The 72,089-nt window shown below is 45.7% G+C and overlaps 1 protein-coding gene and 1 long non-coding RNA gene across 2 annotated transcripts; both read left to right on the top strand.

Moving 5' to 3' along the window:
• The first annotated feature begins 49,124 nt into the window (after positions 1–49,124).
• PNRC2 (proline rich nuclear receptor coactivator 2) lies at positions 49,125–52,640 on the top strand. Its single transcript, XM_040424505.1, has 3 exons — positions 49,125–49,313; positions 50,230–50,415; positions 51,236–52,640. The coding sequence occupies exon 3, from the start codon at positions 51,254–51,256 to the stop codon at positions 51,650–51,652; it is 399 nt and encodes a 132-aa protein (XP_040280439.1). The 5' UTR covers positions 49,125–49,313; positions 50,230–50,415; positions 51,236–51,253; the 3' UTR covers positions 51,653–52,640.
• Positions 52,641–56,707: 4,067 nt separating this feature from the next.
• LOC120995357 lies at positions 56,708–71,668 on the top strand. The gene is made up of 3 exons (XR_005777577.1): positions 56,708–56,802; positions 62,115–62,120; positions 71,654–71,668. It is a non-coding gene; the product is annotated as an uncharacterized LOC120995357 (long non-coding RNA).
• Positions 71,669–72,089: the final 421 nt, after the last annotated feature.

Raw genomic sequence — 72,089 nt, 5'->3', positions numbered from 1 at the left:
GAAAATTCCTCAACTTGCTGCAGGACCATTTTATGGGCCAGTTTGTAGAAGCTCCCACTAGGTGCGATGTTCTGTTGGATCTGGTAATTTCTAATGATGCAGAGCTTGTTGGTAATGTTACTGTTCAAGAAACACTAGGTAATAGTGACCACAATATAATTATATTCCCCCTAAACTATAAGAAGCAAACTCTGTCAGGCAGAGCAAAGACACTGAATTTAAAAAAGGGCTAATTTCCCTGAGTTGAGGGCAGCCTTTCAGGGCATAGACTGGGAGCAGCTACTGTCACATAATAATACAGAGGATAAATGGGAGAGCTTCAAATCCACATTGAGTAATTGCACTAAAAAATGTATCCCTTTAGGTAATAAGTATAAACGGCTAAAATTAAACCCCCCATGGCTTACAGCTACTGTAATAAGCAATAAAAGACAAAAAGAGGGCATTTAAAAAATACAAATCTGAGGGGTCAGCTGTAGTGTTTGAAGATTACAAAGGGCTTAATAAAATATGCAAAAAGGAGATAAAATTAGTAAAGATACAAAACGAATAGCAGGTAGCAAAAGAAAGCAAAACAAATACCAAAATGTTTTTTTAAATATATAAATGCTAAAAAACCTAGGTCTGAGCAGGTAGGTTTTCTAAATAATGGTAAAGGGGGGTAGTCACTGAAGATAAGGAATAGGCAGAGTTCCTAAATAGGTTTTTTAGCTCTGTATATACAAAAGAAGAGAAAGGAGCTGATATCTTTGGCGCCAGGGCTGTTAGTAAATCCAGTGATATACTCAATTAGCTAACTGTAGATATGGTCCAAGAGAAGTTAAATAGGGTAAATGTGAACAAAACTCCGGGTCCAGATGGATTACACCCAAGAGTGCTTAAAGAGCTCTGTTCAGTCATTGCTGTGCCCCTGTTTATAGTTTTTAAGCATTCTCTAGGGACTGGTACAGTGCCAAGTGATTGGCGCAAGGCAAACGTGGTGCCCATATTCAAAAAAGGATCAAGGTCCTCCACAGGTAATTATAGACCAGTTAGTTTAACTTCTGTTGTGGGAAAAATGTTTGAAGGAATCTTAAGGGACTATATACAGGAGTATGTGACTATAAATAATAAGTGATAACCAGCATGGGTTTACCAAGGACAGAAGTTGTCAGACTAACCTGATTTGTTTTTATGAGGAGGAGGTGAGTAGTAGCCTGGACAGAGGGGTGGCTGTGGATGTAGTGTTTCTGGATTTTCCAAAGGCTTTTGATACTGTCCCTCATAGACGCTTAATAAGTAAAGTAAGGTCTATTGGCTTGGAAAGTATAGTTTGTAATTGGATTGAAAACTGGCTGAAGGACCGTGTCCAGAGAGTTGTGGGCAATGATTCCTATTCAGAATGGTCCTAGGTTATAATTTGTGTACCCCAAGGTTCAATGCTGGGCCCTTTATTATTTAATTTATTTATTAATGATATTGAGGACGGGATTAATAGCACCATATCTATTTTTGCAGATGACACTAAGCCGTGTAGAACTGTGCAGTATATGGAAGATGTCCACAAACTACAAGCTGACTTGAACACTCTGAGTGATTGGGCATCAACTTGGCAAATGAGGTTCAATGTGGACAAATGTAAAGTTATGCATCTTGGTAGTAATAATCAGTGATGGTGAACCTTTTAGAGACCGAGTGCCCAAACTGCAACCCAAAACCCATTATTTATCACAAAGTGCAAACATGGCCATTAAACCTGAATACTACAGTCCAATATAGTATATCTTCCATGTACTTTATCATTTAGCTATAATAGCCTGCCTACATTCAGAGTCCTGCCTGTGCTGTTCATAGAGTGCCCTGCGCTGATGAATGGAAGGAAAAGTCTAAGGCATATTGGTACACCATAGACTTTTTCCAGGGTGCGAGTGCCCATAGATAGGGCTCTGAGTGCCGCCTCTGGCACCCGTGCCATAGGTTCGCCACCACTGTCCTAGGTGATGTAGCACTGGAGAGTCACTTATAGAGAAGGATTTGGGTGTCCTTGTGGCTGGTAGATTAAATTATAGTATACAATGTCAATCAGCTGCTTCTAAGGCCACCAGGATATTGTCATGCATTAAACGAGGCATAGACTCGCAGGGCAGGGATGTAATATTACCACTTTACAAAGCATTGGTGTGGCCTCATCTGGAATATGCAGTCCAGTTCTGGGCACCAGTACAAAGAAAGGATGCACTGCAGCTGGAAAAAGTACAGAGGAGAGCGACTAAACTGATAAGGGGAATGGAGGGTCTTAGTTATGAAGAAAGAGTAAAAGAATTGAATTTATTTAGTCTTGAGAAGAGACGTTTAAGGGGGGACATGATTAACCTGTACAAGTATATAAATGGGCAATACAAAAAATACTGTGAAAAACTGTTCCATGTAAAATGTGCTCAAAAGAAAAGGGGGCACTGCCTCCGACTGGAGAAGAAAAAAGTTCAGTCTCCAGAAGCGTCAAAGCTTCTTTACTGTAAGAAATGTGAATCTGTGGAATAGACTTCCTCAGGACGTGGTCACAGCAGGAACAGTGGACAGTTTCAAAAAGGGTTTAGATGAATTCTTAAAGGGATTCTGTCATGAGATTTGAGCCCTATAAGCTAAACATATGGCCAGGTCCGTACTAATAACATGAATCCTAAACTGCCCTTATTAAACCTGCTTGTGGCTCTATTAGCCCAAAAAAATGGTTTTTATAAAGCTGTCACTCACCTACCTAAGGTGCCCAAGGGGTTTTACGTTAACCCAGGGTGCCCGCCCGCACCCCTCGCCGTCTGGTGCCCAGCGCCGCCTTCCTCACCTCAGCCCCGCCTCCGCAATCCTCACGTCCCTCTGCTAGATCCGGCGCCTGCGCACTAGGCTCAGCCTGATGCGCCGCGGACTCCTGGCAGCGGCTTCGTTGAGCGAAGTGCGCATGCGCCGGCCTGATGCGCATGCGCACTTCGCTCAAGGTGAGGTGACAGCTTATAAAAACCATTTTTTTGGGCTAATAGAGCCACAAGCAGGTTTAATAAGGGCAGTTTAGGATTCATGTTATTAGTACGGACTTGGCCATATGTTTAGCTTATAGGGCTCAAATCTCATGACAGAATCCCTTTAAAAGTAAAAAACATTAATGCTTATGAAAACGTGTAGAAATCTGAGTCTCACTTCCTTCTGGGATTCGCGTCCCCACCTATCCCTTGGTTGAACTTGATGGACGTTTGTCTTTTTTCAACCGTATTAACTATGTAAGTATGTAACATGATCTCTCATATTTTACATGTTATTCCTATGACAGTAATTTCACAGTGCTGCTGTGTCAGACACTACTCATCGGTATGAAACAGGAAGGGAATGTTGCAATACCAGTAATTACCAACGTAACAGTTAAGACGTGTCTGAAAATTCCCAGCTTGAAAGTGCTATGAATATTGCACAACTGAGAGGCTGATCCCGGCAGATAAAAAACTGTGAAAGGCTACTTTCACACTAGCGTTTTTACTGGATCCGGCAGGGTTCAGCAAAAACGCTTCCGTTACTGATAAAACAACCATCTGCATCGGTTAGGAACGGATCCGGTTGTATTATCTTTAACATTGCCATTATTTTTTTTTTACATCAGTTCACAGAAACCAATCCTTTTAACCACTTTCTGCTGTAAACAATGTTTTTTGCAGGACAAGTTCTGTTTTTTAATGACACCATCCTCTATTGAAAACATGGAAAAAAATTGTGGGGTGCAAATAAAAAGAAAAATGTGATTCCACCATTGTTTTTTGTTTCTACAGTGTTCACTATGTGCTAAAATGACATATTGCCTTTATATGTTTTATCATTCTTTACTACTTTAAAAAAATTGATAACGTTGAAAAAAATAATAATACTTTACGTCCCCAGATTCTGACACCAATACCTTATTTATATTTCCATCTACAGTGAAGGCTTGTATTTGTGGGGCAAGCTGTCGTTTTCATTTTGGGTAACATACATCTTTTTCATCACTAGTTCTGGGGAGAGGTGACCAAAATATTTAGAAATTTTTTCCCCATTTCATGGTTCACTCTACAGCAGTGGTTCTCAACCTTTCTAAAGCCGTGACCCCTTAATACAGTTCCTCATGTTGTGGTGACCCCCAACCATTACATTTTTTTCCTTGCTACGTCATAACTAATTTTGCTACTGTTATGATGACCCACCAAAAACACGCACAGACACCAATACACCAAATGTTAATTCAAATACACAAGTATTCATTCATAACCACAGAACTTTAGCATAAATACAAAATATTTGTAAACCAAATAAATAACTTTAAAATAAATAATAAACAACAAATACCCCCTAAAAAATAACTCAGTGGTGCTCACAGTACCCCCACCCCCAAAAAATAAATAAATCAGTGGTGCTCAGGGTACCCCTCAAATAAATAAATCAGTGGTGCTTCAAGTCCCCCCCAAATAAATAAATCAGAAGTGCTCAGGGTCCCCCAAATAAATAAATCAGCGGGGCTTCAGGTCTCCCCCAAATAAATAAATCAGCGGTGCTCAGGGTACCCCCAAATAAATAAATCAGTGGTGCATCAGGTTTCCCCCAAATAAATAAATCAATGGTGCTCAGGGTCCCCCAAATAAATAAATCAGCGGTGCTTCATGTCCCCCCAAATAAATTAAGCCTTGCTCAGCCAAATAATTAAAATAAAATTAGCCAGGCTCAGCCAGGCTCAATTAAATCATTGGTGGCAGTGGTGCTCAGCGGCGGTGTCATTAACGAAAAAACTCGGACCTCAGCAGACAGGCGGCCCGACTTACCCGTCCAGACGTCAGGCTCCTTCAAGCACAGGCAGTGATAGGACATCACTTCCTGTGCGCGAGGATAAGGGGCCGCTGCCGTTGTGCGGGCGACCCACAATAGGAAGCCTCAGGCGACCCCCCGGAAAGGGCCGATCGACCCCCAAAGGGGTCGAGACCCCTAGGTTGAGAACCGCTGCTCTACAGGATACATTCTTATATTTTAATAGATTAAAGGGGTTGTCTCACTTCAGGAAGTTGCATTTATCATGTAGAGAAAGTTAATACAAGGCACTTACTAATGTATTCTGATTTTCCATATTGCTTCCTTTGTTGGCTGGATTCATTTTAACATCACATTATACACTGCTCATTTCCATGGTTACAGACCACCCTGCAATCCATCAGTGGTAGTCGTGCTTGCACACTATAGGAAAAAGCATCAGCCTCTCTGGTGGCCGGGACAGTGGGAGCTCACATAGGCTAGTGCTTTTTCCTATATTATGCAAGCACGGCCACCACTGATGGATTGTAACCATGGAAACGAGCAGTGTATAATGTGATAGAAAAATAAATCCAGCCAGCAAAGGAAGCAATATCGATAATAACAATTCATTAGTAAGTGCCTTGTATTAACTTTCTCTACATGATAAATGCCACTTACTGAAGTGAGACAAGCCCTTTAAGTGGGTTATTTACAAAACAGAAATACGCCTTAAAAAGCTCCTTTGTGCTGCAATCTCCTCGCTCATGCCAAGTCTAAAAAAGCGGGCGTGATGTGGGCAGGGAAGGAAAAAGGCCGGCAGGCCCCTTTCATTTATCATTTTCTACATCTGTTGTAGGTATAGAAAATAGCCTAAATGTAAGACAGCTGTGAAGCTGCCTTACATTTAGAAGTGGCGGAAGCTCTGCCGAAGTTATGTACAAGCCAGCGCCTCTACATAACTGCAGTGGATCCACTGCCAGTGCATGGATTTATTAAGACTGGAGTCTAAAACTTAATAAATGACCCCCTAGATGTTTATTTTATATGTAAAATTGGGAAGGGGGTAATTAGAATTTTTAATAGTTTTATTTTTTTTGTATCTTTAAAAAATGTTTTTGTCGTTTTATTTTTAGTCCCCTTTGGGCACTTGAACATGCGATTGCTTACTATAGACAGCAATACTTTACTAAAGCAGCCTATGGAGTTTGTGACACCTTTCTATAAGGCCTCTTGCACATGACCATATGGCTTTTTCAGTATTTTGCAGTCTGCATAAAATGCGGATGACATCCGTTCCCCAAAAAACGGAATGCACACGGAACAGCTGGCCCCTGATAGAACAATACTATCCTTGTACGTATGCGGACAATAATAGGACATGTTCCATCTTTGAACGGAACAACGGAAATACGGAAATGAAAGGCATACAGAGTACCTTCCGTTTTTTTGCAGATCCATTGAAATGAATGGTTCCGTATATGGAACGCAAAAAACGGAGCGTAAACGGAAAAAAACACATTTGTGTGCAAGAGGCCTAAAGCCCTGCTGGAGACAGGGCTTAAAGGGCTTCTGTCACCACACTAAAGTGATTTTTTTTTTTTGGGCTAGTTAAATTAGTTATATTGCGATATATGAAAATATAATGGTGTTACTTACTGTGATCCAGCAGTTTCTTCCAAAAACGAAGTTTTATAATAGGTAAATTAGGTCTCTACCAGCAAGTAGGGCGGCTACTTGCTGGTAGCTGCTGCAGAAAACCGCCCCCTCGTCGTGTTGATTGACAGGGCCAGCCGGGATCTCCTCCTCCGGCCAGCCCTGTCGGCATTTCAAAAATCGCGCGCCTGTGTTCATTCGGCGCAGGCGCTCTGAGATGAGGAGGCTCATCTCCTCAGCACTCCCTCAGTGCGCCTGCGCCGATGACGTCTTCTATTTCGGTGATGTCATCGGCGCAGGCGCACTGAGGGAGTTCTGAGGAGGCGAGCCTCCTCATCTCAGAGCGCCTGCGACGAATGAACACAGGCACGCGATTTTTGAAATGCCGACAGGGCTGGCCGGAGGAGGAGATCCCGGCTGGCCCTGTCAATCAACACGACGAGGGGGCGGTTTTCTGCAGCAGCTACCAGCAAGTAGCCGCCCTACTTGCTGGTAGAGATGTAATTTACATATTATAAAACTTCGTTTTTGGAAGAACTTGCTGGATCAAAGTAACACCTTTATATTTTCATATATCGCAATATAACTAATTTAACTAGCCCCAAAAAAAAAATAATCACTTTAGTGGGGTGACAGAAGCCCTTTAAAAGGAATATCACCATGACAATCCGTCACAACTGCCTCCCTGTGATTTTTTATAGGACAGAACAAGCTCCCTCCTTCTGTCTAACCTCTCAGATACCGACCACAGTCTGAGAAATGAAATAAACAGGTTTATAGTTATCTCTGATCCTAGTCACCGCAGGCAGGTGACAGCTGTATTGCATGTGACATTCATTCATTATGTATCGCCACCTAAACATTACTCATTTGCTTGGTCTTTGAATGTGATGCAGCTGTACAAAGGCTTTGTATGTATTTAATGGGTCACTAATAGAGTTGAGCAAACACCTGGATGTTCGGGTTCGAGAAGTTCGGCCGAACTTCCCGGAAATGTTCGGGTTCGGGATCCGAACCCGACCCGAACTTCGTCCCGAACTTTTGGGCACTAAAAAGGCTGTAAAACAGCCCAGGAAAGAGCTAGAGGGCTGCAAAAGGCAGCAACATGTAGGTAAATCCCCTGCAAACAAATGTGGATAGGGAAATAAATAAAAATAAAAATAAAAAAAATAAAAATGAACCAATATAAATTGGACAGAGGTCCCATAGCAGAGAATCTGGCTTCACGTCAGAAGAGAATCAGTCTCTTCATGCCATAGCAAAGAATCTGGCTTCATGTCAGCAGAGAATCAGTCTCTTCATGCCATAGCAGAGAATCTGGCTTCATGTCAGCGCAGAATCAGTCTTCATGTCATAGCAGAGAATCAGGCTTCACGTCACCCACCACTGGAACAGGCCACTGTCACATATTTAGACCCAGGCAGAGGAGAGAGGTCCCGTAACAGAGAATCTGGCCTTATGTCAGCACAGAATCAGTCTTCATGTCATAGCAGAGAATCAGGCTTTACGTCACCCACCACTGGAACAGGCCACTGTCACATATTTAGGCCCCGGCACCCAGACAGAGGAGAGAGGTCCCGTAACAGAGAATCTGGCCTTATGTCAGCGCAGAATCAGTCTTCATGTCATAGCAGAGAATCAGGCTTCACGTCACCCACCACTGGAACAGGCCACTGTCACATATTTAGGCCCAGGCACCCAGGCAGAGGAGAGAGGTCCCGTAACAGAGAATCTGGCCTTATGTCAGCACAGAATCAGTCTTCATGTCATAGCAGAGAATCAGGCTTTACGTCACCCACCACTGGAACAGGCCACTGTCACATATTTAGGCCCCGGCACCCAGACAGAGGAGAGAGGTCCCCTAACAGAGAATCTGGCCTTATGTCAGCGCAGAATCAGTCTTCATGTCATAGCAGAGAATCAGGCTTCACGTCACCCACCACTGGAACAGGCCACTGTCACATATTTAGGCCCAGGCACCCAGGCAGAGGAGAGAGGTCCCGTAACAGAGAATCTGGCCTTATGTCAGCACAGAATCTGTCTTCATGTCATAGCAGAGAATCAGGCTTCACGTCACCCACCACTGGAACAGGCCACTGTCACATATTTAGGCCCAGGCACCCAGGCAGGGGAGAGAGGTCCCGTAACAGAGAATCTGGCCTTATGTCAGCGCAGAATCAGTCTTCATGTCATAGCAGAGAATCAGGGTTCACGTCACCCACCACTGGAACAGGCCACTGTCACATATTTAGGCCCAGGCACCCAGGCAGAGGAGAGAGGTCCCGTAACAGAGAATCTGGCCTTATGTCAGCACAGAATCTGTCTTCATGTCATAGTAGGGAATCAGGCTTCACGTCACCCACCACTGGAACAGGCCACTGTCACATATTTAGGCCCAGGCACCCAGGCAGGGGAGAGAGGTCCCGTAACAGAGAATCTGGCCTTATGTCAGCGCAGAATCAGTCTTCATGTCATAGCAGAGAATCAGGCTTCACGTCACCCACCACTGGAACAGGCCACTGTCACATATTTAGGCCCAGGCACCCAGGCAGGGGAGAGAGGTCCCGTAACAGAGAATCTGGCCTTATGTCAGCGCAGAATCAGTCTTCATGTCATAGCAGAGAATCAGGCTTCACGTCACCCACCACTGGAACAGGCCACTGTCACATATTTAGGCCCAGGCACCCAGGCAGAGGAGAGAGGTCCCGTAACAGAGAATCTGGCCTTATGTCAGCACAGAATCAGTCTTCATGTCATAGCAGAGAATCAGGCTTTACGTCACCCACCACTGGAACAGGCCACTGTCACATATTTAGGCCCAGGCACCCAGGCAGAGGAGAGAGGTCCCGTAACAGAGAATCTGGCCTTATGTCAGCGCAGAATCAGTCTTCATGTCATAGCAGAGAATCAGGCTTCACGTCACCCACCACTGGAACAGGCCACTGTCACATATTTAGGCCCAGGCACCCAGGCAGAGGAGAGAGGTCCCGTAACAGAGAATCTGGCCTTATGTCAGCACAGAATCTGTCTTCATGTCATAGCAGAGAATCAGGCTTTACGTCACCCACCACTGGAACAGGCCACTGTCACATATTTAGGCCCAGGCAGAGGAGAGAGGTCCAGTAACAGAGAATCTGGCCTTATGTCAGCACAGAATCTGTCTTCATGTCATAGCAGAGAATCAGGCTTCACGTCACCCACCACTGGAACAGGCCACTGTCACATATTTAGGCCCAGGCACCCAGGCAGACGAGAGAGGTCCCGTAACAGAGAATCTGGCCTTATGTCAGCACAGAATCAGTCTTCATGTCATAGCAGAGAATCAGGCTTTACGTCACCCACCACTGGAACAGGCCACTGTCACATATTTAGGCCCCGGCACCCAGACAGAGGAGAGAGGTCCCGTAACAGAGAATCTGGCCTTATGTCAGCACAGAATCTGTCTTCATGTCATAGCAGAGAATCAGGCTTCATGTCACCCACCACTGGAACAGGCCACTGTCACATATTTAGGCCCAGGCGCCCAGGCACCCAGGCAGAGGAGAGAGGTCCCGTAACAGAGAATCTGGCCTTATGTCAGCACAGAATCTGTCTTCATGTCATAGCAGAGAATCAGGCTTTACGTCACCCACCACTGGAACAGGCCACTGTCACATATTTAGGCCCAGGCAGAGGAGAGAGGTCCCGTAACAGAGAATCTGGCCTTATGTCAGCGCAGAATCAGTCTTCATGTCATAGCAGAGAATCAGGCTTCACGTCACCCACCACTGGAACAGGCCACTGTCACATATTTAGGCCCAGGCACCCAGACAGAGGAGAGGTTCATTTAACTTTGGGTTGCCCCGCAATATAATGGTAAAATGAAAATAAAAATAGTATTGAATGAGGAAGTGCCCTGGAGTAGAATAATATATTGTTAAGGGGAGGTAGTTAATATCTAATCTGCACAAGGGATGGACAGGTCCTGTGGAATCCATGCCTGGTTCATTTTTATGAACGTCAGCTTGTCCACATTGGCTGTAGACAGGCGGCTGCGTTTGTCTGTAATGACGCCCCCTGCCGTGCTGAATACACGTTCAGACAAAACGCTGGCAGCCGGGCAGGCCAGCACCTCCAAGGCATAAAAGGCTAGCTCTGGCCACGTGGACAATTTGGAGACCCAGAAGTTGAATGGGGCCGAACCATCAGTCAGTACGTGGAGGGGTGTGCACAGGTACTGTTCCACCATGTTAGTGAAATGTTGCCCCTTCTGCTAACACGTTCCGTATCAGGAGGTGGTGCAGTTAGCTGTGGCGTGGTGACAAAACTTTTCCACATCTCTGCCATGCTAACCCTGCCCTCAGAGGAGCTGGCCGTGACACAGCTGCGTTGGCGACCTCTTGCTCCTCCTCTGCCTTCGCCTTGGGCTTCCACTGGTTCCCCTGTGACATTTGGGAATGCTCTCAGTAGAGCGTCTACCAACGTGCGCTTGTACTCGCGCATCTTCCTATCACACTCCAGTGTAGGAAGTAAGGTGGGCACATTGTCTTTGTACCGGGGATCCAGCAGGGTGGCAACCCAGTAGTCCGCACACGTTAAAATGTGGGCAACTCTGCTGTCGTTGCGCAGGCACTGCAGCATGTAGTCGCTCATGTGTGCCAGGCTGCCCAGAGGTAAGGACAAGCTGTCCTCTGTGGGAGGCATATCGTCATCGTCCTGTGTTTCCCCCCAGCCACGCACCAGTGATGGGCCCGAGCTGCTTTGGGTGCCACCCCGCTGTGAACATGCTTCATCCTCATCCTCCTCCACCTCCTCCTCATCCTCGTCCTCCAGTAGTGGGCCCTGTCTGGCCACATTTGTACCTGGCCTCTGCTGTTGCAAAAAACCTCCCTCTGAGTCACTTCGAAGAGACTGGCCTGAAAGTGCTAAAAATGACCCCTCTTCCTCCTGGGCCACCTCCTCTTCCATCATCGCCCTAAGTGTTTTTTCAATGAGACATAGAAGTGGTATTGTAACGCTGATAACGGCGTAATCGCCACTGGCCATGTTGGTGGAGTACTCGAAACAACGCAACAGGGCACACAGGTCTCGCATGGAGGCCCAGTCATTGGTGGTGAAGTGTGTCTGATCCGCAGTGCGACTGACCCGTGCATGCTGCAGCTGAAACTCCACTATGGCCTGCTGCTGCTCGCACAGTCTGTCCAGCATATGCAAGGTGGAGTTCCACCTGGTGGGTATGTCGCATATGAGGCGGTGAGCGGGAAGGCCGAAGTTACGCTGTAGCGCAGACAGGCGAGCAGCGGCAGGGTGTGAACGCCGGAAGCGCGAACAGACGGCCCGCACTTTATGCAGCAGCTCTGACATGTCGAATGAACTTCTGCACCACCAAATTCAGCACATGCGCCAGGCAAGGGATGTGCGTCAAACCGGCTGGTCCCAGAGCTGCAGCGAGATTTCGCCCATTATCGCACACCACCAGGCCGGGCTTAAGGCTCACCGGCAGCAACCACTCATCGGTCTGTTGTTCTATACCCCCCCACAACTCCTGTGCGGTGTGGGGCCTGTCCCCCAAACATATGAGTTTCAGAACGGCCTGCTGACGTTTACCCCAGGCTGTGCTGAAGTTGGTGGTGAAGGTGTGTGGCTGACTGGATGAGCAGGTGGAAGAAGAGGAGGAGGAAGCTGAGTAGGAGGAGGAGGAGACAGGAGGCAAAGAATGTTGCCCTGCGATCCTTGGCGGCGGAAGGACGTGCGCCAAACAGCTCTCCGCCTGGGGCCCAGCCGCCACTACATTTACCCAGTGTGCAGTTAGGGAGATATAGCGTCCCTGGCCGTGCTTACTGGTCCACGTATCTGTGGTTAGGTGGACCTTGCCACAGATGGCGTTGCGCAGTGCACACTTGATTTTATCGGACACTTGTTTGTGCAGGGAAGGCACGGCTCTCTTGGAGAAGTAGTGGCGGCTGGGAACAACATACTGTGGGACAGCAAGCGACATGAGCTGTTTGAAGCTGTGTGTGTCCACTAGCCTAAATGACAGCATTTCATAGGCCAGTAGTTTAGAAATGCTTGCATTCAGGGCCAGGGATCGAGGGTGGCTAGGTGGGAATTTACACTTTCTCTCAAATGTTTGTGAGATGGAGAGCTGAACGCTGCCGTGTGACATGGTAGGAGATGCTTGGTGACGCAGGTGGTGGTGTTGGTGGTACATCCCATGTTTGCTGGGCGGCAGGTGCCAACGTTCCTCCAGAGGCGGAGGAAGAGGCCGAGGCAGCGGCAGCAGCAGCAGAAGAGGCCGAGGCGGCAGCAGCAGAAGAGGTAGCAGGGGGAGCCTGAGTGACTTCCTTGTTTTTAAGGTGTTTACTCCACTGCAGTTCATGCTTTGCATGCAGGTGCCTGGTCATGCAGGTTGTGCTAAGGTTCAGAACGTTAATGCCTCGCTTCAGGCTCTGATGGCACAGCGTGCAAACCACTCGGGTCTTGTCGTCAGCACATTGTTTGAAGAAGTGCCATGCCAGGGAACTCCTTAAAGCTGCCTTTGGGGTGCTCGGTCCAAGATGGCGGCGGTCAGTAGCAGGCGGAGTCTCTTGGCGGCGGGTGTTCTGATTTTGCCCACTGCTCCCTCTTTTGCTACGCTGTTGGCTCGGTCTCACCACTGCCTCTTCCTCCGAACTGTGAAAGTCAGTGGCACGACCTTCATTCCATGTGGGGTCTAGGACCTCATCGTCCCCTGCATCGTCTTCCACCCAGTCTTGATCCCTGACCTCCTGTTCAGTCTGCACACTGCAGAAAGACGCAGCAGTTGGCACCTGTGTTTCGTCATCATCCGAGACGTGCTGAGGTGGTATTCCCATGTCCTCATCATCAGGAAACATAAGTGGTTGTGCGTTAGTGCATTCTATCTCTTCCACCCCTGGGGAAGGGCTAGGTGGATGCCCTTGGGAAACCCTGGCAGCAGAGTCTTCAAACAGCATAAGAGACTGCTGCATAACTTGTGGCTCAGACAGTTTCCCTGATATCCATAGGGGTGATGTGATAGACCGATGGGCTTGGTTTTCATGCGCCATCTGTGCGCTTTCTGCAGAAGACTGGGTGGGAGATAATGTGAACGTGCTGGATCCACTGTCGGCCACCCAATTGACTAATGCCTGTACCTGCTCAGGCCTTACCATCCTTAGAACGGCATTGGGCCCCACCAAATATCGCTGTAAATTCTGCTGGCTACTGGGACCTGAGGTAGTTGGTTCACTAGGACGTGTGGCTGTGGCAGAACGGCCACGTCCTCTCCCAGCACCAGAGGGTCCACTAACACCACCACGACCATGTCCACGTCCGCGTCCCTTATTAGATGTTTTCCTCATTGTTCCCGTTCACCACAATTTTGAGAATGGCAAATTTGGGAAAAGTTTTTTAACTCAGAACAAAAAGTGTGCTTTTACGGTCACTACAAATAACTTGACCAGCTAAAACAGTACAGATTTGGTTGAATAGAAATGTGAGGCCTGTTTTTTTTTGCATTGTGTGACAGGTATAGGTTTATCACAGAATTAGACTTGTATCTGCACGGTAGCGTCTGTGTTAGGTTTTTCTGAATGACACTATCAGCACCTTCAATGTAAGATATCCTTTTTGGGATAGATTTCAAGTAGGCCTCATATAGCAGAAACTAGTTATTTTGAGAATGGCAAATTTGGGAATAGTTTTTCAACCCAGAACAAAAAGTGTGCTTTTACGGTCACTACAAATAACTTGACCAGCTAAAACAGTACAGATTTGGTTGAATAGAAATGTGAGGCCTGTTTTTTTTTTGCGCTGTGTGACAGGTATAGGTTTAATCACAGAATTAGACTTGTATCTGCACGGTAGCGTGTGTGTTAGGTTTTTCTGAATGACACTATCAGCACCTTCAATGTAAGATATCCTTTTTGGGATAGATTTCAAGTAGGCCTCATATAGCAGAAACTAGTTATTTTGAGAATGGCAAATTTGGGAATAGTTTTTCAACCCAGAACAAAAAATGTGCTTTTACGGTCACTACAAATAACTTGACCAGCTAAAACAGTACAGATTTGGTTGAATAGAAATGTGAGGCCTGTTTTTTTTTTGCGCTGTGTGACAGGTATAGGTTTAATCACAGAATTAGACTTGTATCTGCACGGTAGCGTGCGTGTTAGGTTTTTCTGAATGACACTATCAGCACCTTCAATGTAAGATATCCTTTTTGGGATAGATTTCAAGTAGGCCTCATATAGCAGAAACTAGTTATTTTGAGAATGGCAAATTTGGGAATAGTTTTTCAACCCAGAACAAAAAGTGTGCTTTTACGGTCACTACAAATAACTTGACCAGCTAAAACAGTACAAATTTGGTTGAATAGAAATGTCAGGTCTATTTTTTAGGCGCTGGGTGACAGGCTCAACTTGCCCCTGATGTAGTATATGGCCAAAAAATAACCACACTATTGATGGTTAAATGCACTTGGGTGACACAGGCTCAGCCTTCAGCTGATGTAGGATATAGCAAAAAATAACCACACTATTGATGGTTAAATGCACTTGGGTGACACAGGCTCAGCCTGCAGCTGATCTAGGATATAGCACAAAATAACCACACTATTGATGGTTAAATACACTTGGTGATAGCTTGTGCTGGCGCACCACAAGCCACAAAATGGCCGCCGATCACCCCAGAAAAAAGTGATCTAAAAACGCTCTGGGCAGCCTCAAAAAAGTGAGCAAGTCGATATTAGCACTTCAATGATCCACAGCTGCAGATCGATCACAGAATGAAGTCTTTTGGAGGAGTTAATCTGCCTAATCTCGCCCTAACGTCGCAGCTGCAACCTCTCCCTATGCTTGAATCAGCAGAGTGACGTGCAGCGCTACGTGACCCAAGCTTATATAGAGGCTGGGTCACATGCTGCACTGGCCAATCACAGCCATGCCAATAGTAGGCAAGGCTGTGATGGCCTCTTGGGGCAAGTAGTATGACGCTTGTTGATTGGCTGCTTTGCAGCCTTTCAAAAAGGGCCAAGAAAGCGCCGAACACCGAACCCGGACTTTTACGAAAATGTTCGGGTTTGGGTCCGTGTCACGGACACCCCAAAATTCGGTACGAACCCGAACTATACAGTTCGGGTTCGCTCATCCCTAGTCACTAACTTTTCAAAAAAACTTTTGCTATGTCAGAGAGACATATCAAAAGTTTAGATCGGTGGGGGTCTCAGCGCTGAGACCCCCTACTGATCTGTAGAATGAGGGGAGAGAAGAGCTCAATAGAAGTCTATGGGCCTGTCTCTCTGAGCACTCAGATCTCCACCGATATAAACTTTTGATATGTCTCTATGACATATGGAAAGATTTTTGAAAAAGCAGATCCAGATAGCTGTAATGAGCTGCTCATCCTATTGTGCCATCCAGACAAAGTCCCAGGCTCTAGTACAGAGAGGGAGATTTATCAAACTGGTGTAAAGTAGGACTGGCTTAGTTGCCCATAGCAATCAAGCAAATTCCCCCATTCATTTTCCAAAAGAGCTGTGAAAAACGAAAGGTGGAATCTGACTGACTGTTATGGGCAACTAAGCCAGTCCTACTTTACACCAGTTTGATAAATCTGCCCCAGAGTTTCTCCCCAGAACGCAATGCACCCGCACTGAATCCGGACCCATTCACTTCTATGGGGCTGTGCACATGAGTGGTGATTTTCATCACTTGTGCGTTGCGTGAAAATCGCAGCATGCTCTATATTGTGCGTTTTTCACGCAACACAGGCCCCATAGAAGTGAATGGGGCTGTGTGAAAATTGCATAGCATCCGCATGGTCTACGGATACTGGAAGCCTGTGCTAGCATTTCTCCTGTGGTGTTGCTATCAGTGTGTGAAGAGTGGGAGAAGAGGGTTGCATTGACAATCCAACACAATAGGCAGCACATTGAACACATTTTATAAGTGGTCAGAAACTTGTAAATAACTCATGAAAGAATAAAGCTATGTTAAAACCAAGCACACCATTGTTTTTCTTGTGAAATTCCCAATAAGTTTGATGTGTCACATGACCCTCTTCCTATTGAAAAAACAAAAGTTGGATTCAAAATGGCAGACTTCAAAATGGCCGCCATCCATCTTGAAAAGTTTCCCCTCTCACATATACTAATGTGCCACAAACAGGAAGTTAATATCACCAACCATTCCCATTTTATTAAAGTGTATCCATATAAATGGCCCACCCTGTATATACGAATATATATATATATATATATATATATATCTCACAAGACAGTATCTGTATATGCATAGATATGAAGGGCCTTTGAGGATATGGAGTGTGGGGGATCAGGTTCAGAAGAATAATGCAGGAGGGGTAAACAGAGCAGCCTAAGAAAATATGTTTTAAGGGCACTTAAACCATGAATGTTGGAAATTAAAGGGGTTGTCCAAGTTATTTTTATTGATGACCTATCCTCAGAATAGGCTTGAGCAGAAAAGTGGCAGATGAGGTTTAAGGGCTTAAGGGCGGTCTGCAAAAAACGGATGCCACCCGTATGCCTTCCACAATTTGCGGAACAGGAGGCCCATTATAGAAATGCCTATTCTTGTCCGCAAAACGGACAAAAATAGAACATGCCTCATAATTTTTGCGGGGGCACGGAGTGCTGTCCACTTCTTTTGCGGACCCATTGAAATGAAGGGTTCTGTATACGGAATCAAAATACGACCCGTTTACGGAACGCAAAAAACGTTCGTGTGCATGAGCCCTAACACTGACAAATGTAAGGTTATGCACATGGGAAGGAATAATGCAATTCACATACTAAGGCCTCTTTCACACGACCGTATGGCTTTTTCAGTGTTTTGCGGTCCGTTTTAAACGGATCCGTTGTTCCATTTTTTGTTTCCGTTGTGTTTCCGTTTTGTTTTTCCGTATGGCATATACAGAATACAGTAATTTCATAGAAAAAATTGGGCTGGGCATAACATTTTCAATAGATGGTTCCGCAAAAAACGGAACGGATACGGAAGACATACGGATGCATTTCCGTATGTGTTCCGTTTTTTTGCGGACCCATTGACTTGAATGGAGCCACGGAACGTGATTTGCGAGCAATAATAGGACATGTTCTATCTTTTAACGGAACGGAAAAACGGAAACGGAATGCATACAGAGTACATTCAGGTTTTTTTGCGGAACCATTGAAAACACAGTCGTGTGAAAGAGGCCTAAATGATAGCATGAGAAAGAAAGCACTGGTCACAAGGTTGCTGTTTGCAGTTTATTTCTTGGTACACAGTGGACGCGGACAGAACACAGGTGAATGGATAGGCTACAGCTGTTTTGTGCTTTGTCAAGCCTCCTGTGACGTGGAGGAGGAGGGGGTTAAAAATACCCTCATCTCATACATGTCACTGGTTACAATTAAAGTGGTATAAAAAAACATGTGTGTTAAAACCAATCAGATGAAAACAAAGTCATTCTTGTCATTTAACCCTAGAGGGCCCATGGCTTGCGTTCTGATTATCCATGCTGCTTCTCGCTGCAGGAGAATGCGTTTTCTGTCCCCCCCTCTCATGGGGGTGTAGACAACTTCAATGCCCGCACATTTCAAAATTTCACTGCTCCTCGCATGCTCATTATGTATATGCTCAATTAATCTGGTTGCTCTATTTCTGGTAGTGATTGATTTTTTGTGTTCCCTAAAGCGTACATATAGACAACTGTGTGTCTTACCAATGTAAAGTCTCCCACATGGCCACAAACACAACATATTGTCGCATACACAACATATTGGGTCTTACAGTGCATAAATTGTTTAACTACATGTCCCAGCTGCAGGTATTTCTGCTTGTGTACATGTGCTCACATAGAGCAGTGTCCACATGCAAAGTTTCCTCTGGGAGCATTCCTGCCCAGCCAGTTATCAACTGGACGGGGGAGGTTGCTCCTGACAATGGCATCAAAACTATCATGGTTTGATGGGGCTTAATCACTTTATTCAATCAGATTACCTTTAATTTTAAAGAAGATGGCCCAGGAGAGATGGGAACACGACACTGACTGGAGTCCTTTCCTGCAGTCAGTGACGTGTTCCCGCCTCTCTGTAGCCCTCTCCACGCCCCCCTTCCTTCCCAAATGTGACATTTATTTCATTGGTGGCAGTGGTGATGTCCCTCCCTCTCCAGCATCACGTAAGTGTCCTTTGGAGCTTGAAGCTCCCTTACGTGCTGCCGCTGCTGCAGGGGAGGAGGGACCTGTGAGCGCACTGAGGGAGAAAGCACTGGTGCCTGCATGTGGAGGGAGCCGTCTCTCACTGCGCCCCTGGGGCAGGAAGAAGTGCGCCGGTAAGCTCCTCCTCCTGCATGTACCAGAGTGTGCAGGAGAGGAGGAGCGCTACATGTGCAGTGCTCCAGACAAAAAAAAATGACCAGGAGCCATTGGCTCCTAAACTAAAAAATTTAGGAGCCAAATTACATTTATTAGTCGCCAAATTTAAAATGTATATAATTTTTTAAAAAAGGACTTTGAGAAGATGAGACGCAGGTCACAGTAGTGAGCCAACACTACATATAGGAAAAAACAGCACCACATGCCTCTCACATCCAGGGACATCTTCTGGGGGACAAGGTGACTAAAAATGGCGAATTGCGTGGTTTAGAGTTTTTTTTTTCTGTTACGGCCTTCACCGAGCGGGAATATTTTTTAATATTTTAATAGCTCACACTTTTTGGGACATGGCGATATGTAATAGGTTTATTCTTTATTGTTTGTAAATTTTATATGTAAAACTGGGAAGGGGGCCATTTAAACTTTTAGTATTTTGGTGTTTTTTTTGTACTTTTTATTTAATAACCATTTCTTCCCTTAGGGACTAGAACCTGGATCTTTTCATCCCTTGTGCTATTCACCCTGATAGATATCTATCAGGGTGAATAGGATCTCACATCTCCCTGCTGCCCTGGGCTCTGTGCACACAGCAGCAGGGAGCTGAACATGGCAGCCAGGGCTTCAGTAGCGTCCTGGCTGCCATGGTAACGATCTGAGCCCCAGCAGTGTAATCTGCCACTGCCACCACTGGAGGGGATGGGGACCCTGTGGCCACCATATAACAATGAAGGGGGGGGGGGGGCGACGACTTGTGGCCAGTGATAATGGGGGGGGGGGGGAGAGGCTTTGGGGGGGGGGGGGCACTGCGCCACCAATGAATGTAATTAAAAAGAGGACCTTTCGTGGGTCCAAAGAATATGAACTTAATAGCAGGCTGCATAGAGCGGCGCCCAGGGATCTAAATGCACTTACTATTATTCCTGGGCGCCGCTCCGTTCGTCCGCTGTGGCCCCCGGTATTTTCAGCATTCAGAGGAAGGAGGAGGAGACGCCAGTGTCTCTCCTTCTCCCTGACAGCAGCGCTGTCCAATCAGAGCGCAGAGCTCAGAGCCAGGGAGAAAAAAACTCCCTGGCTCTGAGCTCTGCGCTGTGATTGGACAGCGCTGCTGTCAGGGAGAAGGAGAGACACTGGCGTCTCCTCCTCCTTCCTCTGAATGCTGAAAATACCGGGGGCCACAGAGGACGAACGGAGCGGCGCCCAGGAATAATAGTAAGTGCACTTAGATCCCTGGGCGCCGCTCTATGCAGCCTGCTACTAAGTTCATATTCTTTGGACCCACCAAAGGTCCTCTTTAACTCCTTCATACAATTGTCTGCAGCGGTATAACAGACCCGGCCTCAATAACAGGGCATGCGATCTGTGGCACCTGAGGGGTTAATTGCCGCGTATCGCATGCCCTGCGTGCCGGGTCTGTGATACCGCTGCCTATACTTATGTTTTAGATTCATTGGTGGCGCAGTGGCGACAGCTCCTCCCCTCCTCCTCCTCCCCTGCTATCTCCCCATTGGTGGTAGTGGCGGCCGCGTCACAGTGGAGAGGGAGGGACTCCTTCCTTCTCCACTGTGCTGTGCTACTGAAGGGAACTTAGGCTGCGCAGGATCGCGGCGGGACAGTGACACACAGTGTGCAGGAGAGGAGGAGCGCTCTGAAGGATGGCCGGGGTCCGGACAACTGGCGGCCGCGGTCCGTATTTGGACCGCGGTCCGCCAGTTGAGTACCCCTGCCCTATAGTCTTACTTCTGCGAAAACTGACAATTGGGGGATTGTCTACTATAGCTGCCAGGGAAGCGTCCCTCTGCAGCATTTGCCAGTTGTTTGAAATCACTGTTTTGATGGTTGAAGCCATTGGGGAAAAGTCGAATGTGAACATCGCTCTACGCTCGCCGTCATTATCTCGTTGTCTCCTCTTTTTCTTTTTTGTGTTGATGTCTCTACCCAGAATCTCTCTCCTGTGTATACACTTCAAATATGAGTTATCTACTATCTTCTCTGGGTAACCCCTTTGTAAAAATCGTCTCTTCATGTCCACACATTGCTCTCTAAACTCAGTGTCATCTTTCACAATTCTGGCAAGGCGCATGATGTGCGGTGGGTGATAACTCATATAATGTAATAGTGCATTACCATACTAAATGGTAAAACACTGGGTAAGGGCTACTTTCACACTAGCGTTTTTCCCTTTCCGCTATTGAGATCTGTCAATGGGGACAAAACAGAACTGAATGCATTTCATTCCGTTTCATTGTATTTCCATTATGCACACAAAAGTTCAGTAAGCAGCGTTTCTGAGTGCGTCCTAGGATGCGGAGCAAGACGGATCCGTCATGACTCACAATGTAAGTAAATGGGGACGGATCCGTAGAAAATGGATCCGTCCCCTATTGACTTACAGTGGTTTTAGAGACAGATTCGTCATGGCTATTTTAAAGATATACAACTGGATCCATTCATAACGGATGCAGGCGGTTGTATTATCATGATGGAAGCGTTTTTGCTGATCCATGACGGATCCAGCAAAAACACTTTTGTGAAAGTAGTCTAACATTGAAATGGAAAAGGACCTAGGAATTTTATGAACAGCAAACTAAGCCGCAGAAACCAGTGTCAGGCAGCTGCTGCCAAGGCCAATAAGATAATGGGTTGCATCAGAAGGGGCATAGATGCCCATGATGAGAACATAGTCCTACCACTAGTCAGACCACACATGGAGTACTGTGTACAGTTCTGGGCTCCTGTGAACAAGGCAGACATAGCAGAGCTGGAGAGGGTCCAGAGGAGGGCAACTAAAGTAATAACTGGAATGGGGCAACTACAGTACCCTGAAAGATTATCAAAATTAGGGTTTTTCACTTTAGAAAAAAGACGACTGAGGGGAGATCTAATTAATATGTATAAATATATCAGGGGTCAGTACAGAGATCTATCCCATCATCTATTTATCCCCAGGACTGTGACTGTGACGAGCGGACATCCTCTGCGTCTGGAGGAAAGAAGGTTTGTACACAAACATAGAAGAGGATTCTTTACGGCAAGAGCAGTGAGACTATGGAACTCTCTGCCTGAGGAGGTGGTGATGGTGAGTACAATAAAGGAATTCAAGAGGGGCCTGGATGTATTTCTGGAGTGTAATAATATTTAATATTTAATATGTAATATCCAGGGAGTTATTCTGATTGGAGTCGAGAAGGAACTTTTTTCCCCTTAAGTGGGGAAAATTGGCTTCTACCTCACAGTTTTTTTTTTCTGGATCAACTTGCAGGATAACTAAGTTAGGTTATCAATATCAGATCACCGGGGGTCCATCACCTGGCACCCTTGCTGATCAGCTGGTTGAAGAGAAAGCGCACACCGTGCCAGAGCTGCCTTCTCCATATTGTTTAACTGCTCACCATCGCAACAGCAACGGTGAGCAGGTGTAACTACAAGATGCTGTCCCATTCATTTCAACGGGATGGCTTGTTCCTATTTAAGTGTATACTACAGAGCTGTCCCATTGAAGTGAATGGCATGGCTTGTAATTACATCTGCTCACTGCTGCTGTTGCGACGGCGAGCAGGTAAACATGGAAGGGAAGGCTGTGATTGCCCGGCGTGCGCCTTCTCTTCAAACAGCTGATCGTCACCGATCTGATATTGATAATCATTGTTTGCTGGCCCAGATTGTCCGGTCTAAACAGCCTCTGCTTCCAAGGATTCTGTATGGGACTGGTGATGGCATGAGCGATCTCTCATCCCCATACTGTAGAGGAGATGGCTGCATGTAAATGTATCTTTCTAATCCACTGACGAGCAGGCGTTTGTCAGGAAGGAACACTTCCTTCCCCACAATCGCCTGCTAAATTGTTCAGCGTAAAGGGGCCTTTAGAAGTGGAAATATCAGCATAAGTTAGCTGATTAGGTGTTGGAAACACAATGCCAAAAATGGCCCATAAACGGAAAAAAAAAACGGTTTTGTGAAAAAAGGCCTAAGTTACTGTTTCCGTTTTCGATCTGCAAAAAACTGATCGCATATGGAAACCATACAGATATGTTTTGTGGAATAACGAAAACGGAAGAGGAGAAAAAAAAACTCAGATACGGAACAACGGATCTGTGAAAAACGGACCACAAAACAGCAACGGTCGTGTGCATAAGGCCTTACTTTTAGCTCAGGCAACTCCTAGAAGTTTCAGGTCAAGGAATATATACACGAGCTGCACAATAGACTAAGCTTGAAAACGAGAATATAGGGAAACATGATTGGCTGAACAAAGGAAGACGGCATACCCGAAGTGAATTTCTAATTTTACAACCAACATAGTAGTTTGCATGAGTTAAAGTGTAACTGTCATATTTTTTTTATTTGCTAGTTTATTAGAGCTAGGCATGTATACCTGGGTTAGGGTTTAAGCACATGAACGTATTTTCTTTCTGTGTCCATTCCGGTTTTTTTGCAGACCGCCATTCACTTCAATGGGTCTGCAAAAAAAAAACTTAAGTTACCCAGTATGCATTCTGTTTCCTTATGTCCGTATTTCCGTTACGCAAAAAAATAGAACATGTCCTATTATGGTCCACATTACGGACAAGGATAGTACTGTTCTATGAAGGGACAGCTGTTCCTTTCCGCAAAATACGGAATGCACCAGGACGTCATCCGTATTTTTTGTGGACCGCAAAATACATACTGTCGTGTGCATGAGCCCTTAATCTGTCAATGATTGTCAAAAGATCTGTAATTACCTTATAATAACAGCTTTCCTTAATGTCCTCTGTCCCTTTCCACTGCTCCCTTAAAAGACAGTTGCTATGGCTCGTCTGTCTCTGGCTAAGAAGACAGGAAGACGGAGGGGCGGTCCTTCACACTGCATGCCTGCATTAGGCTTCAGAGTGAGGAGGCGTGTCTCTCAGTAATCCAATCTGATTGGCTGGCAGGGAGCTGCTGGCTACAGTAAGTGTGTATGGGAAGTGAGGGAAAGCAGTTTTGGCCTCCGAGAACTGGCAGAGGAGCCATTTTGAGAAGGCCCTTATATTGTAAATGTTTAAACAGTCATAACTAAGGGAAAAACTTAAGGAAAATAGTGGTATGTGAAGAAACTAAAGATTGCTTTATGCACAATGCTGCTGCAGCAGTAACATATGCTAAAAAAAAAATAAATTATGAAAACATGACGGTTACACTGCAAATTTTTGATTTGTCACGTGTAAGTCATTTATCAAACTGGTCTAAAGTAGAACTGGCTTAATTGCCCATAGCAACCAATCAGATTTCACCTTTCATTTTTGACAGCTCCTTTGGAAAATGAAACCTGGAATCTGATTGGTTGCTATGGGGAACTGAGCCAGTTCTGCTTTACACCAGTTTCATAAATGATCCCACTATCTTTGGACCTGTATATTATAAATATATATGAAGACATACTTGTGAGTTTAGATGCAGTATTCCACATGCATTGGCAGCTGCAGGTAGCTTGCGGTTGTCACGGAACCATGAACCAGACGTACAACAAGGGATAAGTGAAAATAAGAAGGCTTTATTGAAAATAAAGCTGTAAAGCAAAAGTCCAAACGGATGGCGAAACCGAAGCAGAGTCTTTGCGAAGCCAGAGGTCAGGAACCAGAAGGGTAGTCAGACGAAGCCAGGATCAGGAACCAGCAGGGTAGTCGGACGAAACCAGAATCAGGAACCAGCAGGGTAGTCGGACGAAACCAGGATCAGGAACCAGAAGCAGCAGCAGTCTAGAAGCATGTGAACACAGGAGGACCAAGCAAGGAACTGAAGCCACAGACCTCCTATATATATGAACTAGGCATCCAGCTCCTCCCAGTGGGAAGGAGGAGCCGCAGGGTGGGAGGCTACAAGAAACCCAGAAACCAAGATGGCCGCCAGCACATGTCAAACGAAGGAGAACAGCAAGAAGGTAAGACCATGACAGCGGTTTACCAGTAATTGCCGGGCAGTACTGGACATGCCAATGTCTGGGTGCAGAATAGTAATAATTAACAGTAAAGCGTGACGATTCAAGAGGTCCCATTACACATAAGATAAATATCTTGGTCAAATGCCAACTTTGTATAAAAAAATGGGAAAAGTTGTCTTTTGCCAAGATATTTCTCTCACCCAGCATGGGTATATGTAAAATGACACCCCAAAACACATTCCCCAACTTCTCCTGAGTACGGAGATACCACATGTGTGACACTTTTTTGATGCCTAGGTGGGCAAAGGGGCCCACATTCCAAAGAGCACCTTTCAGATTTCACCGGCCATTTTTTACAGATTTTGATTTCAAACTACTTACCACACATTAGGGCCCCTAGAATGCCAGGGCAGTATAACTACCCCACAAGTGACCCCATTTTGGAAAGAAGACACCCCAAGGTATTTCGTGATGTGCATAGTGAGTTCATGGAAGTTTCTATTTTTTGTCACAAGTTAGTGGAATATGAGACTTTGTAAGAAAAAAATAAATAAAAAATCATCATTTTCCACTAACTTGTGACAAAAAATAAAAAAATCTAGGAACTCGCCATGCCCCTCACGGAATACCTTTGGGTGTCTTCTTTCCAAAATGGGGTCACTTGTGGGGTATTTATACTGCCCTGGCATTCTAGGGGCCCAAATGCGTGCAAAGTAGTTTGAAATCAAAATCTGTAAAAAATGGCCGGTGAAATCCGAAAGGTGCTCTTTGGAATGTGGGCCTCTTTGCCCACCTAGGCTGCAAAAAAGTGTCACACATGTGGTATCGCCGTACTCAGGAGAAGTTGGGCAATGTGTTTTGGGGTATCATTTTACATATACCCATGCTGGGTGAGAGAAATATCTTGGCAAAAGACAACTTTTCCCATTTTTTTATACAAAGTTGGCATTTGACCAAGATATTTATCTCACCCAGCATGGGTATATGTAAAATGACACCCCAAAACACATTGCCCAACTTCTCCTGAGTACGGCGATACCACATGTGTGACACTTTTTTGCACCCTAGATGCGCAAAGGGGCCCACATTCCTTTTAGGAGGGCATTTTTAGACATTTGGATACCAGACTTCTTCTCACGCTTTGGGGCCCCTAAAATGCCAGGGCAGTATAAATACCCAACATGTGACCCCATTTTGGAAAGAAGACACCCCAAGGTATTCAATGAGGGGCATGGCGAGTTCATAGAATTTTTTTTTTTTTTGGCACAAGTTAGCGGAAATTGTTTTTTTTTTGTTTTTTCTCACAAAGTCTCCCTTTCCGCTAACTTGGGACAAAAATTTCAATCTTTCATGGACTCAATATGGTCCTCAGTGAATACCTTGGTGTGTCTTATTTCCAAAATGGGGTCATTTGTGGGGTGTTTGTACTGCCCTGGCATTTGAGAGTCTCCGCAATCATTACATGTATGGCCAGCATTAGGAGTTTCTGCTATTCTCCTTATATTGAGCATACGGGTAATGAGATTTTTTTTTTTCGTTCAGCCTTTGGGCTGAAAGAAAAAATGAACGGCACAGATTTCATAATTCGCATCAATCAATGTGGATGAAAAAATCTCTGCCAAAAAAAAAAAAAGGAGGGGAAAGGCGTCTGCCAGGACATAGGAGCTCCACCCAACATCCATATCCACTTAGCCCGTATGCCCTGGCAAACCAGATTTCTCCATTCACATCAATCCATGTGGATGAATAAATCATTGCCGGGATTTTTTATTTTATTTTTTTATATATACAAAGTGTTTGCCAAAGCATATGAACACCGCCGCCTCCTCAGCTCATATGCCTCGGCAAACGTATCTTTTACTGCAGAGGAGAAATCTCGTCTTGCAACGCCGCATACACCGACTTGTGTGTAATCTGACAGCAGCGCAATGCTTCTGTCAGAATGCACATCAGTGCTGCAGCTAGTCGTTCGGTTGGTCCACCTGGAAGGTAAAAAAAACAAAACAAAAAAGAAAAAACCAGGCCGCAACGCAATAAATTTTATTAACTTTATAATAACTTTTGAACAGAACATATAAACTTTTTTTAACTTTTTTAACTGAAAGTTAACTTTTTTGCTTACTGATGTTTTTCTTTTCTTTTTCTTTTTTTTTACCTTTATAGGACAAACCTCTCCTTCCCCATGGGACAATGTGCAAAGCGCAAATCGCCCAAAGATGTGGCGAAGTACATTATGCACTTTATCCCAGGTGAAAGGAGAGGTTTGCAGCAGCTGTGAGAGAAAGGGCCCTAATAGCCCTGTGTGCCTGTCCTGTGAGATGCAATCCCTATGCTAAGTGTACCTGTGTGTGGTACTCCTGGAAACACTCTCCAAAGCATAGGGCAGGGTGGTCAGGGCAGTCAGGACAGAAATAGCGGGTGTCACGCCTTATTCCACTCCTGCTACAGACACTACATTTTTTTCGGGGTGGCGGTCGGTTTGAGGTACCAGCAACGACACTGGGGAAATGTCGCTCGTGTAGACGGCTCACTACACTGGTGGTTGGGGCCACGGAACCTTCGGGATACAGGAGGTTCGCGATGATCTCTTCCTGAAATTTGAGGAAGGATCCTGTTCTCCCAGCCTTACTGTAGAGAACAAAACTATTATATGCAGCCAATTGAATTAAATATACAGACACCTTCTTATACCAGCGTCTGGTGCGTCGGGAAACTAAATAGGGAGCCAACATCTGGTCATTGAAGTCCACCCCTCCCATGAGCGCATTATAGTCGTGGACTGAGAGGGGCTTTTCAATGACACTGGTTGCCCGTTCAATTTGGATTGTCGTGTCTGCGTGAATGGAGGAGAGCATGTAAACATCACGCTTGTCTCTCCATTTCACCGCGAGCAGTTCTTCATTACACAAGGCAGCCCTCTCCCCCCTTACAAGACGGGTGGTAACGAGCCGTTGGGGGAAGCCCCGGCGACTAGGTCGCACGGTGCCACAGCAGCCAATCTGTTCTAGGAACAAATGCCTGAAGAGGGGCACACTTGTGTAGAAATTGTCTACATAAAGATGGTACCCCTTGCCAAATAAGGGTGACACCAAGTCCCAGACTGTCTTCCCACTGCTCCCCAGGTAGTCAGGGCAACCGACCGGCTCCAGGGTCTGATCTTTTCCCTCATAGATCTGAAATTTGTGGGTATAGCCTGTGGCCCTTTCACAGAGCTTATACAATTTGACCCCATACCGGGCGCGCTTGCTTGGGATGTATTGTTTGAAGCCAAGGCGCCCGGTAAAATGTATTAGGGACTCGTCTACGCAGATGTTTTGCTCAGGGGTATACAAATCTGCAAATTTCTGGTTGAAGTGGTCTATGAGGGGCCGAATTTTGTGGAGCCGGTCAAAAGCTGGGTGGCATCTGGGACGGGAGGTTGTGTTGTCGCTAAAGTGCAGGAAACGCAGAATGGTCTTAAAACGTGTCCTGGACATAGCAGCAGAGAACATGGGCATGTGATGAATCGGGTTCTCGGACCAATATGACCGCAATTCATGCTTTTTGGTTAGACCCATGTTCAGGAGAAGGCCCAGAAAAATTTTAAATTCGGAAACTTGGACTGGTTTCCACCGGAAAGACTGGGCATAAGAGCTTCCCGGGTTGGCGGCTATAAATTGAGTGGCATACCGATTCGTTTCTGCCACGACTAAGTCCAAGAGCTCCGCAGTCAAGAACAGCTCAAAAAATCCCAGGGCCGAACCGATCTGAGCTGTCTCAACCCGAACTCCAGGCTGGGCGGTGAAAGGGGGAACTAATGGTGCGGCTGAAGTTGGTGACTGCCAATCAGGGTTTGCCAGCACCTCAGGGATTCTAGGGGCTCTACGGGCCTGTCTGTGCGGTGGCTGCGACGGGGTAACTACTGCACCTGCCACCGTACCAGCTTCAACTGCCCTTCTGGTGCTCGCCACTTCACCATGTTGTACGGCAGTGCTGGTACTAGGTCCAGGATGGGCTGCACTGCTGGTGTATGCCTCACCACTTGATCCGACAGCGCCAGCCCCACTCTGCTGCCCTTGAAACGGATCCTCCGCAACCTGTGGTCTAGCAACAAGGGGCCGGGTACGCCTGGTTCTATCAGGGACCTCAACCTCCTCATCCGAACTTTGGGTCAGACTGCCACTGCTCTCTACAGGTTCATATTCTGACCCGCTAGATTCGTCAGATGAGGGTTCCCATTCCTCATCCGACTGGGTCAGAAGCCTGTAGGCCTCTTCAGAAGAATACCCCCTGTTTGCCATTTGGACTACTAAATTTAGGGGTATTCCCTGAGACTACCCAAGAAAAAAAGCAAGCCTGTCTTACAAAGTGGAGGCTAGCGAAGTACTGGAGGCCGCTGCGATTGATAAAAAATATCAAAACAGATTTTTTTATCGCTGCAGCGCTTGTAAAGTGATTGTGCAGTGATCAAAAAACAAAAAAAATTTTGGCACTGCGGCGGGGCGGGCGTAGGTGAACGCACGTGTGGGCGACCGATCAGGCCTGATCGGGCAAACACTGCGTTTTGGGTGGAGGGCAAGCTAAGGTGACACTAATACAATTATAGATCTGACTGTGATCAATTTTGATCACTTACAGATACTATAAAAGTACAAAAGCTGATTAGCGATACGCTAATCAGCGAATAAGTGACTGCGGTGCGGTGGGCTGGGCGCTAACCGACGCTAACTACCTAACCAAGGGACCTAAACTATCCTAAAACTATAAATCAATACCAGTGGAAAAAAAAAAGTGACAATTTACACTGATCACTTTTTTCCCTTTCACTAGGTGATTGACAGGGGCGATCAAGGGGTTAATTGGGGTGATGGAGGGTGATCTGGGGGCTAAGTGGGGTGTTGGTGGGTACTCACAGTGATGTGTGCTCCTCTGCTGGAACCAACCGACGAAAAGGACCAGCAGAGGAGCACAGAAGCCATTTAACACATCATATTTATAAATATAATGTGTTAGATGGCTTCTGATTCGATTTTTTGAAAATCATCAACCTGCCAGCGACGATCATTGGCTGGCAGGTTGATGACGAACTTGTCTTTTAAATTTTGCCGGCCCGCGATGCGCATGCGCATGCGCGGGCCGGCTTTGCCCGAAATCTCGCGTCTTGCGAGAGGACGCACCGGCGTGTCCACCCAGAGTAACAGGACCGCCGCAAAGACGCAATCCTGCGTACGCCGGTCCTGAGCAGGTTAAAGAAAACCTGTCACCACAAAATGCAATGCAATTTACCGGCAGCATGTTAGAGCTGAGCAGATTGTTGTGGGAAAGGATTCAGCAAAACCCTTAGGCTACTTTCACACTCGCGTTTGGGCTTTCCGTTTGAGATCTGTCATGGGCTCTCACAAGCGGTCCAAAACGGATCAGTTTTGCCCTAATGCATTTTGAATGGAAAAGGATCTGCTCAGAATGCATCAGTTTGCCTCCGTTCCGTCTCCATTCCGCTCTGGAGGCGGACACCAAAACGCTGCTTGCAGCGTTTTGGTGTCCGTCTGACGAAACTGATCCAAATGGATCCGTCCTGAGACACAATGTAAGTCAATGGGGACAGATCCGTTTTCCCTGACACCATCTGGCACAATAGAAAACGGATCCGTCCAAAATGACTTTCAATTGTGTTCAAGACGGATCCGTCATGGCTATAGAAGACATAATACAATCGGATCCGTTCATGACGAATGCATGCGGTTGTATTACTGTAATGGAATATTTTTTGCAGATCCATGACGGATCCGCAAAAAATGCTAGTGTGAAAGTAGACTTACTATATACATATAAATCTCTGCTATTTCTGATTTCTTTGTTCACGGGGTCTGTGTTATCAGTGACTGACAGCTAACTCTGTATACACACTGAGAGATTATTCAGAACGTAAGGGCTCCGTACCTGTATTGCGGACCACAAACCCACTGACTTGAATAGGTCCGCAATCCGCAAAATACGGCAAACAATAGGACATATCCTATCTTTTGTGGTGCAGAAGCACAGACCCAAAAGACCACGGAAGCATTTCGGAGTGTTTTCTGTGCCTTTGTCCTATCTCGTATCTTGCGGATCGTAGACCAATCAAATCAATGGGTTAGGGGTCAGCAATACTGGAACAGAGCCCTTACATTCGTCTGAATGAGGTGCATTCACACGGCCACATGTATTTTGCGGTCTGCAAAATGTGGATCGCCAAAAAATACGGATGGCGTCTGTGTGACATCTGTGTTGCATCCGTTTTTTTTTGTGGGTCCATTGTAACAATGCGTATTCTTGTCCACAAAACGCACAAGAATAGGACATGTTCTATCTTTTTTGCAGGGCTACAGAATCAAAGCCCAAATCAGCAGGAATTTAAGTGTATAAATTACAATATATACTGAAACTTTTCCCACAAAATGACATATCAATCTGCTCAGCACCTCCTGCTCTATAACATGACACTCAGACACGCTTTTCAATATAACATGTTCCCTCTGAATCATTTATTGCATATCAAAAGTATATGCCATACGTATATGCCATTCCCAGAAACTACAATGAATGACCACCTCTCTGCTTCATCTATTCCTTACTGGAAGGCCTCACAGGGATCAGAAGACCTCCAATCTGCCACTATATGTGGTCTCAGAGATGGCCACAGTGCGTCATTAGTATTTGCCTTTCCCAGCTCATCTTCTCTCTGACATAGAAAATGCATGTTAGCAGTCACCAGACACAGACAAGCATGCGTGTGACCAGAGGATAGGGGGGGCCTCACCGAATGGCGTTGCGGTCTGCATGTAACCCATAGGCCGCAGGAAGTGCACCCCTGCTTTATAGTGAAGTGGACAGTGACCTTGTGGCAGAGTATTGACCGATTCAGCCTTTGCATAAAGGTGCTGGAATTCAAGAGTACAAGAAGGAAACGTCATATGAGAGTTGGCTAGGTCATATGAAACCTGGTCTCACTATGTTGCCAGTGACACCACGCAATGGAGCTGCATAGGCTCAAACAGTGTATAATGTGGTAGAAAAATGCATCAAGCCAACAAAGGAGGCAATATGGACACTCACAATACATTAGTAAGTGCCTTGTATTAACTTTCTCTACATGATAAATGCCATGTGCTGAAGTGAGACAACACCTTTAAAGGTCCTAATGTGTGCATCACATAAAAAAACACTCACCTGTTAGTGTCATCCTGCCCTGTTCCTGGCCTCTCCCAGTCCCCGCTTGACCAGGAAGTGGCTTGGTCCTGTGACTTTTGTGTCCAATCACAAGCCTCGGTCACATCTGCTTGAATAATATACTGTTCAAGCAGATGCGACCGCTGAGGCCTGTAATTGGCTGCAGTTTTTTGGGACCAAGCCACTTCCTGTTTCTGCACAGACCAGAAGCAGTTGGAAATAGAGCAGCAGTGCAGCTGCTATGCCGGACAACCCCTTTAAGCCTGGATTCACACAAACATACTGCAGACATATTAGTGTTACTCGTGTGTGTAGCCAGACCTCAGGTGTAACTAACCCAAAATTAAAGGGAACCTGTCATGTGGATATTTGATTATAATCTAACTAATTATATACAATCATTAACTACTAAAAAGTGCCTTAGATGTATTCACTTACTGGTGTGACAGATGGTTACCTCATAATATACACACAAAGATGCCGCATGCTAATGAGCTGATTTGAGTCCAGCGTGATGTCATTGAGTCCAGCGTATATTTAATTCAGAGCTATAGCCACTCCCCTGCCCACCTGCTGCTGATTCATATGGAAAATAACTGTCACTCAGCAGCAGGTAGGCGGGGAGAGTCAGGAGCTCATGAATATTCAGGACTCATCATGGAGCTTTTCAATACAAGATGTTGGCAGATTGACTGGGTCAATTAAAGAAAGTGACCCAGCATTTTGCTAAGAGAATCAGTCACTTATTTATGTTGCCTTTAGTTAGGACACCATAAAACTGGTGACAGGTTCCCTTTAAGCCTCATTCACACGTCAGTGTTTCACGGACGCAGGGGTGGACTAACCATTCGGGCACTCGGTCATGGACCGAGGGCCCGCGGCCACTTGGGGCCCAGCGGCGGTGCCATCGGCAGGGAGAGATGAGCACTTCCATTGCGGAAGCCCTCATGTCTATATTCATCTGTATCGCCGTCCGGAGGATGCCGATACAGATGAACGGTGGGGGGCAGGGAAGAGGCGTCTCCCTTGCCCGTTCCTCTGATAGGCTACAGGCACTACGCCTGCAGCCATCAGAGGCCGGTGCATGCGGCTTGATGACGTCATCGCGCCGCCTGAACAGTACAGAGCGGGACACAGGCCGGAAGAGGCCTGCATCGCATCACTGAGAGTGTCATGGAGGTAAGTATAAGTGTTTATTGTTTTCATTATTTTTAGTATAGTATGGAAAGAAGGGGGGTGGGGGCCCTATGGAGAAGGGGGGGCACTATGGGGGCATCTATTAGGGGTCCCTATATAATGGCACCTTATGGGGGGCACTATGGGGGCCCCTATATATTGGCACATTATGAGGGGGCACTATGGAGAAGGGGGGGAAGGAGCACTATGGGGGCATCTATTTGGGGCCCATAAATACTGGCACATTATGGGGGGGCACTATAGAGAAGGGGGGAGCACTATCGGGGCATCTACTGGTGGTTCTATATACTGGCACATTATAGGGGCACTATGGAGAAAGGGGGAAGGATCACAATGGGGGCATCTACTGGGGGCCCTATATACTGGCACACATTATGGGGGGCACTATGGAGAAGTGTGGGGGAAAGGAGCACTATGGGGGCATCTACTGGGGGCCCTATATACTGGCATGCATTATGGGGGGCACTATGGAGAAGGCATTATATAGGGGCATTTAATTCTGGCACCCATTTGGTGCCACTATGGGGAAGGGGGGAGAGAAGCATTATGGGGGCATCTATGTGGGGCAGTCTATAGGGGCATTTTATACTGGCACTATGAAGGGCACTATGGGGACGGGGAGCACTATGGGAGCATCTTCTGGGGGCACTATATAGGACGGTAAGGAGCACTATGGGGGCATCTTCTGGGGGCACTATAAAGTAGTATTTTATGCTGGCACAAATTATAAGGGCACTATAGGCACCTTAGCTCAACTGGGGGCACTAAGTGTGTTTTGTAGTGGCACACAGTATGGGTCATTTGATCACAGGAGGGCACTCTGGGGACATTGGCTCTACTGGGGGCACTAAGAGGAGTTTTTTGGGCATTGCCAGGGCATTTTTTGTACTGGCGCACATTATAAGGGGCTTTATTACAACTGGGGGACTATAGGAGCATTATTACTTCTGGGACACAATTACTGTTGGGGGCACTGTAGGAGCACTATTACTACTAAGTGCACTCTGGCAAAGAATTATTACTATTGCTGGAATTTTGGGGAGCACTATTACTGTGGGGGCACCCTGGCACAGTATCAGCTCCGCACAGTTAGTTTTTGGGGGACATTAGGGTTATACTATTAATGTCAGGGACACTATTTGCTGGGTGCAGTTATTTTTTAGAGCATTGTGTTCCAATAATTATTGAAGCGGGCGCTATCTGTGTGTAACTAGTATTTTCAGGGGGTTTATCTGTTTCTACAGTATAGTGTTGGGGGCACAGCGTCTCAGTATTGGGGGGTGCATGATGGGATGTTGAGAAGGTGGGAGGAAAAGTAGGAAACTAAGATGTCTGTCTTTCAAACTCTGGAGAGATGAGAGATGGCTGAAAGAAATCATCATGGCGGTCTGGTCTGAATGGAGAAGATAAAGAAAGAGAACATCTACATCAAAGGAGACATCACAGGATATAAAAGGTATGTGGCGCTGTATTAGGCTACCTTCACAAATGCGTTAGTGATTCTGGCAGGCTGATTCAGCAGAGAACAGCCTGCCGGAATTTACTGCATCCGGCACTGCTGGATGCAGAGTGAATGCCCGATGGCCCATTAACTATAATAAACTTTTATTTTGAACATAGTGAAGAGAAATTCTGTACCAAGTGTAGGTGATGTGGGCGGCGCGATATATGGGTGGGGCTGTGTGTGGGTGTGGCTTGAGGGTGGGCAGGGACACAGGGGCCCCAAAATCTCCTATTGCCCGGGGGCCCCATGAGTTGTCAGTCCGCCCCTGCACGGACGTGTGCTGTACGTGTTCTCCACGGACAGCACACGTCCCCATTCATATTAATGTGTGTATTTAGACATCAGTGTTTTAGCACAGTCCGTGGGTCAGTGTTTTTAGCACGTATGCATGCTCTATTTTGTCCGTGTTCACGGATCCATCGCGTCCATTATAGTCTATAAGTCTGTGAGAACCACGGATGCCATCCGTGTTGCATCCGTGTTTCACGGATCATTAAGAAGAGATACTTAAAAATTATTTTTCAGCTGTTCAGTGTCAGTGAAACACGGATGCAACACGGACAGCAAAAAACACACGGACCGCTTCACGGATGCATCACTGACCACCTGCTCACGGATTAGAGCACGGACACGGACGTGTGAATGAGGCTTTATAGTACCACAGATCTCTATCCTGCTGTGTGCTGGACATATTGATTTTCAGGCATTTTGTATTCTGTTGGTAATTTTGTATGATAAAGTAATATACGCAGAAGTTTTTATCTCGAGAAACTGGAAAAGGAACAAGCATAAACTGGTTGTAAACCACCAGAGGCAAAAGTTCAGTTTAAAAAAAAAAACGTCAGAAAAACACATATGCCTTTACGGTTGAAGGGAAGGATACAGCCGGCTGACTCATCAACTAAACAATTGTTCTAAATCAAAAGCAAACACTCTAGGTAGGGCATGTTACACACAGTCAGGTGATAGGTTGTAGGAATATTTGCTGCTTATTTAAGGGAATGTATCACTTATATTTTTTTCTGTCAATTGAAACCCGATACTGACACCAGTGGCGTGCATAGGGTGTTTGGCACCCGGGGCGGGTCTTTCTCTGGCACCCCCCAATCAGACCCCCATTAGACCTCTAGACCCCCCATTATGGAAGCGCTCACTAGTATTCCCTTTATAAGATGCACTGTGTCTTATAAAGGGAAAAGCAATGAGCGCTTCCATCTGTATTGATGGAAGTGCTCATTGCTTCTGTTCTGGCACCCCCCTGAGAGCACTGAGAGCGCCACTTGTGTGACCGTTGCTTCCTCTTCAAGATTACAATGCGCGTTGTCTCGGAAATCTCAGTGGTTACGGTACGTATGTGAATATATATAATTGTGAAGGGAGTGTCAGTGAGGGCAGCAGTAGTCAGTGTGGAGCGTATCTCCACAGTTAAAGGGGTTGTCCCACTAGAAATATTCTACAGTTTTCAAACCAGCACCTGGATCCGAATTCTTTTGTAATTGAATGTAATAAAAAATTTAGGATAGCCACTGAGTTATTCAATAAAATGTATCTATATAGCGCCACCTTCTGTTTGTTTTTTTAATTTCTTTGACTTGCTCACTTTGAAGGCCGCACATGCTCAGTTTCATCCTTCAACTGCCTCCTGAGCTGTGATAGGGAGAGAGCTGAGACACGCCTCCTGAGCTGTGATAAGGAAAGCTGAGACACGACTCCTGAGCTGTGATAGGAAAAGCATGGAAACGCCTCCTGAGCTGTGATAGGGAGAGCTGAGACACGCCACCTGAGCTGTGATAAGGAGATCTGAGACACGCCCCCTGAGCTGCCAGCCTGATAGAAATCTAGCAGAGCAATGAATGGGGAGATCTCTGGATCCATGTGAGGTACAGGGCCGATTCTAGCTTTGTTAGAAAGAGGTTGTCATGTACTATAGGATCTCTCATCTTCATTTTTTACATTAGTCATGGGATAACCCCTTTAAAGGGGTTATCCCACTTTGCGTTTTTATACTTACCTGCTGCCACCGCGCGTTCACTTCCTGGATTCTGGCTGGGGGCGGGCTTCATCTTGATTGAAGTCTTCTCCCGGCCGGGCCGCGCGCTGGACTGAACGCGCACGCTGCCGCGCATGCGCAATGGGACTTATTTCTGTCCAGTATAGTACAGAGCCGGCATGCGCGTTCGCATCTCTGTACTATTCTGGCCGGGAAGAAGTCACCGTCGCGCATGCGCGGCAGCGTGCGCGTTCAGGACAGCGAGTGGCCCGGCCGGGAGAAAAGAAGAAGTCTTCTGGGCAAGCGCGACCATCGGGATTTTGCGGAAGAGCGGTGGTCGTAACCAGGGGAGACCGAGTCACAACAATAAGGTAAGTGGGGGTGAATTTTCTCCTAATCGGTGGGAATTTGTTAATAAAGTATATTTACAAAAATGATCACTGTCAAATCATTAACAGATTTAACAGTGATCATTATGATGGGATAACCCCTTTAAGTAAAAACAGAAGACGGAGCATTGCTAAGGCACAAAATGGGACACTTTAGAGCTATTTTTCTAATAGAAATGTACGATTTGAGTAATTAAGGTATACAGGGGCTGATCGGCCATAGACTCTATAGCAGGGATGCCCAACTTGCGGCCCTCCAGTTGTTGCAAAATTACAACTCCCAGCATGCTCAGACAGTCTACAGCTATCAGCCTGGGAGTTGTAGTTTTACAACAGCTGGAGCGCCGCAGGTTCAGCATCCCTGCTCTATAGGAATATTTCCCTGTGGGCAGATACCCAGGTGGCCGCCTGAGTCCTCCTTAGCCTAGCCAGGTAAGTAATGATCTGACGCTACCAGAGTAAATTAATACTGGGAGTGTCAAGTAGTTATGTACCTGGCTGGCAACCACAGATGCCCTCCTGATTCCTGAATTCAGCTGTATTACCATCCTGAGCCAACTGGAGTAGAAGGCCAGAGTGTGGCAGCTGGCGCTGACCACCACAGAGGGGCAACTTGTGAGGAGGCATTTTGTACTGCACTGTGGTTTTGATGCTGCTCGGGCAGTTTATTGTGTTTCACTGAGGCATTTGGCAGTGATGGGGCAGTATTTTGTACCGCGATATGGTATTGCTCGCCCGCATACTTGTGTTGGCCCTGGCTTCTGTCAATTTGGACCCGCCTACAACACAGGGCCACTTTTAGGATTTTTTCCAGGGCTACTTTAAGTTCCCAGTCCACTCCTGAAGTTATATTACAAAAATGGTTAATATCACTGCCCCTACACATTACAAAAAAAAAAAAGAATGACAGTTACACTTTAAGCTGGCCATAGATGGTGGAAATTTATGAGCAGATCCACCAATAATCCAATGAGCATAGGGTTGTTAAAACATCATCTCAAAATTTATGTTAAGTGGAAAATGAGATTGGACAGGGTGTTGTTTGTTCAATTTTACTGTTCCCTGCTGGTTTTAAGTACATTTTTACCGCAGGGTCCTCTGAAGGGTTTCCTAGGCAAAGTCAGTTGTTTGCTGAGGGCGGCAGGAACAAACCCGGGGCAAATAGCTGATCTCCCAGTGGACGCATTCTGAAAGGGGTTGTCTCTGTTAAAACAACCCCCTCAAAAAAACTCAACATGTAACAAACACAACTCTTGGGCAAACAGAAGGTGTTTCAAACCGGTTTTAGTCATTTCAAACCTGTACTACAGGGTAGGTAGGATTACTGAGTACCTATGTTAGCGCACTTCTGTATCATGACAATATGCCACAAAACGTATTTAAAAATAAACGATGTGGGTATGAAGCCTAGTTGATCATGGGGTAAGGGCGGCCACACTCAATAGCCTACAGCAGTGATGGCGAAACTTTTAGAGACCAAGTGCTCAAACTGCAACCCAAAACCCACTTTTTTATCGCAAAGTGCCAACACGCCAATTGACCCTGAATACTACAGTCCACCATACTGTAGTATATCTTCCATGTACTTTATCATTTAGTTATAATAGCCTGCCTACATTCAGTGCGCTGCCTGTACTGTTCATAGCGCGCCCTGCGCTGATGAATGGCAGGAAAAGTCTAAGGCATATTGGTACATCATAGACTTTTTCCAGGGTGCGGGTGCCCACAGAGAGGGCTCTGAGCAGGGGCGTAGCTATAGGGGGTGCAGAGGTAGCAATCGCTACCGGGCCCAGGAGCCTGAGGGGGCCCAAAGACCTTTGTGGTGCATAAGAAGACACCAGTATTATAGAAAGTGCATGCAGGTCAACTTACACCTCTGGCTCAAGGGGGTGCCGTTTAAATTTTTGCCTCGGGCAGCATGAAGGCCTTGTGTTTCCTGCCCCTGGCCACAAAGCACTGAGGGAAGGGGGGCCCCAAGCTGAACTCTTGCACCAGGGCCCATGAGCCATTAGCTATGCCCCTGGCTCTGAGTGCTGCCTCTGGCACCTGTGCCATAGGTTCACCACCACTGGTCTACAGCTATCTCTCCCAGCTCCTCAATACACATAACTGCTTGGCTCAGCCAGAAGTGTATGTGTATTCAATGGAGAGAGGGGAGAAAGCTGCTGCCAGACACCTCTGGAGGATGCTTCTCTCCCGAGAGAACAAAAGGATTATCAGAAAATATTCATTTCCTCCTCCCCACACACAATACACTGGTGGCCACACCCGATATTCTTTGTAGGTTTGGCCACAATACACTAACGTATACGGGGGCCTTAGGGCTGTTTCACACGAGCGAGTCCATTGCGGGAATCACGCTCCGTGTGCGAGTGTGATCCTCTGCTCTGGACTTGCAGGAGCACGGCATTATCATGATTTATAATGCTATGTGTCTCTGCTTGACCTTTTTTCCACAGAATCATAGTGACATAAAGCTGTCAGTATGATTCTGTAGAAATAAGGTCAAGCAGAGACACATAGCATTGTAAATCATGATAATGCCGTGCTCCTGCAAGTCCAGAGCAGAGGATCACACTCACACACGGAGCGTGATTCCCGCAATGGACTCGCTCGTGTGAAACAGCCCTTAATAGGTGTCACCCAATTTGTGGCTTGCATTTACACAATCAGATACAACAACCGAGAGAGAAAATTATAATTCTTATTTTATAAAATTATTAGCCAATAAAAGATGCATTTGACACAAAATATGAATGCCCGTCTCTGTCCCATCACACAATATCGTGATTTTTCCATAATGCTTCCTTTGTACACTGCTTATTTCCATTTTCGAACACCCTACAATACATCAGCTGTGGTCGTGCTTGCACACTATAGGAAAAAGTGCCGGTGTTCCGTTATTTTTTGCTACCCTCGTCACTTCCTGTTGTGACGTAGCCGCACCGGAAGGTTTGGAAGAAGGTGTGTCTTGCTGCTCGCCACCAGTGTGGCTGAGAAGGAGGTGTGTCGGTGCAGGCACACGACGGTGTAGGCAAATTTCACACTTAGAGTTGCTGTGAATTCGCCGAGGGTAGGTACAAATTACGGACGACTGCGCATGTGCGCCGAGGGTAGGTAAAAATTACGGGCCACTGTTCATACGCGCCGACGGTAGGAAAAAATTACGGGCCACTGCTAGGCGCGCATGCTGGTCCTTTTTTCTATAGTGTGCAAGAACGACCACCACTGATGGATTGTAGAGTGGTCATAACCATGGATACGTGCAGTGTATAATGTGATGGAAAAATGAATGAAACCAGCAAAGGAGGCAATATGGACAATCACAATACATTATTAAGTGGCTTGTAATAACATTCTCTAAATACTGTTTGCTGAAGTGAGACAACCCCTTTAAGGGCCCTTTACACGAGCCGAGAATCTGCCAGATAATCACTAATGAGCGTTCATAGGAATGCTCGTTACCAATTATCTGGCGGTTTAAAGGTGCCAACTGATTACCCGATGAACGACACGCTCATTCATCGGGTAATCGCATCATTCATGCAGTCACAAAAATCATTGTTTGCCAGCTGCAAATCGTGCTGTCTAATGACGGTCTGCTGCCGGCAAACAATGAGTCTGGCATTAGCGATCACTCTTCCACATACTGTGGAGGAGATCGCTGCATGTAAATGTTGCAGTCTCCTTCAGTGACAAGCAGGCGATTGCCAGGAAAGAACGCTTTCTTTCCGATAACTGCTAGGAAGCTGTCTTACATTTAGAAGCGGCGTTGGATGCGTTGATGTAGAGGCCGGCACCTCTACATAACTTTGGCGATTCACCTCCAGCGCAGAAGATTTATTAGGACCGGCGTTTAAAATGCTGGTCTTAATAAATGACCCCCTAGGTGCCCAAAACACCACATTTTGGCAAGATATGCTTACATTTGGTTTCACTTTAGACTTAAAAAAAAACATGTTTGTGTAAGGCCGAATGCACACAGCCGTGTTCTGCGGCCGAGAGCGGACCGTGGTATGCCGGGCTGGATTCCTGTTCAGAGCAGGAGCGCACGGCGTCATTGGTTGCTATGACGCCGTGCGCTTCATGCCGCCGCTGCACTACAGTAATACACTCGTATAGTGTATTACTGTAGTGCAGCGGCGACATGAAGCTAGGAATCCAGCCCGGCATACCACGGTCCGCTCTCGGCCTTACATCAGTAGGAGGTTAGAGGGTAAGCTTGCTAAGCTCAGAGACACTGGATTGTACATGGAAACCACTGACAAATACAGGGAGTGCAGAATTATTAGGCAAGTTGTATTTTTGAGGATTAATTTTATTATTGAACAACAACCTTGTTCTCAATGAACCCAAAAAACTCATTAATATCAAAGCTCAATATTTTTGGAAGTAGTTTTTAGTTTGTTTTTAGTTTTAGCTATTTTAGGGGGATATCTGTGTGTGCAGGTGACTATTACTGTGCATAATTATTAGGCAACTTAGGGCTCTTTCACACCTGCGTTGTTGTCTTCCGGCATAGAGTTCCGTCGTCGGGGCTCTATGCCGGAAGAATCCTGATCAGGATTATCCTAATGCATTCTGAATGGAGAGAAATCCGTTCAGGATGCATCAGGATGTCTTCAGTTCCGGAACGGAACGTTTTTTGGCCGGAGAAAATACCGCAGCATGCTGCGCTTTTTGCTCCGGCCAAAAATCCGGAACACTTGCCGCAAGGCCGGATCCGGAATTAATGCCCATTGAAAGGCATTGATCCGGATCCGGCCTTAAGCTAAACGTCGTTTCGGCGCATTGCCGCATCCGACATTTAGCTTTTTCAGAGTGGTTACCATGGCTGCCGGGACGCTAAAGTCCTGGCAGCCATGGTAAGTGTAGCGGGGAGCAGGGGAGCAGTGTACTTACCGTCCGTGCGGCTCCCCGGGCGCTCCAGAGTGACGTCAGGGCGCCCCAAGCGCATGGATCATGTGATCACATGGATCACGTCATCCATGCGCATGGGGCGCTCTGACGTCATTCTGGAGCGCCCGGGGAGCCGCACGGACTGTAAGTATACTGCTCCCCCGCTCCCCACTACTACTATGGCAACCAGGACTTTAATAGCGTCATGGGTGCCATAGTAACACTGAAAGCATTTGGAAGACGGTTCCGTCTTCAAATGCTTTCAGTACACTTGCGTTTTTCCGGATCCGGAGTGTAATTCCGGCAAGTGGAGTACACGCCGGATCCGGACAACGCAAGTGTGAAAGAGGCCTTAACAAAAAACAAATATATACCCATTTCAATTATTTATTTTTACCAGTGAAACCAATATAACATCTCAACATTCACAAATATACATTTCTGACATTCAAAAACAAAACAAAAACAAATCAGTGACCAATATAGCCACCTTTCTTTGCAAGGACACTCAAAAGCCTGCCATCCATGGATTCTGTCAGTGTTTTGATCTGTTCACCATCAACATTGCGTGCAGCAGCAACCACAGCCTCCCAGACACTGTTCAGAGAGGTGTACTGTTTTCCCTCCTTGTAAATCTCACATTTGATGATGGACCACAGGTTCTCAATGGGGTTCAGATCAGGTGAACAAGGAGGCCATGTCATTAGATTTTCTTCTTTTATACCCTTTCTTGCCAGCCACGCTGTGGAGTACTTGGACGCGTGTGATGGAGCATTGTCCTGCATGAAAATCATGTTTTTCTTGAAGGATGCAGACTTCTTCCTGTACCACTGCTTGAAGAAGGTGTCTTCCAGAAACTGGCAGTAGGACTGGGAGTTGAGCTTGACTCCATCCTCAACCCGAAAAGGCCCCACAAGCTCATCTTTGATGATACCAGCCCAAACCAGTACTCCACCTCCACCTTGCTGGCGTCTGAGTCGGACTGGAGCTCTCTGCCCTTTACCAATCCAGCCACGGGCCCATCAAGACTCACTCTCATTTCATCAGTCCATAAAACCTTAGAAAAATCAGTCTTGAGATATTTCTTGGCCCAGTCTTGACGTTTCAGCTTGTGTGTCTTGTTCAGTGGTGGTCGTCTTTCAGCCTTTCTTACCTTGGCCATGTCTCTGAGTATTGCACACCTTGTGCTTTTGGGCACTCCAGTGATGTTGCAGCTCTGAAATATGGCCAAACTGGTGGCAAGTGGCATCTTGGCAGCTGCACGCTTGACTTTTCTCAGTTCATGGGCAGTTATTTTGCGCCTTGGTTTTTCCACACGCTTCTTGCGACCCTGTTGACTATTTTGAATGAAACGCTTGATTGTTCGATGATCACGCTTCAGAAGCTTTGCAATTTTAAGAGTGCTGCATCCCTCTGCAAGATATCTCACTATTTTTGACTTTTCTGAGCCTGTCAAGTCCTTCTTTTGACCCATTTTGCCAAAGGAAAGGAAGTCGCCTAATAATTATGCACACCCAATATAGGGTGTTGATGTCATTAGACCACACCCCTTCTCATTACAGAGATGCACATCACCTAATATGCTTAATTGGTAGTAGGCTTTCGAGCCTATACAGCTTGGAGTAAGACAACATGCATAAAGAGGATGATGTGGTCAAAATACTCATTTGCCTAATAATTCTGCACTCCTTGTATGTCTTTGACCATCTCCACTGGCATTGGGCTTGCCCTCAACGATTGAATATGAAAGCTGGAGAACCCATTTAGGCCTCCTGCACACAAACGTGTGCTGCCCGTTGCCCTATTGCGGACCCGGAATACACGGGCGCTGTTCAGTGGGCATTCCGCATCACGGATGCGGACCCATTCACTTCAATGGATCTGCAAATCCGGAGATGAGGAATGGTGCGGAACAGAACCCTACAGAAGCACTACGGAGTTCTTCCGTGGGATTTCGTCCCATACTTCAGTTCCGCAAAAAGATAGAACATGTCCTATCTTTTTGCGGAATGGGCGGATTGCGGACCCATTAAAGTGAATGGGTACGCGATCCGCTGCGGCTGCCCCACAGTCGGTGTTCGTGCATTTCGGGCCGCAGCGTGGCCACGGGGCGCACACGTTCGTGTGCAGGAGGCCTTAGGCCAAGAATCAGGAGTTGCATGAGGACACACTGGGGCTAATTTATCAATGTGCCGAACATGTAAAACTTGCATAAGAGGGCTGCTGGCGCATTGTGCAATATTAAACAGTAAGGGTCAGTTCACATGGCTGATTTTTAAAATACACATGTAAAAAATCAGCACTGAATCAAATCAAAATTATGCACGTTTTTTAGGCAGATTTTTTACTTTATTAAATTCTATAGTACTTTTCCCACAAGGGTTTTTGGCGTGTTTAGGAGCGTATGTTAACATCTCAAATGGTGCGTTATATTCTGCTACCCATTAATTTGAACGGGAAAATCAGCGCTGAGTCCACCCCAAGACAGGACATGCTGCTTCTTTCATACTGTAATAAATAAGCAAGTGCTGCTTCCTATTGAAATGAATGTTTTCGAGCTGATTTAGAGGCAGAAACGCTCCAAAATCAGCGCCAAAAAACTCTGAGTTTTTATGCATTCTGAATGGAAAAGGATCCGCTCAGTTTGCCTCCGTTCAGTCTCCATTCCGCTTGCAGCGTTTTGGTGTCCGTCTGATGAAACTGAGCTAAACGGATCCGTCCTGACACACAATGTAAGTCAATGGGGACGGATCCGTTTTCTATGACACAATCTGGCACAATAGAAAACAGATCCGTCCCCCATTGACTTTCAATGGTGTTCAAGATGGATCCGTCTTGGCTATGTTAAAGATAATACAAACGGATCCGTTCTGAACTGGTGCAGACAGCTGTAGTATCTGAACAGATCCATCCATGACGGATCCGCACAAAACGCGAGTGTGAAAGTAGCCTTAGGCTGCCTGACAGGCAGTCAGACAGTAGGTTATGCTATAAAGGTCTGATGGGTGTGGGTCACACGGCTAGGACCACCATACGGGGTCCAGTGATCTGGCTGTGAAAACAGACATGCATTCTTTGCCACCTCTATTTCAGTCTATAGAATATGCAGTGTCTTTGTCTATATAATCTCTCCTTGTACTGAACATAAGCAAACCCACCACTGCCATGTCCGCACCCATTCATCAATCACAGCATGGGGGGGGTGACTCCTCAATCACCTCTCCTCTTTTTACCGCCAGGCTGAGGGCAAGCCCAGGCTTGTGCTGTGCGTGGAGGAGATCCATTCACATTCACCATACAAAGAAACTGCAGCAGGCAGAATACTGATGCCATTTACAGCTCAAAGGTATATAAGGTTAAGGTATTCTCCCCTGTGGGCTTCCTGACGGATCTTATACTGCACTGAATAGGTCGTTTAGATGCATCTGGCACAATACAAGAAGCTGCTGTCTGGATCACTAGTTTTTTTTTTTTTTTTTTGCTATCTATGAACTTGGAGGGCCAAGGTCTGGTGAGGTGTGCCCCATAGTATACTATTTATTTCACTTGCTGGTGGTGCTTCTAATATATATATATATATATATATATATATATACACAAAACATGCTTGAGAAAGGCTCTGTGTCCGAGCCGAAACGTTGGCTCACTTTCCCCACTTGGGTCGATTAAATCACGATTTTCTATTGGAAGTGCTGTCCGTTTCCTTTATATATATATATATATATATATATATATATATATATATATATATATACAGACAGAAACATAAGCTCATTCATTGGCTGAAAATGAATCAAACAGAATGAGGCATTCAGTTTGCATCCGCCTGTATAATCAGGCCAGTGCAAACGAGCCCAGATGGATGTGTTCTCGTCCATTGGCGCTTGCACTGTCCATATATCGGTACAGCGGGCAGTGTAATGCATAAAGGTGTTACAGCTACTAAGATAATTGCGTCTTCAGTCTCACTTCTATCATGTAAATGAGGTCTTTTATATTTGTCTGGTTTATATATTAAAAGTAATCCCCATCTACACCCCCCCCCCCCCCCCACTACTTGTGCCAGTGAGGTGTCTTTTAAAGGGATTCTCTACCTTTTTCTTACCGATGATCTATCCTTTGGATAGGTCATCAGCATTTGATCGGCGGGGGTATGACACCTGGGACCCCCACAGTTCAGCTGCTCGAGAAGGCACCAACAAGAAACCACTTAGATGCCATGGTAGCTAATGAGCACAGCATCTAAGGGGTTAAACAGCCTGATCTGGGCCATTAGGGTGCCTTCGCCCGCGGCAGATTTTGTTGCAGAATTTTCCTCACCTGAAATACTACTGTGAGTGGCGGGGAGGGGGATCTATGGATGACGGCACTGTTATAGGGAGGGGGATCCGTGGATGGCACTGTTATGGGGGGGGGGGGTCTGTGGATGACACTTATGGGGGGGGGGTCTGTGGATGACACTTATGGGGGGGATCTGTGGATGGCACCATTATGGAGGGGGATTTTTTTTTCTAAATTAAGAGTAAAAATAAAAAACCTGTTTATACTTACAGTGGAATGTTTTTACTTATGTTTTTTTTTGAGTGTGTTTGGGAAAAATAAAGTGGGCCGGTCTGGCTGAAGTCCAGGGCCACTTTATTGTCCCAGTCCATCCCTGCCTGAAAATCATTTGAATGGGCAGCAAGCACATGGATTTCTGATTTTCAGTCGCGGAAAATTCTGCAATAAAGTCTGCGGTGTGTGAAGGCGCCCTTAGAGCAGGAGCGTGGCTCTCGTGTGAGAGAAGTGTCCTCGCAGAACTGGACTAGGCCACGGTCAAAAGGTAAATTGGTGGTCACTAGGGGGCCCCTGTGTCCACGACAGGAAAATGCTACATGCAGTGTTTTTCTGGCCGGCGCTATTTGACATCAGGTGTCATCAGTGATGCAATGGATGAATGATCCCACAGAAAACGACGTGGTCAGTTCTAGCTTCTGTTTCTGCTTCACACTGGAGGGTAACTGAACCGGATCGCCGGATATTTTGTAACGCAGAGGGTGAAGTCTGCAGCAAATCCACAGAAAAAGCCCTAAAAAAAAATCTGCATGGTTGGCGGATTTTTCCAGCATCAATTATGTCCTGTGCGGACATAGTCGTCACTTGAGGTGACCACAACCATCTCAGCGCTCTCATTGGGGTCACATCCATGCACTTCCTGCGAAACATTGCAATGATTTCACGTAAACCCATACTCAACCTGCGGCCTTCCAGCTGTTGTAGAAACTACAACTCCCACCATGCCCTGATGTAGGCTGATAGCAGTAGGCTGTCCGGGCATGCTGGAAGTTGTAGTTTTGCAACAACTGGAGGGCCGCAGGTTGGGCATCCCTGGTCTATGGTGTCGCAGTCACAGTATGTCGCAGTGCGACACCATTGACTATCGTTATGACACATGTGGCAGTATAGTTGTGTGACAAATGTCATTGCGTAGATGTACCCTAAACTGGGGAATGTGTAATGCTTCCTTTGGGCTCATGCACACAAACATTTTTTGCGTTCTGTATTTTGATTCCGTATACGCAACCATTCACTTCAGTGGGTCCGCAAAAGATGCGGAGAGCACTCTGTGTGCTGTCTGCATCCGTTGCTCTGTTCCGTGGCCCCGCAAAAATTATGAGGCATGTCCTATTCTTATCCGTTTTGAAAACAAGAATAGGCATTTCTATAATAGGCCTCCTGTTCTGTAAATTGCGGAAGGCACACGGGCGGCATCCTTTTTTTGCGGATCCGCAAAAAACGTCAGTCGTGTGCATGAGCCCTTTCTCCAGTGGTGGCGCTACAGTCCTGCCTAGTTCCCCTGAGGCCTCATGCACAGGACTGTCTACCGTTTTTACGGATCGGGCACACACACATTTATTGTGGATCCCTATGGCCCGTGTCTTATTACTGTCTTTCTTGCGGATAAGAATAGTCTTTTCTACTGATGTGAGTGCGCATACACAGAAGGTATCTGTATTTTGCGGATTTAAATACGTTACTGTGTGCATTAATTCTAAGATTTATAGAGGATTGGTTGGGGATCCCAGCAAGTAAATTGTTAGGAGTAACGGGGGCTTCTGCAAAAAAGTAAAAAATGTCCAAAGTGGAAACACTAGCCTGTGATTTGTGGCGGTATAGTTAAGGGTACTTTCACACTTGCGGCAGAGGATTCCGGCAGACAGTTTCGTTGCCGGAACTGCCTGCCGGATCCGGAAATCCATATGCGAACAGATAGCATTTGTTTCCGGATCCGTCTGACAAATGCATTGAAATCCCGTATCCGTCTCTCTGGAAAAACTGATCCGGTATTAAATTTTTCCCCCCGCATTTTTAAAGTTCTGCGTATGCGCAGACCGGGAAACCGGATCCGTTTTTCCGGAACACTTGGTACCGGATCTGGCATTAATACATTTCAATGGAAATTAATGCCGCATCTGGCATTTTGGCCGGATAAAATACCGCAACATGCTGCGGTATTTTCTCAGGCCAAATACCGTGAGAGTGACTGAACTGATGACATCCTGAACGCTTTCCATTCAGAATGCATTGGGACAAAACTGAAGCGTTTTTTTTTTTTCCGGTATTGAGCCCCTGTGACGGAACTCAATACCGGAAAACTTTAACGTTAGTGTGAAAGTAGCCTAATATTGTGCCTTATAAATAACGATTATTTCATTCTTCCCTCTCTAATCTTCGCCCCCTCACACCATATTACCTACAATAAGCGAATAATCAATGGGGGAGATTTATCAAAAGTGGTATAAAGGAAAACTGGCTTAGTTACCCATAGCAACCGATCAGATTCCACCTTCACTTTCAAAAGGAAGTCAAAGGTGGAATCTGATGGGTGCTATAGGCAACTAAACCAGTTCTACTTTACGCCAGTGTTGATAAATCTCCCCCAATAACTTTTCTTACAGCGCCATTTCAGCTACACCACATGATCCCTGCTTTCCTCCTTCCACCCTCCACCCCAGTGCTTGTCTCCAGGCGGATGTCGCAACTCGGCGCAAATTTCTCTCCAGTCCACGGACTTTGTTTTGCTTTCTCCCTCTCCCCCTCCCCCTCACACAATAACAAGCGACGCGAAATGGAAACAGTGGGAGGAGCCAGCAAGCAGAAGTCCGAATCCGCACCGCAACAGGCGCCACTCACGGAACAAGCGTTCTGATTGGCAGCCCGGAGATCCCCCTGCTCCTCCATTGGCTACGGCGGGAGTAGGCGGAGATAGCACTCCCTATTTTGTTGCTCAGCTGGGAAGGTCGCGTCGAGAGTTGCGAGTCGGACACGAAGGGATACAGTGGAAAGCGCTGACGAGGGGGACCGGGAAATCCCACTGAAGTGTGGAGTAACTGTCCCTTTACCCGTCCGGGAGTGTCTGTGGAAGTTCACCGCCGCTGAGGGGAGACAAACCGGGAGCCAGTTTTGTCGAAGGAAGTCTTGGTAAGTTGTTACGGGCGCTCCTCCTCCTTGGTCGCCATGTTGTGCTTGGTCTTTGTTCCCCTCGGTTGCTTGCGCAGTCTAATGTTTTCACCCCTTTGTGCCCTGACTTTCCAAAGTCGTAGCCGGGGAAACCTCTTGGGTGTATGTGGGTGGGGGGTCCCCCTTGTATCATTCGCTACATGAAGTGACTTTGTGTATGTTGGTTGTGAAGCTCCGTACTGGTTGTTGGAATAGAGACTTTATATAGAACACGGAAACGTCTGAAAAATGATAAAAATATCTAAATCCTGTATATGTATATGTGTGTATATATATATATATATATATATATATATATATATATATATATATATATATATCTATATCGCATTATTGTAACATTCTAGTGGTGTATGAGTCTATAACCCCTATTGCTCCATATACCCAGAGCCGTCGGCAAGCTATTGTTTACATGGCTGGTGTGATTCCATTGATGTCATGGCTCTGCCCAGTTTGGTGGTCAACGTGATCAGTTCTCCAACGTAATGCCCCCTCCCCCTACACTGGGAGTTTTTTAATTTTTTTTTTTTTGTGCTGTAATTGCTTCTTTCTATGAACTTTCCTTTGTGGATATATCTCTAGCAAAGATAGTGTATATGTTGAGTATGAATATGTTCAGGAGATTAGTGTTTAAAGTGTGTATATATTTTATATAAAAAAAAATTTCACGTTAACAGTGGCAAGAAAATGCTAATTGCCTCTTCTAATGGCTTTTGTCATATCATTGTGGTGATCAGATCTGCTGTGTATCTATTATAAAGTATTTTCAGGAGCTGTATGTTTGGCATGTCTTGCACTGAGCTTGGCACGTAGTCTGCCTCTAGTTGCCCCTCCCCCCCCTCTTATGTATGTTTTTTTTTTTCTTTTCTTTGCACAGACAGCTGTACAGACTTCTCGCTATCCCCCGCAGCTCTCTGCCAAGGGGATTCATGTTGGTTTTGGATTTTCACTGGCCGATGCACAAACAGTCTGGCAAGTGGCAGAGTGGATCACGGTGGGTGGAAGAGTCCTCATTACATCTGAGACCTGAAGGAGTGGAGACGTTTGAAGGATCTGCTGCAAGGTAACTGCTGCTGGAGGTGACAAAGGGATTTTGGGCTCTGTATTCTGGGGGAGATTTCTTAAAGCTGGTGTAAAGGAAAACTCAGATTATATCGGACCTGGCAGACAGTGATGGGATTAAAAGATGGTCACTGCGGCTTCCCCTTGGTAATATTGGCTTTTTACCTGGCTAAAACCTGTAGATGCAGCACTTGCATTCCCCATGAAATGACCATTCTGGAGCACTTTCTAAGAACGGTTTTACAGTTTGTCACCCCTCCTAGAGTTGTATGGGCGTTCCCCATGTCACAGGGGTGTGTTCTTATAGTGCCGGATTGGGCAGGGACACACCCCTAACTGGGAGTACCCAGTTTTCAATGTGCATACATTTCTAGAAGGAATAACAGATATGGCAGGAGAGCTGATGGCTCCTACTTAACTTCGTTGCTTTGTGGTCCAGCTGCATTATCAGATCTAGATAGAATTTTATCTACTAGGGAAATGCTGAACCAGTTTTAAACACCTCTCCCCATGTCTGAGTATGGAAGTAATTTTTTTATTTTTGTAAAAAAATTTTTTTCCCGTGAATCATTTAAAATGGGGGGGGGGGGGGGGGGGGGGTCTTGTGCGACTCCAGACTGCTCTACCAGAGATGGTAATGTGATCCTGCCTATGACATTGAGCGTTCCTGTCAGGCTGCTCAGCCATATGTGGTATATGAAGGTGCTGGGGCGGAGTGAGGTGTAAATCAAGATGTCACATTAGGGCCCTTTTATGGTGTAGAATATGCTCACTTGTTGTAAATGGTATAAGTTTGTGCTGAGCTTTTCTTTTAATTTCAGGTGACATAAATTTTCAAGATGGGTGGAGGTGAGAGATGTAACATTCCTGTTCAACAGCATAGACATGCAGTCGGCAAACAGAATAACCGCCAGAAGTTATTTGAACGAAACAATCAGAAGCTGAACACTTCGCATTGTAAAGACAGAGTTCGTGGTCCAGCATGGCAGGCCATGCAGAACAGAGTAATCAACAATAACCTTTCTCCAAACCAGAACTGGAATTCTGGTTTTCATGGATCCAAAAACCTCTTGAGTAGTGAAGATAGCAAGAATTATGCTGGTGCCAAATTTAGTGAGCCACCATCACCAAGTGTTCTTCCCAAACCTCCAAGCCACTGGGTGCATCTGTCTTGTAGCCCAGCCGAGAAAGAATTGATGTCCTTCCAGCTCAAAACACTGCTGAAGGTCCAGGCCTAAGCAGCATGACCAAATCTATACAGCATTTACAGATGATTGCAGAGTAGCAAGCTGAAGACTGTCATAACTTGTGTGTTTGGAGCTTTTTTTATACATATATTGCATCATTAGGCACATAAACCAATATGAACTGGATCTGCTCTGCCTAAACTTGCTCAGGAGCTAGACTGAACTGAATATCTGGAGAAACTTCTGTGAAGCCTCCTGCATCACAAGCACTTTTTTTACCGCCTGTTTTGTGCATATCTCGCTGAACTTTCATTCATCTGCTCAAACAACGTTCATGCAATACTTTGCACTTGACATAAAACTGTGAATTCGGTGAAGGCTAGCTTGGAATTCGTAGCATTGTCCAGCTAGCCTTCACATGAGCTCCATTGTTTCGCAGTATCTGTACAGTCCGGATGGATGACTCTTCATCCATCCCTTTCTCTTTTTCAGTGTCTGTTAATACAGACTTGCATTGGTCTAGCATGTACACAGGCTTAACCTTGCCCACCTACAAGATGCTTTTTATTTTTCTGCCCCTGATGCCAGGATTTTTTTTTTTTTGTGGTTAATAGTTTGACTAGGGGTCCATTCAGATGTCCATAGTGCACTGCGGATCCACAAAACACCTGGCCCGCACCCTCATAGAATTGCCTATTGTCCGCAATTGCAGACAAGAATAGGACATGTTCTATTTTTTTTATTCCCCCACCCCCCTAAAATGTTGATGTGGAGAGCTCATGCTGTGCTCTCCGCATCCATTCCGTCCCTGTAGAGAATGAATGGGTCCACCCACGTTCTGCAATTTGTGGAACGGATTTGGACCCAATATACAGACGTCTGAATGGAGCCTTATCCTCCCCACACTAGTTTACTGAGCAACTATGTTTTATATTTGATAATTATGTGCCAATTGAATTGCATGTTTGCACTGCCGATGACTGCCAAAATCTGGAACACCAAGTGGGTTTTAATGTGGTCCCTGGAAACCTTTTTTTTTTTTTTTTTTTTTTTTTTTTTTTTTTTTTTTAATTAACCCATCTTATTCTATGCTGGTTGTCTTTGCTTTTGGTGGCCTTTCCAACTTAAATTTGACACCATTTCCATTATATAATAGCAAACTTTTTTTATTAATTTTTTTTTCCTCTAGACCAGGCATGGCCAACCTGCGGCTCTCCAGCTGTTGTGAAACTACAACTCCCACCATGCCCTGCTGTAGGCTGATAGTTGTAGACTGTCCGGGCATGATGGGAGTTGTAGTTTTGCAACAGTTGGAGAGCCGCAGGTTGGCCACCCCTGCTCTAGACCTAGGCAACATTTTAAAATGAGCACTGACCCTAAAGTAGGAACTGTATCTGTAAAGTTTTTTCCTGGCCTGAGGTTGACTTATTCTATCCCTTTTCTAAAACTGCTGCTTGGACAACCATACGCTGCGTTCAATGTGAACTGAAGTGTAGTTTTTAGACTTGGGGCTCACTTTAACCTTCTGCATGCTAACAGGCATTTAGCAAAACTAAAAACAAAACACTAAATGTTATATACCGGATGCTCAACATTTGTGAGGCAGGTTTGAGCCGAGCAATTACCAATCCATCTGTGTTCCGGCTGGAAACACAAGAGTTTTTAAATTAACTGCACGTAGTCCATGTTTAACACCTTTATCTGTATCCCCACCCCTGGACACAATCATTTGAATGCGAGTCTTGTGGGCTAAACTGACAGAAAATCGCCTATGTGCATGTACCCATTTGGGTCCATGTTCTGTCTGGTTGAAACTAGGACAGCACCCAAACAAAGTTTGCTTGCCTGAAAGCATTTTTGAAATATATTTTTATTTTTGTCCCCCCTCCCCCCAACCACCACTTGTATGATAGCGTTTTTCTTTTCTTAGGCCTCTTGCACGCGACCGTATGGCTTTTTCAGTATTTTGCGGTCCGCAAAAAATATGGATGACTTCCGTGTGCATTACGTTTTTTTATGGAACAGCAGTCCTATCCTTGTCCGTTATGCAGACGATAATAGGACATGTATCTTTGAACAGAAATGGAACGCATACAGAGTACCTTCCCTTTTTTTTGTGGATCCATTGAAATGAATGGTTCTGTATACGGACTGCAAAAAACGTTTGTGTGCAAGAGGCCTTACTGTTATATGACCTCTTCAGTTGCGGCTCTGCAATGATCTTCATGCTAATGTGTAGTAACTAGTACTTGGCAGTTCTGTAAATACCTGTAAAAGTTGTAGCATATGTAAATGAAAGCAGGAGTGTCTGCGGAGATAAAGTATTTTTTAGTACAAACTGCTGAAAGTAGTCATGCCTAAGCCATGACTTCAGATATTGAATATTTTGGTAAAAACACATACATATGTGTGTATATGAGTGTAGCCTTTGCACAAAGTGCCAGTATAAATATGTACACGTTTTCGTGTTATCAGTTGGAACTGGTTCTGTAGTGGGATTGGTGCAAATGAAGCATTTAATAATTTTATACATAAATCTAAAAAAAACCTTAAAAAAAGCTGCTCCGATCTGACAACATATTGTTTTTGTTAAAATAGATGTATTTTTTGATATCTTGCAGGCTGAGTCCTCCCACTGCTCAGTCTCATTGTGACACTGTAAATAGGTATGTTAGGGTAAATGGAGTATATATGAAATGTTGCTCAGATTGCATGAGCTAAACCTGAATTGCACTGTGGGCCTTCATTCCATGATTTTTGGAGTATTCTGCCTCCATATCCGGGGATTGACCTCTGACCCTACGAAGATGGAATAACACGGAAAGCCCAACTCGACTGCTCTTCTGTTTTCAACAACTGCCTTACCTCCTTGACCCGGATTCCTGTTTTTCAGAAGACTGGACATTCCTCAAAAAACTGCTCCCTTAAAATGGATATCCATTTGAAAATAACTTGCAGGGTTAGCGCACGAGAGTAAGAATTGCACTGTACTTCCCGTAGTAGCTTATGGTAAATGTCCTACGACTGATGTTGGTTACAAAAGATTTTGTAAAGCGTGTCTAGATGTGAATTGTGGTTTACTAACATAACTTCGATGCACAGGAAGTGATCCCATAAGAACACGATCCAAATGGATTTATTCCCTTTTTCTTTTGAGCATGTTTGACCATAGCCGTAGTTGGCGCTCTGCACGAAACCTGTGGAAGCAGTATTACATTTCCAATGCTTTTAAAGGGGTTGTCTGGGTTCAGAGCTGAACCCGGACATGCCTCCATTTTCACCCAGGCAGCCCCCCTGACAGGAGCATTGGAGCAGTTCATGCTCTCCTTTGACCTGCGCTAAACCACGCAGGGAAAAGGCATTTTCAGGAGTTCCGGTGACGAACTGGGCTCTCCATGGGGCTGCCAGGAAGCCCAGTGATGTCACTGATGGGCAGGCTTTAGCGCTGCCCTAGCCAGTAAAATGGCTAGGGCAGCACTAAAGCACACCCATCAGAGCCTGTGATGTCACCGAACACACTGCCGGGTGGAAGCTTCTGCCTGGCAGTGTTATTGTAAACAAAAGAGACCGTGCCCTGCGTGATCTAGCGCAGGGCAAGGGAGCGCATCGGAGCATGAGAAATAAGGGTGAAAATTAAGGGTATGTCTGGGTTCAGCTCTGAACCTGGACAACCCCTTTTAATTGAAAATGTATAATGGGAGAAACCAGTAATTGTGCCTGCTATGTTTGACATGCTTATGCCACTTATTGTATTACCCCAAGGAACCATTTATACCTCTTTTTAGACAAAACAGGGGTCCTATTACGAAATGCATATTTTAAGATAAAAAGCAGGCCAAGAGGATGGAGCGTGGTATGTGCACCTTAAGGCTACCTTCGCGTGTTGTGGAAAAAGCACAGTACGCACAAAGTGTACGAGGTCAGATGATTCTCATGTACACCTTTGCATTTTTTGTTCCGTGAGGCTTTAGAAACCTGCGGCTCTTTTGTGTGGATTTTTACCCTTTTTCAATGCAAGAATGAGATCTGCACCAAAAATCACAAGCAACGCATGTGGTTTTTGGTGCGGAATTACTTAGAAATCTGCGTATTTTCTTTTTGTAAACTTGTAGCCGAATACTGACAATCTCGTGCTTTACCAGCGGACGGCCGTCTGCATTGGTACTGCTAGGAGGCTGCTTCACCGGCGAAGGATGTTTCCTCTTGACTTGGTAACCTGAGTTTTTTTTTATTTTTTTTTTGTATCGCTGATCTATGTTATGGGCAAACATTTCTTGAATACTGCTGTGCTGTATTCGCTTATTCTGAAATTGTTACAATGTGACCTGTTTGTAAAATTCATCTATTTATACACAAAGAATGTGTCAGCAGCACTTACTGATTATGTGAATGATGGAGAAAAAAAAATTTGGATTGGCATTGTTTTACACTTATATCCCCTGTACTCCAGAGTTCTGTTACAAATTCCCATACTGAATTGGCTTTTAAATTTCAAGCTAAAAGAAAAAAAAAAAACTGAATTTGGAAAAAAACAAATAAATTAACTTCCCCCTAAATGGAGTTTGTGGTATTTTATGCTGCTGTAGAGTTGGGATGGAGGTGGGTAGGTTTGCATCAGTTTCCCTCTGACCGTTGCTGCTACAGTTCTATTCAAGCATTATCTACATTGTTTCCGTCATCCACTTTCTCGAGTTGGTTACTAAATGAATATATTACAAGTTTTACACTGTGCACAAACAGCTGTGAATATTGCCGGCACCCACACCCTAGGGTCAACATTCATAGGAAACCAATTTAACGGGGAGAACTCCACACAGATGTCCTCTGGTTGCATTCGGACCCCAGTGCTGCCCAGTGACCTCTCCACTGATATAGATATTCCTCATATTCTCCATTTGGCCCGGATGACTCCAGTAGAAATAAAGCTCCCTGTTCTATTCCATCTTGGTGGCAAAGTATTAAAACTGTCCCTAGTGTAAAAAAAAAAGTACCATAAAGTCTGCTGTACAGGCCACTTCTGTTACAGTTCAGGTGTCTCCTGGCTCAGGTGGTCCCAATGACATCACCATACCACAGGCAGTTGCAATGATATTGCATTGTGGCTGCCTGTGCCAGAGGTCACTAACGCCTGTACAAGTGTTATAGTTGCTTGTTCAGGCCATTTTACTCCCTGGAAAGTCTAAGGCCTTTCACACGAGTGAGTTTTCCCTTACGCCCATGACAGCACCCTTGAGAGACCGCCTCCATCCAGGACAAGAAACAGGAACTTTCGTGGAGGGCTCATAAGGAGGAGCATGGCCCCAAGACCACCAGTTCCTGTCCTAGACAGAGGACGGTTCGTGGAGAGCAAAAAGATTTAGGCTGCAGGGCCCTTGAGAGTCCGTTTGGAGAGGGGTTACTTGTCCCGGCGTAAGTCTCCTCTAGGAGCCACTGGCGGAAGTCTGGTCCTTGCTGCTGGGGTCCGGGTTATGCCGCGCTGCCGCTATTCTGCAGTCCCGGCCGCACTGGGAAGTGTCTGGAACGCCTCTCCCTCCTGACTGTTTCAGGCGGGCCGGGGCCTCCCTCTTCGATAACGGCATTGCTGGGGGAAAAAAATCTCGCAAGACAAGCGAGATCCAGGTCTCGGCTGCGGGACTTCCGGTATTTGGAACGCACGCAACGTGCGTTCCGGAAGTAGATTTCCTATTAATGGCCGCAGATAGCTCCAGCAGGACCCAACCGAGGGAGTCTCACCCACAGGAGGCGCGCGGTCAGCAGCAGCCCAGCCAGCCTCATAGGAAGCTGGATTTGGTTTCCTGGAAATCACTCTACCCCACAGTACCATGGAGGAGTGCCCAACGTGCCGATCAGCAGGAGGGTCATGAGAGCAGACCGGTACTCCTGGTGGGGTAAGGGGGATCATTCCCCATCATGTTTTTCCTTTAGTTATGCTAAATCTCCTTTCCCTTTGTCTTGCTTTTTAGACTATAAAAGAGGGGCAAAAACCAGAGGGGAAGAATGTGCCGTCTGTAAAAAGAAACTTGCACCCTCTTGGTCAAAATTGCTATGTCAATGTTGCATTTAGAAAGTAGTGGAGGAAGTCCCCATCCCTTATGCAGAATATTAGGGATATGGTGAAGACAGAGGTTTCTGATTCTTTGAAAAATTTCAAAAAGAGCCTCCCTTCTGTAGCCTTGGGATCAGACATAGCTAATAAGACATCTGGCTCAGATCCATTAGAGAAAATGAACCAGGGGAAATCCTAGATAGCTCAGACTCGTCCCTGGATGAAGAATCCACTGGCAGACCACTTTTTTTCCCCGGATGATACGGAAGCTTTACTAAAAGCAATCCGTGCTACCATGAAGGTAGACTAATTCAGAGACCCGAGGTCCGTTCAGGATATCATGTTTGGCGACCTAGGGCAGAAAAAAAATCCAAAGTTTTTATCCGTAAATGAGAATATAAAATTTTTGATATAAAAGGAATGGAAAAAACCTGAAATTTTTTGTCCATAAAAATGTGAAAAGGAAGTATCCTTTTGAGGAGGCGGACTCATTTAATTGGGCAGGCCTCTTAAGTTGGATGCACCTGTTGCGAAGATTTCAAAAAAATCAGCTCTACTGTTTGAAGGCTTGGGTACCTTTAAAGACCCTATGGATAAGCGAGCGGAAGTTTACCTCAAAAGACCTCAGCTCAAGCTTTTGTCTTTTAAGTTATGGCTACAGGATTTGGAATCTCACATTCAGAATAAAAACCCAGAGAGATCAATTATTAGCTGTTTTTTCCCACTATTCTTAAAGCGGTAGATTTTATTTCTGACGCCTCAGCGGATGCATTGAAATTAAACGCTAGGTCAGCTGCAATCTCTAATTCAGCCAGACGAGCTATCTTTTTGGGTCCGTTTTAGACTACCTTTTGGATAGGGTTTCAGACAATAAAAAAGGATTCTCTGTCTCCAGACCCCCCAATAAACTTTTTTTTTTCGCAAAAACAAGAGTTTTTTTTTTTTATAAGAGACAGAAAAGACTAAGTCAATAAGAATAGGAAAGGCAAGGGCTTCCTGCTCTGTTACCAATCGTCCTCAGCCTCTGAACCCTCTTAGCAATGACCTGTTTCTCTCTCGTGGGCGGCAGAATTACTTCCTTCAAAGAGATGCATACTATCACATCCCTATTCATGTAGACTATCAAAAATTTCTCAGTCGCTGTTTCAATAGGAGGTCACATTCATCACCTACAATATACGGCCCTTCCTTTCAGGATTTCTCAGGCTCCTAGACTATTCACGAAAGTCATGGCAGAGGTCATGGCTCATATAAGAGAAAAAGACATTCTAGTAATTCCTTACCTAGACAATCTCTTGGGAGTAGCGGAGTCAGAAATCCTTCTCGAGTTACCTCAAAGAAGTAGTGCAGATCCTAGAAGATCTCGGCTGGCAAATAAATTGGAAAAAATCACATTTAATACCTTCCCAAATACGTGTCTTTCTTGGAATGAGTCTGGATTCGCAAAATCTACTCTGTATCCTCCCCCAAGACAAGATTCAGAGAATAATACAGGGGGTTCAGTCTCTGATGTCTACAAAAAACCCTACTATCAGGCAAGCAATGGCGGTCTTGGGCAGAATGACTTCCACTATACCAGCAATCAGTTGGAGCCAACTTTACTCCAGACCCCTTCAGTGGCAAATCCTGAAGGAATGGCAAAGTACCCTCACACTCGCCCCCCAGGTGATTCACTCTTTGCTGGTGGCTGAATCCTGTAAACCTGTCCCAGGGGCTCCCTTGGAACCAACAGAATTTTGTTACCCTTACCACCGACGCAAGTCCTTTCGGTTGGGGGGCCAGTTGCCATGGGTACCTAAGGCAAGGCGTTTAGAAAAGAAAGGAGAGTCTAGACTCTCAAAACATGAGGGAGCTGAGAGCGGTTTTTCTCGCCTTAAAAGAGTTTCTTCCTCTACTTCAGGGAAATGCTATAAAAAGTTTTTTCGGACAACGCCACAGTTGTCTCCTATTTGAACAGACAAGGAGGAACCAAATCAGAAAATCTTATGCAGTTGGCAGCAGACATTTTTTTCCCTTATAATTCCCTGTGTTCCGTCCCTTATGGCAGTACATCTAAGGGGTACGGAAAACAAGGTGGCAGATTTCCTAAGCAGAAACACGCTAGACCAGGGGGAATGGTGTCTAAATCAAATGGTCTTCAATCAAATAATTCAGCTTTGGGGTCGCCCACATCTGGACTTATTTGCTACCGGGGAAAACAGAAAGTGTAGTCTTTTTTTCTTTTTCCTCAGCGCGAGAGATTCTCCTAGAAAGGAAGCCTCTCCAAGAAAGTAGTTTCCACTTCCTTCCCTGTGTCAAAATTCAAGCAATGAAAAGGAGAAGAAGCTCCATTGGTTGGATGTAAAAAGATGCTTATCTCATTACCTGGAGGTTACTAGTCAGTGAAGGAAAACCCTAAAGCTGTTCATTCAATTTAGTGGGAAGAATAATGTTCTCGCAGCCTCTACTAAATTCCTTTCCAGATAGATTGTGAGCGCTATTACTTTGGCCTATTCTTCAGCTGGAAAGACTCCCCCGAAGGGTTTTGGTGCTCATTCCACTAGTTCAGTTTCCACCTCTTGGGCAGAAAGGGCTGACGCTAACTTAGGACAGATTTGTAGAGCAGCCACATGGCAGTCACCCTGTACCTTCTTTCGTCACTACAGACTAGACCTAAGCTCCAGAGAACAACTAGCTTTCGGTAGGAAAGTCCTCCAGGCAGTAGTTCTCTCCCCCCCCCCCTAAAAAAGGGATTTCTATTCTAGTCGTCTCTCAAGGGTGCTGTCATGGGCGTAAGGGAAATTTTAAGATTACACTCACCGGTAATCACTTTTCCATAAGCCCATGACAGCACCTGGGGTTTATTCCCACCCTATATGGAGATAATATAAATTTCTTTAAAAAAAAAAAAAAAAAAGTGTGTATTTTCTGTAAGAGTGTATTCTAGGACAAGTTCTTGTGGTTAACTGGTGGTCTTGGGGCCATGCTCCTCCTTATGAGCTCTCCACGAAAGTTCCTGTTTCCTGTCCTGGATGGAGGCGGTCTCTCAAGGGTGCTGTCATGGGCTTATGGAAAAGTGATTACCGGTGAGTGTAATCTTAAATTTCCTTACAGGTGCAATGCTTGATGTGAACCCATAGCACCCGCACTGAATCCTGACCCATTCATTTTAAATGGGTCTGTGTACATTTCTTTCTTTATTTATTTATTTTTTCCCCACACACACATCAGTTCTGCATTGCATGAAAAACACAGCATGTTCTATATTCTGACCTAATCCGTCACGCTTGTGTGAAAGATGCCTAAGGTATACCAATACACCTTAGACTTTTCTTTGCCATTCATCAGCACAGTGAGCACTTTGAACGGCAAGAGCAGTGATGCTGCTGCCTGAAACGACCAATAAAAAAAAAAAAAAAAAAAAAAAGCTCCTCACAAGGAGATTTGCCATTGGTTGGTTTGGGTGGCTGCCACAGGAATACAGGTAACTGCAGCAGGGGGTGCTGGAAGGAGGAGGGCTAGCTCCCAGGGTTGTTATAGTAAGGAGAGCTGCCCAAGGACTCTGGGAAACATGGCAGTGGTGGAGCTGAATCCTACAGCCCAGGCATCATGATAGACCTGCAGAAGAAGGCGACGGCGCAGGGTGTAATGTATGTGGGATCATTGCACACTGCACCACACATATACACTCACCTAAAGAATTATTAGGAACACCATACTAATACGGTGTTGGACCCCCTTTTGCCTTCAGAACTGCCTTAATTCTACGTGGCATTGATTCAACAAGGTGCTGATAGCATTCTTTAGAAATGTTGGCCCATATTGATAGGATAGCATCTTGCAGTTGATGGAGATTTGAGGGATGCACATCCAGGGAAGCTCCCGTTCCACCACATCCCAAAGATGCTCTATTGGGTTGAGATCTGGTGACTGTGGGGGCCATTTTAGTACAGTGAACTCATTGTCATGTTCAAGAAACCAATTTGAAATGATTCGAGCTTTGTGACATGGTGCATTATCCTGCTGGAAGTAGCCATCAGAGCCATGTTCTCATTCTGTTTACGCCAAATTCGGACTCCATTTGAATGTCTCAACAGAAATCGAGACTCATCAGACCAGCAACATTTTTCCAGTCTTCAACAGTCCAATTTTGGTGAGCTCGTGCAAATTGTAGCCTCTTTTTCCTATTTGTAGTGGAGATGAGTGGTACCCGGTGGGGTCTTCTGCTGTTGTAGCCCATCCGCCTCAAGGTTGTGCATGTTGTGGCTTCACAAATGCTTTGCTGCATACCTCGGTTGTAACGAGTGGTTATTTCAGTCAACTTTGCTCTTCTATCAGCTTGAATCAGTCGGCCCATTCTCCTCTGACCTCTATCATCCACAAGGCATTTTTGCCCACAGGACTGCCGCATACTGGATGTTTTTCCCTTTTCACACCATTCTTTGTAAACCCTAGAAATGGTTGTGCGTGAAAATCCCAGTAACTGAGCAGATTGTGAAATACTCAGACCGGCCCGTCTGGCACCAACAACCATGCCATGCTCAAAATCACCTTTCTTTCCCATTCTGACATTCAGTTTGGAGTTCAGGAGATTGTCTTGACCAGGACCACACCCCTAAATGCATTGAATCAACTGCCATGTGATTGGTTGACTAGATAATTGCAGTAATGAGAAATAGAACAGGTGTTCCTAATAATTCTTTAGGTGAGTGTACAGTGAATGCAGGCAAGATATTATAGTCCATATCGGACTGTACTTTATCACTTGGCTATAATCGCTTGATGTTAATTAGACCAGTAATGGTCTAATAAATAGTAAATCCCCACCTCTTGGGCCCCATTCACATCCCTGCTATATGTTGTTCTGCTCATCTAACAGAGCAGAAAAACGAAAATAACGGAAGTGCTGGATTGGGCACGTAAGGGTGGGTTTTTGTCATATGTTCAACATACACAAAGAATACGTTAACTGATGCCTCATGACAGATGGTTCCAGTGCAAAGAAAAAAAAAATTTATATATATATTTCTGCAGGATGGGAAAGTGTATTGTACCACATTTTTCCATCCTGTGAAGTCCAGCAAAAAAAAAAAAAAACATGGGCCATATATATTTTTATTTACAATTGAACTCTATGGTGACGGATGCCACAGTATGGCATCTGTCTGAGGCGTCGTCTCAACATATACTTTTCTTTTTTAGCATTAAATATATGACAAAAATGTGATGTGAACCCAGCCTGACTGACAGGGAAGAAGCTGAACAGACTCCGATGGAGTACATTTGTGATCCTGTCTTTCTACGGCATCCCCCTTCATGACGGCACCAAAATGGAGGTTGTTCCCCTTGTCGCTCTAGGGACAGGAAACAGGTTTAAAAGGGCCCCTCCCCTCACACACCCCGTGGTTTCCTGTCCCTACAGGACGAGAGGATGAAGGGGGCCGGTCGATCAGACCTCCTGTGGTCTCCTTCCTCCTGGCGCCGCCCCCCTCCCCCCCAGGCCAGTACTCTCATCCAGTTCAGCTGCTCGGGGGGCTCTGAGCAGGCTTCGGGCTCTTTACTTATGCAGCCGTGTCATGTGGCCAGCTGGGCTTGGAGCGCTGTTTGGTAGAGGGATTCTTTTCCACACGTCGAACGCCTCTCCAGTCTGTGTTTGCTCCACGCTCACTCAGATTACAGGCACCATGGAAGCAGATCGTGCCGACCCTGCAGAAGCCCAGAAGACGTCTGTAACAGTGAGTAAGGTGGTATATCCACCAGGGCTGAGTCGTCGGCAAAAAATGAGCTGACTCCTACTAGATTTAAATTGGAATTAAAAAAAAGCAAGTTTAAATGTCCCAATTCACAAAAAGTTATAATTAATTACCGTATTTTTCGCCCTATAAGACGCACCTAGGTTTTTGAGGAGGAAAATAAGAAAAAAATTTTTTTGGGCCAAATGGTGTGCTTTTGGTGGGTTTTGAATTAATGGTGGTCTGTGGATGGCACTGTTATGGGGGCATCTGTGGATGGCACATATATAGCATCTTATCTTATGTGTCATCCACAGATCCCCCCCCCCCCCCCCCCCCCCATAACAGTGTCCCTGTCTAGTGAATGGGGGCCGGCGTCTGTTTCTGTAATGGCAGCGGGGCCCGGTGCCTGCTTCATTCATAAAGTAGGCGGAGCAGGCTCGTGACTTAGTGAGTTACGCTACGAGCGCCCACCCGGCCTCCTGACTGCCAAGAAGTTAGTAGTACAGCGCTAGATTTAAGATGATTGGAATACTTTAACAATACCCACAAGTTAGATATGATTACCGTATACTACAGTGAGCGGGGCCCGATGTAGTAGAATACAGTGACTGCACCGGGCCCCACTGCCATTACAGAAACAGATGCCGACCCCCAGCCCCTCCTCCCTCTCAGCCTATTCACCGGACGGTCGCAGCATTCCCCCTATAAGACACACTGCTATTTTCCCCCCACTTTTGCGAAAAATACAGTACTTCTCTACTGTAAGAATAAATGCCAATGCATGCAGTGCGTCACATTACCGCAAAACGAACATGTTAAGTGACCATGAAGCAGCATGCTTTTCATATGCTTCACTATATGGCACGCAATGCAGTTAAGGAGCGGCAATACTTATACTTTCCATTGTGTTGTGTTCTGCTGTTACAGGGAAGGCAATGCCCATGGTTAACCTAGCCTCACACTGATAACTGATTAAGTGAATATGTTTTTTGCAGGACTAGACACTTGTATAAGTGAAGGGAATGGATAGTCAATAGTTCAAGACTGAAGCTGTAAACCATTTGAAAAACTGCTGTCATTCAGCTAAGGCTATAAAAACTTGTAAACTCAGATTGTTAGCTTAAACTTTAAACATGACTATGGGATTCTACTAGGGAAATCATGTTTTAAAATAAATGCCCCTTCCTGGATCCTCCCACTGCCCTATCTTCAGCAGAAGATCAGCACACAAAAGGAGAAGGCAGCAGCTTCCTAGCCAGTAGTTCTGTGGTAATGACATGTATGTTGCCTTTCTTTCCTTCAAAGAATGTATAAAATACATTCGCATATTAAATAGTCGTCGGAAGTACCAAAAACTGAGGAGTTGGAGCATTTATCTACCGACTCCACAGCCCTGATATCCACCCATTCCTCTTCCCATCACTGTTTTCTTATAAGGTTCTCTGTCCCCCTTTTTTTTTTTCAGGGGGGTCAAAAGAGCCTTTAGGGAGGGAGGAGATAGAACAAAACCTGGGCTGCCTCTTATGTGCTGTATTCCCTTACCTAACTCATATAGACGCCCTATCTGTAACACCTGTATAGGGACTGTAGTTAGGGAGGAACGGTCAGCTATGATGCAGGACATTAGGTCCATGATTAGGGAAGAGATTCGCTCTTCTATGGCCGAAAAACATTCCCTTGCTGAACTGTGCCCTAGCGCGGCTCCCGCTAAGCGCCCTAGAATCTCTGCTGAATCCTCCTCCGATGCTGACGACACCCCTATGGCTGTCGGTGGTTCCTCAGACATAGTATGCGAGGAAGCGTTAATTTTAACCTAAATTTTTTTCCCTTAGTCCTAACAGCAGCACAAGTGGGGAGTTCTCCCCTGTGAAACTGGTAGGACAGGTGGAATTTTTATTGATTAAAATTGCTACCAAGACAATTAAACAATTAACCCACCCCCTATAAAAGGGACGCCCGCCCTTAAACCAGTGCTTTAATCAGCAAGTACACAAACAAAAATAGGGTGGGAAATTTGTGTGCTGCTGTTAGGACTAAGGAAAAACAAATTTACGTTAAAATTAACGCTTCCCTTACGTCCTAACCAGCAGCACAAGTGGGGACCTAGCAATGAGTGACAGACAAATTGCGAGGGTTTCCCCTTTTTTTATGAGAGGGCAGCACTGAGAATGGTACGTCCAAATGCCACTCCCTCAGAGCGCCTAGAATCTAGGCAGTAATGCTTTGTTCTAGCGGGACCAAACTTTTCTCCACGTACGAAGTAGATACTGTCCTTGTAGAGTGGGCAGTGACAAAAGGATGGAGGAGCCATCCCCTGGGCAAGAAAAGCTTCATGGATTGCCTTTTTTACCCATCTACTCAGAGGGTTTAGAGGCTTTTAGACCTTTGTTTTTCCCCGACAAAGACAGCAGGAGGTGTTCTGATCTTCTGAAGTCCGCAGTTCTGTTCAGGTAGATTCTGAGATTTCTTGAAATGTCCAAGGAATGGAGGGCTTCTTCCTCTGGAGATGAGGGAGAGGGACATAAAACCGGTAAGGTGATGGTCTGATTAGTATTTCTAAATGATGGTACCTTAGGGACAAAGATCCCGGAGAGGATAGCCCCTTCAGAACCACAGATAAATCACATTCAGGGCTAGGTAGGTCTCAGGATTCTAGGTTTTAGTCTTTCGGCTCCTTTGAGGAACCTCCTGAATAGGGGATCTTGAGCTAAAGGTCTGCCTAAACAGGCAGAAAGCACACTGGTATGAACTCTGAGCGTTGACGGGCTTAGACCCTTGTCCAGGACATCCTGCAGAAACTGTAGAATCTCTGAAAGAGGATGATCTGAGGGTACAATCTCTTTATCAGCACACCACTGAATAAAGATATTTTATATCTTTGAGTAAGCTTTGCTTGTAGACTCTGTCCTGGAGTGTGAAATGGTTCTCAAGACCTCCGCAGAAAGCCCTCTAGCTTCTCGTAGGGACCTGTCAATCTCCAGGCTGTCAGATTGAGTTTCCTCAGATCTAGGCAGGGGCCTGTGTCCTGATACACCTTGTCCTGCGTTAGGGGAAGTCTCCAATATATACCCCGACTCATCTTCATGAGCTGGGTGAACCAAGACCTCTTCGGCCAGAATGGTATTATCGCAATGACCGGGGTCTGGTCTTGCTTGATTTTCGTCAATACCCTTGGTATCATGGAAATTGGAGGGAATATGTAAGCCAGCCTGAACCTTCATGTTATGGACAGAGCATTTATCGCCAGAGGATGGTCCTCCTTGTAGAGGGAGCAGAATCTGTCCACCTTGGCGTTCAATCGGGTTGCCATCAAGTCGCTCTCTGGAGTACCCCACCGGAGAGTGATCTGGGTGAAAACGTCTTTGTTCAATGACCATTCGCCTGGAACTGGCAGACCCAGGCTCAGCCGATCTGCAACTACGTTGAGATTCCCTCTGATGTGAACAGCCGAAAGGTGGGATAGACTGGTTTCTGCCCAAGCAAGAATTAAACCAACTTCCTGGAGGAGAGGTTGAGATCTTGTGCCTCCCTGTCTGTTAATGTAAGCGACTACAGTCGTATTGTCCGAGCGGACTCTTACCGCCTTCCTGCGGATAAGAGGAGCAAAGTGGTAGAGAGCGAGACGAACTGCTCTCAATTCTCTCAGATCAGATGAGAGAAGCCTCTCCTGCGGACTCCAGGTACCTTGTACTGGATTCTCCTCCAGATGGGCTCCCTAACCTAGAAGGGAGGCATCTGTGGTCAACATGATCCAATGAGGTTGAATCAAGGACCTCCCATCTGATAGGTTCCTCCACCACCTGAGGAAGGAACGGACTTCGGTAGACAGGGAGTGCGTTTTGTCCAACCCCTTGGGGTTGCGATTCCAGACTGCTAACACTTCTTCCTGAAGTGGACGTAGGTGCCATAGGGCCCAAGGAACTGCTTCCGCAGATGCCGACATGTGGCCTAACATCTTCATGAGTGTTCTGATGGACACCCACCGAGGTGCCATGAGGAACTGCGCGTCTCTTATCACTCGATCCTTCCTCTCTGGAGCGAGGGAAAGGGTCATCCGTTCGGAGTCTACAAGAAAACCCAGGAACATCCTGGAAATAGATGAAACGATCTCCAATTTTTCCCAGTTTATGAGCCAGCCCAAGCGCTGGAGAGCCAGCTGAAGAGGAGATAAAAGAACGTCTAGAGTGGCGGTTTTAAGAAGCCAGTCGTCTAGGTATTGCACGATTTCTAGCCCTAGTAGCCCGAGTTGGGCGACAACCGGAGCCACAACTTTTGTGAAAGTGTGGGGAGCGGAAGAAATGCCAAAAAGGCAGCACAGCAAACTGGTAATGTTTAAAAATCTCCTGTGAGCTGGGTGAAAGGCGATATGAAGGTAAGCATCCTTCAGATCTACGGTGATCATTAGATCGCCGGGGTTTAGGATGCTGATGAGTGATCGAATGGTCTCCATTCTAAAGCGCTTTGGTTTCATGAACCGATTTAGGCAACGCAGGTCTATGATCATGCGCCAATCGCCCGACTGCTTCGGACTAGAAAAACGGGGGAGTATACTCCCAGCCCTTGTTCGCGAGGAGGAACTTCCTCTAGGGCCCTTTTTTTTGAACATAGAGGACAGAATCCTCTAAGACTGTCTGGTTTAGGGTTCTGGTTAAAACAAATTTCTCTTGGGGAGAGGACAGAAAATCTATTTTGTACCCCCACATAAATATTTCTAGGACCCACTGGTCCGGAATATTTTGCAGCCAGGCCTGCTGAAATAAACTTAGACGACCTCCAACCGGAGGGGAACTGAAATTCTGAGCATCGCACAGACGATTTGGAAAGGAAGGTAATCGGGAGAGTCATAGATCTGCTTTACGGTCTTTTCCACGACCGCACGACTCCTGACGTCTCGGAAACCTTGAGGGGCCCTGGGTTCTAGAACTTCTGGGCCTACTCCGGCCCCGAAAGGATTGTTGGGGGAGGGACTTCCCCTTTTTATCCGCCAGGCTCTCCATTATCTTATCTTATTCTGAACCAAACAGTCTTCCTGGTTCATATGGTAAGCCACACAGATTGAATTTGGAGGCATTATCGGCAACCCAGGGACGCAACCATAGGGGCTGCCGACTGGCGGAAGAGAGCCATGCCTTTGGCGGCTAATTTCAGGTGCTGTGTGAAAGCGTCACACAAAAAGTCAGTTCCAAGGAGTAAGGTCTTGAACTGGTCTAGCACGTCAGTTCTGGAGACTCCAGATTCCAGGTCCGACTGAATTCTGAGAACACGGGACCGAACAAACTCCGTGACTTCTGAGAAAGCAACTGAAGCAGAGGCTGCGGCTGCGCCTCAGAGTGCACTCGGCCCTCCGATCTAATGGATCCTGAAGGTTGCTTCCGTCATCAGAAGGAACTAAGGTCCTCTTAGACAACTTTGAGATCGCCATATCAACCTTCGGAGGCGGTACCCACAGTTCTGATTCCGACTCCTGGAGAGGAAACATCAGTTTAAATCTCTTTGTGAGAACTGGACCTTCTTCAGGATGCTTCCATTATAAGCTTTTTTTTTTTTATCTTTATCCACTTTAACCACTTCAGCCCCCCAGTGCTTAAACACCCTGAAAGACCAGGCCACTTTTTACACTTCTGACCTACACTACTTTCACCGTTTATTGCTCGGTCATGCAACTTACCACCCAAATGAATTTTACCTCCTTTTCTTCTCACTAATAGAGCTTTCATTTGGTGGTATTTCATTGCTGCTGACATTTTTACTTTTTTTGTTATTAATCGAAATTTAACGATTTTTTTTGCAAAAAAAATGACATTTTTCACTTTCAGTTGTAAAATTTTGCAAAAAAAACGAGATCCATATAGAAATTTTGCTCTAAATTTATAGTTCTACATGTCTTTGATAAAAAAAAAATGTTTGGGTAAAAAAAAAATGGTTTGGGTAAAAGTTATAGCGTTTACAAACTATGGTACAAAAATGTGAATTTCCGCTTTTTGAAGCAGCTCTGACTTTCTGAGCACCTGTCATGTTTCCTGAGGTTCTACAATGGCCAGACAGTACAAACACCCCACAAATGACCCCATTTCGGAAAGTACACACCCTAAGGTATTCGCTGATGGGCATAGTGAGTTCATAGAACTTTTTATTTTTTGTCACAAGTTAGCGGAAAATGATGATTTTTTTTTTTTTTTCTTACAAAGTCTCATATTCCACTAACTTGTGACAAAAAATAAAAACTTCTATGAACTCACTATGCCCATCACGAAATACCTTGGGGTCTCTTCTTTCCAAAATGGGGTCACTTGTGGGGTAGTTATACTGCCCTGGCATTCTAGGGGCCCAAATGTGTGGTAAGGAGTTTGAAATCAAATTCTGTAAAAAATGACCTGTGAAATCCGAAAGGTGCTCTTTGGAATATGGGCCCCTTTGCCCACCTAGGCTGCAAAAAAGTGTCACACATCTGGTATCTCCGTACTCAGGAGAAGGTGGGGAATGTGTTTTGGGGTGTCTTTTTACATATACCCATGCTGGGTGAGATAAATATCTTGGTCAAATGCCAACTTTGTATAAAAAAATGGGAAAAGTTGTCTTTTGCCAAGATATTTCTCTCACCCAGCATGGGTATATGTAAAATGACACCCCAAAACACATTCCCCACCTTCTCCTGAGTACGGAGATACCAGATGTGTGACACTTTTTTGCAGCCTAGGTGGGCAAAGGGGCCCATATTCCAAAGAGCACCTTTCGGATTTCACAGGTCATTTTTTACAGAATTTGATTTCAAACTCCTTACCACACATTTGGGCCCCTAGAATGCCAGGGCAGTATAACTACCGCACAAGTGACCCCATTTTGGAAAGAAGACACCCCAAGGTATTCCGTGAGGGGCATGGCAAGTTCCTAGAATTTTTTATTTTTTGTCACAAGTTAGTGGAAAATGATGATTTTTTTTTTTCATACAAAGTCTCATATTCCACTAACTTGTGACAAAAAATAAAAACTTCCATGAACTCACTATGCCCATTAGCGAATACCTTGGGGTCTCTTCTTTCCAAAATGGGGTCACTTGTGGGGTAGTTATACTGCCCTGGCATTCTAGGGGCCCAAATGTGTGGTAAGGAGTTTGAAATCAAATTCTGTAAAAAATGACCTGTGAAATCCGAAAGGTGCTCTTTGGAATATGGGCCCCTTTGCCCACCTAGGCTGCAAAAAAGTGTCACACATCTGGTATTGCCGTACTCAGGAGAAGGTGGGGAATGTGTTTTGGGGTGTCATTTTACATATACCCATGCTGGGTGAGATAAATATCTTGGTCAAATGCCAACTTTGTATAAAAAAATGGGAAAAGTTGTCTTTTGCCAAGATATTTCTCTCACCCAGCATGGGTATATGTAAAATGACACCCCAAAACACATTCCCCAACTTCTCCTGAGTACGGCGATACCAGATGTGTGACACTTTTTTGCAGCCTAGATGCGCAAAGGTGCCCAAATTCCTTTTAGGAGGGCATTTTTAGACATTTGGATACCAGACTTCTTCTCACGCTTTGGGGCCCCTAGAATGCCAGGGCAGTATAAATACCCCACATGTGACCCCATTTTGGAAATAAGACACCCCAAGGTATTCAATGAGGGGCATGGCGAGTTCATAGAAATTTTTTTTTTTTGGCACAAGTTAGCGGAAATTGATATTTTTAATTTTTTTCTCACAAAGTCTCCCGTTCCGCTAACTTGGGACAAAAATTTCAATCTTTCATGGACTCAATATGCCCCTCACGGAATACCTGGGGGTGTCTTCTTTCCGAAATGGGGTCACATGTGGGGTATTTATACTGCCCTGGCATTCTAGGGGCCCTAAAGCGTGAGAAGAAGTCTGGAATATAAATGTCTAAAAAATTTTACGCATTTGGATTCCGTGAGGGGTATGGTGAGTTCATGTGAGATTTAATTTTTTGACACAAGTTAGTGGAATATGAGACTTTGTAAGAAAAAAAAAAAAAAAAATCCGCTAACTTGGGCCAAAAAAATGTCTGAATGGAGCCTTACAGAGGGGTGATCAATGACAGAGGGGTGATCAATGACAGGGGGGTGATCAATGACAGGGGGGTGATCAATGACAGGGGGGGTGATCAATGACAGGGGGGGTGATCAATGACAGGGGGGGTGATCAATGACAGGGGGGTGATCAATGACAGGGGGGGTGTTCAATGACAGGGGGGGTGATCAATGACAGGGGGGTGATCAGGGAGTCTATATGGGGTGATCACCACAGTCATTGATCATGCCCCTGTAAGGCTTCATTCAGACGTCCGGATGCGTTTTGCGGATCCGATCCATCTATCAGTGCATCCGTAAAAATCATGCAGACATCTGAATGGAGCTTGACAGGGGGGTAATCAATGACAGGGGGTTGATCAGGGAGTCTATATGGGGTGATAACCACAGTCATTGATCACGCCCCTGTAAGGCTTCATTCAGACGTCCGTATGCGTTTTGCGGATCCGATCCATCTATCAGTGGATCCATAAAAATCATGCGGACATCTGAATGGAGCTTTACAGGGGGTTGATCAATGACAGGGGGGTAATCAATGACAGTGGGGTAATCAATGACAGGGGGGTGATCAGGGAGTCTATATGGGGTGATCAGGGGCTAATAAGGGGTTAATAAGTGACGGGGGGGGGGGGTGTAGTGGTGCTTGGTGCTACTTTACTGAGCTACCTGTGTCCTCTGGTGGTCGA

The sequence above is a fragment of the Bufo bufo genome, chromosome 3 (genome assembly GCF_905171765.1).
Source record: "Bufo bufo chromosome 3, aBufBuf1.1, whole genome shotgun sequence".
NCBI lineage: Eukaryota > Metazoa > Chordata > Amphibia > Anura > Bufonidae > Bufo > Bufo bufo.
The sequence above is the reverse complement of the archived record's forward strand: the minus strand, read 5'-3'. Positions and strand labels throughout refer to the sequence as shown.

Bases quoted from the DNA above. Each gene is read 5' to 3' on its own strand.
- PNRC2 (XM_040424505.1), top strand. From the start codon at position 51,254: ATGGGTGGAGGTGAGAGATGTAACATTCCTGTTCAACAGCATAGACAT.